At 38.1% G+C, this 71,179-nt stretch overlaps 5 protein-coding genes and 1 long non-coding RNA gene across 6 annotated transcripts; 1 reads left to right on the top strand and 5 right to left on the bottom strand.

Annotated features, from left to right (window-relative positions):
• Positions 1-4,516: 4,516 nt before the first annotated feature.
• On the bottom strand, positions 4,517-6,615 carry LOC110891331 (kinesin-related protein 4). Its single transcript, XM_022139019.2, has one exon. It carries the CDS (start codon positions 5,884-5,886, stop codon positions 4,651-4,653), a length of 1,236 nt encoding a protein of 411 aa, XP_021994711.1. The 5' UTR covers positions 5,887-6,615; the 3' UTR covers positions 4,517-4,650.
• A 7,951-nt stretch (positions 6,616-14,566) lies between these two features.
• Positions 14,567-20,739, bottom strand: LOC110888923. Its single transcript, XM_022136419.1, has 3 exons — positions 19,584-20,739; positions 15,363-15,416; positions 14,567-14,847 (listed from the first exon to the last, which is right to left on the bottom strand). Exons 1-3 carry the CDS (start codon positions 20,737-20,739, stop codon positions 14,831-14,833), a joined length of 1,227 nt encoding a protein of 408 aa, XP_021992111.1. The 3' UTR covers positions 14,567-14,830.
• Positions 20,740-21,546: 807 nt separating this feature from the next.
• On the bottom strand, positions 21,547-23,168 carry LOC110887432. The gene is made up of 3 exons (XR_002563301.2): positions 22,859-23,168; positions 22,343-22,396; positions 21,547-21,827 (listed from the first exon to the last, which is right to left on the bottom strand). It is a non-coding gene; the product is annotated as an uncharacterized LOC110887432 (long non-coding RNA).
• Positions 23,169-42,720: 19,552 nt separating this feature from the next.
• Positions 42,721-44,327, top strand: LOC110887431 (soyasapogenol B glucuronide galactosyltransferase). The gene has a single exon (XM_022135070.2). It carries the CDS (start codon positions 42,721-42,723, stop codon positions 44,194-44,196), a length of 1,476 nt encoding a protein of 491 aa, XP_021990762.1. The 3' UTR covers positions 44,197-44,327.
• Positions 44,328-46,203: 1,876 nt separating this feature from the next.
• Positions 46,204-48,051, bottom strand: LOC110887430. Its single transcript, XM_022135068.2, has 4 exons — positions 47,911-48,051; positions 47,688-47,830; positions 47,411-47,608; positions 46,204-46,491 (listed from the first exon to the last, which is right to left on the bottom strand). Exons 2-4 carry the CDS (start codon positions 47,763-47,765, stop codon positions 46,459-46,461), a joined length of 309 nt encoding a protein of 102 aa, XP_021990760.1. The 5' UTR covers positions 47,766-47,830; positions 47,911-48,051; the 3' UTR covers positions 46,204-46,458.
• A 9,901-nt stretch (positions 48,052-57,952) lies between these two features.
• Positions 57,953-59,687, bottom strand: LOC110891330 (soyasapogenol B glucuronide galactosyltransferase). Its single transcript, XM_022139018.2, has one exon. It carries the CDS (start codon positions 59,622-59,624, stop codon positions 58,191-58,193), a length of 1,434 nt encoding a protein of 477 aa, XP_021994710.1. The 5' UTR covers positions 59,625-59,687; the 3' UTR covers positions 57,953-58,190.
• Positions 59,688-71,179: the final 11,492 nt, after the last annotated feature.

Genomic DNA, 71,179 nt, shown 5'->3' with positions numbered 1-71,179 from the left:
TCCGACTAGGGAGCGCCTAGCGACTTTTGCAACCATGGGGGGAGGTAGGAGTTCAAAACCCACCAAAGATGGAATAGGGGTGAAAATTGTTAGCAGTTAAAAAAAAAAAAAAACAAATTTGATTACGGGTTCCTTTGGATCTACTAAAACCATAAAAAGTTAATTTGTGCAATCAAATTACTATTATAAAACTTGCCTAAAAAATGTTCCAAACCATTATTTGTTTGGAATATTGAATTTTGATATTCTCAACTATTTCCTATTGGCCGTTAAGGGCGTAGCTTTGTGGGGGCGGGAGGGGGTGGCCGACCTCCGAACTTTTCGCTCGTTAGTGGAGAGTATTTAGTTTTCGTATAGAGATTCTTTGGTACATACGTTTTTTACCCCCCGGTTTATAGAAATTTTTTGTATATACGTTTTCGACCCCCGGTTGGAAATCTCAAGCTTCGCCACTGTTGGCCGCCAACAGTTTCAACTTAAAAAATAACCATTGTCAGTCCCAACTATTAACATATTGGCCTCCAATGAACCTTGACTAACAGAACCCTAACGTCGTTAGTCTCTGGTCATCGGAAAAACGTTTTGGGCACAAAAAATGTTCCTAAATGTCCGATCTAAGGTTACAAAGAGGTTTGGGATGAAAATGTTGAGTTTTCCGGCCCAAAAGAAGTTTTCCGGTGACCTCAATAACTAAGGCTTTTACTAGAAAAAAAGGCTCCTCAAGGTCCGTAATAAAGTTAAAAGAGGTTTGGGACGAAAAGAATGAGTTTTCCGGCCAAAAAGAAGTTTTCCGACCAAAAACGTTTTTTCAGCAACCAAAGACTAACATTTTTAGATTCTGTTAGTCAGTGTTCATTGGAGACCAATATGTTAATAGTTCGGACCGTCAGTGGTTATTTTTGAAGTTGGGGCTGTTGGGGACGAATGACGAATAGTAAGGATTATTAAAATCCAATATTTCTTATTTGTTGCCACCACCTCCTAGTTGCCGCCACCACGCCGTTGACATCACCACTATTGTCATCTATCTCCCTTCAAAATGGCTCATTTTAAAACGAACACATCCCATTTTAACTAGTTAGCACCCGTTTTGTGAGGCTTAGATAATATTCAACGTTCACTTGTAAGTTTTGGTATGCTTGCATCATTCAATTATCGTGATAGGAATATCAATGAGTGAGTGACCTTTTATATATATGATGCCAAATAATTTACATAAATATGTTCTAAAAAGATATAGATGACTCCCATAACTCAATATCATATTGTCATATTATTCCAACCACAATGGATGGTCATATGAAACTATGAAAGAAAATACAAAATGATCGGTTGTTATTATGTATATGTGTAAGTCTAATCACTGATTGGTGAAATCAAGATAAAACAATTGTCGAATTTCGGTATGTTTGTTGTAAAGCTTTAGATATTTATAAACGAGAATCTCAATCGCATAGTTTTAGGAGTATGAAACTATGAAGGTTATAATGTTTGTTTTAAGTGAATACGTTTTGCAAATTTGAACTTTTTTTTTTTTTTTTCATAAATGGATATAAGGAATAAAACATTTTCTCTTATAACTATATAAAACATGGCAGAGTGAGTTCTACTTTGCTAGAGTGTTCTATTTTCTTCTAATACGTGAAGTATGTAAGTCAGGTGTGACACCTTATCAATAGTTTTGTTATGAGATTTACTGGGTTTGGTTGTTTTATTCATTTTAATTTATATATTTTATTTTCTTTGAAAATGTAGTTAGTCAGTTCCAATGGATGGCCAAAATTTTTGCAATGCATTAGTTGATATTTAGTTTGTTTATAATAAAACTGAGGTGTAAGTTGTAATTACAACCTTGTGATGGTAAACAATTACCACAATTAGGCTTGGTGGTGTGGAGTGGCGTCCCCATCCACATCAGTTTGATAAAGTCCCCAACACCACCCTGAGGGTGTGAAAGCGGCTCCAAAGGTGTTCTCGTAAGTAGAATGGCAGGCGTGAAAAGGAACGAGAGGCGTGAATCCCATATGTCACCTCATAGGCCAATCAAAACACTTCATTTGAAGTTAAAGGGAGGGGGCGTCAAAGGGCACCACCCAACCTTACTACAATTTATCAAACATATTTTTACCAGATATATTTAAATCTTCGTGATAAATAAATGGGCATCAAATCCCCAACGAGAATCATTGATACATATCCCAATCCCTAACAACTATCAAGTTAATTGTGGTGTAAGATGTGACTTTGAAAGCAAGACAAACAACAATCAACTACTTTTAATTCAGCCTCAAAATGGTTGCTTGCATACATGTAATGATTTGCACATCAAACGAATTTGTCCTTAAAATGAACAAGTTAAATTATTGTACTTTTAGAATATAGAGAACAATTGAAATCAAATAACCCAATGACACAACCAATTCAACTTAACTTGTTCTAAACCTAATATATACATACATTTGGTCATGTAATCAAAGAGTTGATTTGAGTCTTGTTGAGTCATTTTCAAATCGATCGACTATGTGGTAAGTTTTAAAATTCACCTAAAAAAGTTAAATCACCTCCGAAATGCAATTGTATGTTAAAAGCACTTATGGAAGAATAATTGATTATTTGAAACCTTGTTTAGTCAATTAAGTCAATAAGTTCACCTAATTTTTATTTTGTATCAAATTTTAGCAAAAATCACTAGTATTGCCAATATCATAATTTTTACTGTAAAACCTTAGATTATCATCCAATTAGTAAAACTAAAACTATAATCAATTTTCATGTAAAACAATCTTTACACATGCAACATATTTAAAATTGGACATTTATATATTTATATTTATATATATAACAAATGTTAATGCTTCTTATGAACAATGATTTTTTTTGTCTTTTATGTTTTTGTGTTGTAGTGGTTTTTTTTTTTTTGTCTTTTATTTCTTTTGTCTTGTACTGAGTTTTTCTGCATTTTATGTCAGTTTGCAGTATAAGTTCGCGATTGTCTTTAACTATGTTTTACATCACGTGACAGTATAAATTCGTGTTCTTGTTTTACAACTTTTCTCGTTTTTGGTCGTGGTCTGCTTACTACTTAGCATGGTTTTACGACCCTTGCGTCCGTAATGTGGGGGTCAACATCGGTACCAGAACTACGTCAGCTTGCGGTATAAGTTCACGTTTGCCTTTGACTATGTTTTACGTCACGTGGCGATTTAAATTCGCGTTTTTGTTTTACGATTTTTCTTGGTTTTGGTCGTCGTTTGCTTACTACTTAGCATGCTTTTACGACCCCCGCGTCCACAATGTGGCAATATAAAATTCATTGAACATGTAATTGTATCCACAATAAGATATTTTTTGGTATTGTATGCTATATCGGATGCACGTATCATACCGGTACTGTAATGAACCAAACCAATACCAACCGAACAATACTGGTATTGGCATATGTATTCGTTTTTATAGTTTTCAATCAATGTAAAACATGCGTCTATTGCTATGCCGACTGTCGATACCATACTAGTACTATAATAAATCTAACCGATACTAACCGAAAGCACGCCACGAAACACAGAAGAATGCCACTAGTTATCAACAAGTGATGTTTCTAAAGTATTTGGTAACTTAAACATAATAAATATCAATAAAGTGGATATATTGGGTTAAAAATCCACTCAATGTCTCTAATTTTAAAAGTAGAAACTTACCAAGTAAAAATAATAATTTTAAAGTTTAGATAAACTAAACTTTCAAACATAAATTCTAGTATCAAATTTCAGCTTCTTCTTCTTGATTAAAACACCACACTTTATAATGTAACTTCTTTGAAGACAACATTCGGACAAAGTTTGAAAGTCTTGTTAATGTTTGATTCCCCACATAAAATTTTGTATGGATCTCCAAACCAAATCAAACAAAAAATAATGATAGAAGATGGACCATGCAGAAAATTACAAGTTCTTAAAATCAATGAAGTACAAAGAAACATAATTGCAAAAATGGACAAAGAACAATGTGTAAAACAACTTGTACACAAAATCACTATTTCTAGCTCTTAGTGATTTCATTCAAAACACCAAGTATAATCAAAAGGAGCACATTACGCGATTCTTTATGTACAAGCACATTACGTGATTCTATGAGTCTTGTATGTACAAGTGCATTACATAATTTGCATTACCTGAAAATGTGTTTCTTTACAGATGCGTGATTCTTGTATGTACAAGTGCGAAGTTCATTAGGCGATTCTAGCTCAAGGTCAGTTAGGCCATGTGTAGTCAAAGTCCCTTGTGGGGCGATAAGTGGCGGATTGTGTAAGACAGAGACTTTATATAACTTGAATATATAGTGAGGTTATATATGTATGGGCTTTATATATATATGTATATATATGTGTGTGAGAGAGAAAAGATTCATCACGCCGTGAAATGCATCTCGGGAGAGGAAGAGAGGAAAAAAATCAATCCATAGCGCCTGCCGTAGTTCTATTGGAGAGCCATATTCAATTTCCCCGTTACACATGCTCTTAGCCAACAAATTTATCCCTTAAAAGTTATATATCCATAAGAAACAAAACTGAATGAAATTTAACAAATAACAGAAAACAAACCTATGTCTAAAACAACTTGTATATACACATAAACATGAAAAGAAAGAAAATCAGCCATTTATGGATGATGGATCACTAGTCCTTTTATGAACATTTGATGAATATTGTTGTTGTTGATGATCAACCAACTCCATTTCTTTTTGCCTCAACAAAAGCACCATTCTTTCATTCTCAAGCTTCATTCTTTCATTCTTCAACTTCTCAATCTCCATCTCTCTTTCTTTACTATAACTAAATTTCAACCACTTTGATCTTCTTTTCTCCAACTCATATGATTCACCTTGAAACCCCACTCTTTGTTCCTCCAATTGCATCATCCTCACCTTCATCCATTGCCTCTTCTCCCACACACTCTTTGTTAAATCTTGAACCACCGAACTCAACTCGCCACTAAATTGGCGGATCACATCGCCGTTCTCCATCGCTCTAGCTCGTTTTCGGGTGCTTAAACCGTCATCTTCCTCCTCTTCTCGATCACCATCCTCTTCGTTTTCATCATCCCCCTCATCATCCTCCTCTTCGTCCTCATCTTCATTCGAATGCACACAATTCGGTCTATGGTGCGAATGTTGTCGTTCCACCGTCCCGACTTCCGGCGGCGAAGGATGATGTCCCACACCACCCCCACCACCACCACCACCTCCACCACTACCACCACCACAACTATTATGATAAGCACACATTTCCCTAAAGAAAAGATGCTTAGAATTCAACAACTTCTTCACTTCTTCCTTCAACTTAACCGGTATATGATCCATTGATTCAAGCAAACTTTGATTCTCCACAACTTTACAAGCAGTCCCTTTTCCCAAAATATCATTAACCCTTTTATATCTTTTATTCAAATCATTAAACTTATCCTCACATTGTTGTGGTGAAACATAAAACCCTCTTTCCATCATAGCCAAAGAAACCGACTTCCACTTCCCTTTTTTCTGCATCACCCCACCACCACCGCCACCTCCGCCGCCTTTCTTCCTCGCCGCCGTGTCACCCGCCGGCGGTTGCTCCGACCCGGCCTCATCTCCGACGTAAAAAACCACCATAATCAACAACCTCACCATATTATCCGTCCACTTCATCCTTTGCCAAGGTGACCCTTTTCTTAACTTCCCATCTCCGCCGCTGTCGTCGGTGGTCGCCGGATTGTTGGTTTCTTCGTCGGTGGCTGGTTTCACTGCGGCGGCGTACGGTGGTTGCTGGTGGAGGAAGTTGGGGGTTTGGTGGTGGTGGGTTAGTGACATTTCTAGCCCTAATGTGTTAGAGAACATGCCATTATTTTCCATTGAAAATTTGTAACAAAATTTGAGAACTTATCAAGATTAAATTTTGAGAAGTACCCACCAACTGAAATGGTGTGTGGATGAAAACCCAGAATTTAGAATCTGAAAAAGATTGATAATTTGTTGTTATTTTGGGTATGGATGATTTCAAGATTTGATCAAGATTGAATTTTGAGATGAACCCAATAACTGAAATGATGTGAAAATGAAAACCCAGAATTTAGAATCTAAAAAAGATTGAAAATTTGGTGTTATTTTGAGCAGAAATGAAGCTAACAACTGATAAAGATTGGATTTTGAGATGTACCCACAAACTGAAATGGTGAAAAAGTAGACCCAGAAGTTAGAATCTAAAAAAGATTGAAAATTTGGTGTTATTTTGGGTAGAAATGAAGCTAACAACTGATAAAGATTGGATTTTGAGATGTACCCTTGAACTGAAATGGTGTGAAGAAGAAGACCCAGAATTTAGAATGTGAAAAAGATAAGATTTGGTGTAATTTTGGGTAGAGATGAAGATGAAGGTGGAAGCGTGGGGTGATATAGAAGATTCGGGTGGGTCAAGTGGCTGGGCAGCTGGTTTTGTAGGAGGTTTTGGTTTTGTGAAACTAGGATTAGAAAGAAGTGGATTGCCCATTGTTTTGCATCATCTTTACTGCCACCGTTTCTAGGTGTCTATATAAAGAGAGAGAGAGAAAGATACATGTATCTATGGGGGTTGAGACGTTGAGTGATATAATATAGTCCATAGAAATTGAAAATTTCAAGTAATATATTTTAGTGGAGTTGACCTTGTTCTTCGTACTAGTGCATTGCATATTTGCATGTTCGTTTAATTAAGCAAGTTACTAAATATCAAATGCAAATGAGTGTTAAAGGGGTACGGATGGTCATCATTTGTACAAATTTCATTATTCACAATATTCAATTAAATTTTGTCATTCCATTAACCATTATTTCATTACTCACAACCATTTTTAATGGAAATGTCCATCACTAACAACACCCAACAATAAACTCTCGCATCCCCTCACATCTCACATGCTTCCATTCTTCACGCGTCATATATTACACGCGTTATCAAATTTGATCCGTGAAAAAATCAAGTTTCGGTGATATTTGGCAATGTTCCACGCGTGATATATGTTTATCACGGACCAAAACTCTGCCACCCCGGGTGACCTAATATACAAAATAGTCTTAACAAATGAAGGAAACTAGCCTTATCATTAGAAAGGAACGAAGCTTTTTTTTAATATTTTTTCCCATCTACTTAAGTATAGTGTGCAGATCATGTACAAAAGGAATCCCTCATACGAAGGATACGTGACATTGGAAGATCAATGACTCATAACTAAATGGTGGCATTTTCGTAAATACGAGGTTCAAACAATTGAAGAAACAAATAGAGAAAGAGTATTATGGTCTTTTCTCACTTGAACTTCTCCCCTCATTGATTTTGAAACGGCTATAACCTTTTCATACTTTAATATTTAAAAAATTTATGATGTATTAACGAGCATTTCATTTTTTTTTAATTCGAGCAGCCTATTGCTATAGTTTTCTTAAAAAAATTACATAATTTTGAATACCCATTACGTGATTTTGAAAACCCAACATAACTACGTAATTTTGAACACACATTACGTGATTACGCGATTTCATTATAGTATGTGAAATACCACTAAGTGATTACGTAATTATGTAACAATAGTTGACTATGTATTATTACGTGACCACATGATTTTGAATACCAAATGTCCAAGTATTTGTCAAATCAACCTATAATAACCACACAATGCCGAATATTAGAAATTTAATCACGTAATAAAGCATAAACAATCAAGTTCTTATTATTCGAATGTGTAATTACGTAATAAGCATAATTTTAATAACATTAGTTATAAAAATCATATTGAATGTGTAATTACGTAATGGATTTATATTGAATGTGTAATCACTTAATGGTTTATGTTGAATGTGTAATTACGTAATGGGTATTCAAAATCACGTAGTAATGTGCTGGGTATTCAAAGAAACATAATGAATTAATGGGTACTCAAAATCCTGTAATTTTTTTTAAGAAAATTATAGCAATATGCTGCTCGAATCAAAGAGAATGAAATACTCATTAATACGGTGTAATTTAAAAAAAAATATTAACTTATGAAAAAGTTATAGCCATTTGAAAATCAAGGGAGAAAGTGTTTAAGTGAAAAAGTACTAAATTACCCTTCAAGTAAGGACACTTGTCCTCCTCTCAAACTCTCGTATATTTCGTATGCAAATATTGTCATGTACAGGATCCATTCTCCTTAAGTATAATGTTTAGTTGCAAATTGTAAAAATAAAAAACTCTTAATGTTACACTATTAGAGTAATTTTAGAGTAACAATGTAATTACATTAGATTCTAAACTAATATATGTGATTAACAAGATGGGAAAAAAATTAAAAAATCTTTCATTCACTTTTGTACGTTAAGACCTATTTGTACAATAAATTTACTATATTCAATTAAACATGTTAACTCTTTAATCCATTTATAGCCCATTTAACTTATTTATAGCTTAGTGGCTGCTTGTTTAACTCTTAACAAGGCTCTTAATGGTTTAAACCTCTTACTAGTTACAGACTGTTTGTTTCACGAGCAGATGTCTGAGTGGTTCAGACATTTACCTCTGAATGGTTAAACATTATACTGAGTTTAAATGGTTAAGACATCTGATCTGAATTGGTCAGATATTTGCCTCTGAACGGTTAATCATTATATTGGCTCTTATTGGTTCAGACCTCTCCTTTTACTGGTTCAACACTTGATAGTTCAGAATTCTTACTGATTCAGCACTCAACTATTCAGAAGTTGCTAAATAACCCCTTTAGATTATTATTTGTCAACCTTCATGATTTGGTTGGATAAATGAGTTAAGTGAGTTCTTTTAGGTTGGAAAAATCTAAATTGTTATTATAGATTTGTAGCTGTTATTTGGTTGGTGAGAATCTTTAACTTGTTGTGAGAGAGATCTCACACCCTCCTAAACAAAGGGACCTAACTCCATTCTGGTCAGACTATGTTGTCTTAACCGGGCCCACGTTAGCGTCAGAGTTTAGCTAACGGCGTTCCCCGGGAAACCATACCACCCACTGCCAGAGGCAGGGGCTTGCGCCACCACAAAAGAGAATCTCTCTGGCGTAACACACGGTGGACTAAAACCCGGGGTGTCTCGGGCTCGAACTCTTGACTTAGGGTCTGGGAGAACTAGCCTTCATTGCCTTTATCCACCAAATGTGACACTAGTAGGGATTGAACTTGGGTCGCCAAGGAGAAACCAAGTCTTTTCAACCACTAGGCAACGAGTGATGGATAGCTGTTATTTGGTTAGATGCAAATTGTTTAACCTGTAAATTCAATGCGATCAACTCATTTCATATAGGTTTAATTATATATTTAAATTTGGTGTATACTATTAATAGACAAACTAAATGAATAGTAATTATTTGTTTTAAAGGTTTATTATGTGTTGTTTAGTGGTTTATTATATTTATTATGTGGTTTTTTATATATCTTATATAACTTGCGTTTGTTTTTTATCTATGTAAATCACGTGTTAGTATTTTTTTGGTCATATCAAGATTTTTTCTCTATGGGTTGTTGTAACGAGTGTAGGTGGCGTAACAAAACAAATCAATACCGATCAAATTCCCGTTATGTGTAGGAATGGCAATGGGCCGGTTTTGGGCCGAGTATTGGTAATCCCAGGCCCGTACCCGGTTGTAATTCTTTGTCCCATACCCGGCTCGTTACCCGTCGGGTATTTGTTAGGTACTTACCTGTCGGGTATCGGGTATACCCGTTAAATTCTTAAAAATACCATTTGGGACAAATGTGCAACTTGTTCACAGATCGAGTTTGAAACGATTCGAATTCAAATAACTCGAAATCGATATGAATTCAACCAAATTGAGAAAAAAAAATCTGAAATGTACAGGAAAAAATAATGCAAGAATTCATCTTTCATGACCAAAGGTAACAAGTTAGTAACAACTCGATCTGTGAACAAATGTTACAGTAAACTATCATCCTTTTATGCAATCTATAAGCAATAATCTGTGAATATAACTAGTAACCTACTTAAACAAATTTAGTAACTAGATTTTAAGAAATAATCTTTGAACACAAAGCAATCTTGTGTGAACAAGAGTGTAAAAAACTTCATGCCAACATCATCGAACAAGATGACAAACTAACATGAAAAATAACTTAATCTGTGAACAAGAATCGATTTGTTCAGCAATGATCCTAGTCCTATAGTAAAAAGTGCATGTAGTATGTTTATATATATGGAAATTTAGGGTTAACTTTGTACAATAGTAACCAAGTTTCAGTGTTCTAATTAGGTCACTCATAATTTTTTTTGTTCCAATTAGGTCATTTAAGTTTCATTTGATGTTTCAATCCTAGATATTTTACCTAAATAGAAGGTCATCCATCCTACATGGCATTTATTTAGATTTTTTATTTAAAAAAATTGTTGACATGGCACATAAATGCCAAATGGGTTAGAAAAAAATGCGAAATAGATTTAAAAATTTTTTAAAAAATTGTAGAAAAGTTAAAAACATGCAAAAAAAAATAAAAAATGTGATTTTTTTTTCATAATCTCTAAAAAGTTATCAATTTTTTTTTATAAAATCGTGAAAAATAGTTAGATGTCAGTAAATTTTTAATGAAAGAGAGTACAAATTACTCTTACACCAACAACATTTAAATTATAGTCATAAAAGAAGATAAACAACTAACCATAAATAAATGCCATGTAGGACTATAACCTGCTATTCAGGTAAAATATCTAGCATTAGAACACCAAAATAAAGTAGAATGATCTAATTGGAACAATAAATTTTATTAGTGACCTAATTGGAACACTCCTAAAACTTCATTACTATTCTGTGGCATATTCCCGGAAATTTATAATATTATTCTTTCGGGTATTATTCGGGTAAAGGGTATCGGGCGGGTATCACTAAATCCCATACCCGTACCCGAATTTTTTCCTTTTTTAAGTCTATGCCCATACCCATCGGGCTTCGGGTACACCCTGCCCGTATGTTTCGGGTTTCGAGTATATCTGTTGGGCTTGGGCTTTTTTGCCATCCCTAGTTGTGTGTTTTTTTATATGTGTTGTTTAGTGGTTTATTATATGTATTATGTGGTTTTTTTATATATCTTATATAACTTGTGTTTGCTTTTGATCCATGTAAACCAAGTGTCGGTATTTTTTGGTCATATCAAGATTTTTTTCTCTATGGGTTGTTGTAACGAGTGTAGGTGGCGTAATAAAACAAACCAATACCGATCAAATTCCCGTTGTGTTGGTATATTTTTGTTCATATCATATTTTTTTTAAATTTTTTTTCTCTATTATTTGCTATAACAAGTGTCAGTACCGAAGTTAAACGAGCTAATACCCACCCACGGCGCAACGCGAGAATTTCCAGCGCAACGCGCGAATTTAATAGCACTAGTTTGTACAATTGACCAACTTTACCCCTAGTCTAACTTCATTTATCCTTATTTAACTATACATTTATTAAATCATATGTAAACGTTTAGGACCTCTAAGGCCATGAAGTGTGGCTTAGCGCCACCCCGCCACATCGATATTTATAGCGCCCGGGGCGCCAACCACCATCCCACCGGAGTTAAGAGGGGGGAGCTATAGCCCTTCCGCCACCGTGCTAACGCAGGTTAAAGAGGAAAAAGGTGGGGCTCAGTCTTTTCAACCTGTAACACCCCATGTTTTCAAATGTCAAAGTCAAAGTCCAAGTCAACTTTGACTTCTTTGACTGATAATGTTCTTTTTACTTTTTGTATTATGTGGAGTAAGTGTTGTATAAATGCAATGATCGAACGTTTAATCAATGCGACCGATTTACGACTGTGAATAGTAGGAAGTAACAATGCGATAAAGTTAATCAATCAATAATCAAGCTAATCGAATCATCAATCAAACTCGAGACTCGAATTATGCAAACTCTGGTGTTATTATACGTGTGTGTGTGCCTTACGTGTTACTTGTGCGTGTTTATTTATATGTTTGGTGTGGTATTCAAGCGAATCAATCGAAGGTCGAATCAAAATTCGAAAAGCAATCGAACTCAATCGAAACCGACATCGAAACGTGACTTGTAGAAGATTGTATGTTAGATATAGTGGTTGAGACTGAAAGTAATTTGACTAGGAACTCTATCGTATTCGTATCATCGTCCATCGAAATCGAAACATCGAAAATCGTCGCGAAACGCTCAAAGTGGATCGCGGATCGAACAGGAGGCATCCTGATCGAACAGGCCAGCCGATCGGCTAGCATCTTCCTAGCCGATCGAGCAGCCCATTCGATCAGAGCTCCTGGCTGATCGGCTGCCACTTTCCCCTTTTGGAGCCTATAAATAGGGCTGTCATTGTTACACTTTCCATTTTTGGAAAGCTCTGACCGAACCAACCTTCTTCTTCACCTTTTCTCAGATTTCTCTCAACTCCGGTAAGTTTTCACTCTAATTCTTGTACGATTTTGATCATTGCATGATTCTACACCTTTCTATCTTTCAAAACTCGATTTCTAACCGTGAAATCATCAAGATCTAAGTGTTCTTGGGTGATGTCATCATAGTGTTCTTCAAGAACACCAAACTTTGGCCTCATTCAACCATGAATAGCTTAGATCTGACTGATTTCCACGTAAACAAACTAAGATTCTTACAAATCTTAACATTTTTATGAATAATTTCCAACTTTCTTCAACCTTTTACACTCGAAACCTTAAAACCGGTAGAAACGAAGCTTGAACCGGCTAACTAATCATTCTAACAGTTAAGAGGTTCAAAATTCGGGTTCTATAAACAAGGTTCACTGATTTCGGGTTAAACTCTAAACCGACGTTTCAAACCGTTCACCGGCCGGACTTGGGTGATTCCTGTCCGAGTCAAAGGAACGAGTAGGAACGGAGGATATCATAAGTTCAACTCGTTATCAAAAACTACCTCGATATGACGACAAGTAATTAAACAGCCAAGAGTTAGACGAAAGGCCGACCAGGTCAGACTTGCTGGCCGAACGGCTAGGCTGTTCGAACAGCCCAGCCGATCGGACATGCCAGCCGATCGACCGGGCCAGCCGATCGGCTAGCACATGGTCCCACACTTTTCGAGTTTTATGAAGTATGCTATTGACGAAGTGATGTTCGATCGAATACGCTACTCGGTTGGTAAACATTACTCTTCGGATCATGAGATACTATGCTTCAACACTTAATCGTTTTTACAACTCGTTCGTAGTATGGAATGCCAGCCGATCGAACAGTCCGTTCGATCGAGCGACATCCTGTTGAGCATCACTCTAAGGTTCCCAGCCGATCGATTAAGCCGGCCGATCGAACGGACCGTTCGATCGACCTGAAAGGTAAGGACATTTTTGTGTTCTCATATACTACAACGAAAACTTCAAAAGTTCAAATCCTCAAACACAAACACACCAGAGGAAGAAACAATCCACTCGAATGGCCCAGCCGATCGAGCCTACCGGCCGATCGAACAGGACTGTCCAACCGGATATACCAGCCGATCGAACAGCCCGTTCGATCGAACTTGCCGTTCGATCGACCAGCCTATTCGATCCATTCACACTTGTCTTATTTTCCACGTTACTCATTGTTGTGTTATCGAACTATTCAGGCTAATCCTACTCTCAGCGCTCCCTTCAATCCATAATCAATCATTGTAAGTATACTCGGTCCCTTTTTGCTTTTAGCACTTTTGGGTGTTACATACGTTGCTTATATCAAAACACAAACGATCACACCACTCAAACTATCTGAACGCTAGCCAATATGCATGTATTACGTGACTTAATGAATGCTTGTTGATTGTGTTTACATGTGGAATGATGTCTACCTGCCTTAACGACGTAGTACTATAGTTTGGACTCAGCACCCGTTCACACGGGGGTTGTTAAGGACAATTACTTGCATGGATTACGGTGGTAATCATGTATTGCGAACTGTCTCGGACGGTCAACCCGCAGTCATTGGTATCGATAGGTCCATGTCGATAATTAACATGCTTCGTTTTCCTCTGTATACGTGCTGGTTATGCGTAAACTATTCGAACTCTATATGCTATTATCAAACTTGTATGCTCACCTTTACATTTTATGTATTGACTTTATTTTAACGTATGTGACAGGTAATTAGGATGCTTCTTTGCTAGGAAAGCGAGGCTAGAATAAGTTTCTAGAAGCCCCCAACAAATAGTTGTCTGCCAAGAACAAGCATCTGAGGCATAGTTATCTGTAGATCTTGTCCTCTGGCATTACAGCCAGAAAGTCAACAGAATAGGGGTCTAGAAGCAGATAAACAATTGTTGTAATAATATTTGAATCTGAGTTGTCGGAACAGAGTTTCTTGTTTGGATGATTATCTGTAATGACATGTTTGTTTATTCGGGATACGGTATGGGACGTATCTTTAACTGGATTATATAAATAGTTGTTATGGAAACTTCTAAACAATCTGTTTCGCTCAGTGCCGCGCCCCGATGATTCCGCCATCGGTTGGGGTGTGACAGATGTAAGGACCGCTTTTCGAAAATAATAGATTAACTACATAAACAAGATTTTTCGGAACATCGAAATGCAACTTTGACACTTAATAGAAATTTTTACAAAAATTGGGCATGACCCGTTCGTAAAACGGACATACCCCCTGTTTTGACATAACATTCAACGTTTACATAAAACCATTCCAACAAAAGTAATGAATTTTTAAGTCTAAAACATTTCAACAAAGTTTAACAAAGTAACAAAACATGGACCCAAAAGTATGCATATAAGTTGCGGAAGCGCTTGGTATTACAAGGCTTGAACATGTGCTCGTCCCATAACTCCAAATCGCCTATAGAGGTGCTTTACCTACATTAACATTCACAATTTAATAAGTTAGTTATTTCCATAGAAAATCATAACCTTTCGTTTTAGCTTTAACCACATAAAACATTCTTACTCTTAAGCATACAACAACCCAATAATTGGGCTAAGCATAACCACTCTCGTAGAGAGTTTGACATACGCATTCGACCCGTGTAATTGGGTTTAGCATAAACACTCTCGTAGAGAGCTAAGCATACGCATTCGACCTGTGAAATTGGGTTTAGCATAAACACTCTCGTAGAGAGCTAAGCATACACATTCAACCCGTGAAATTGGGTTTAGCATAAACACTCTCGTAGAGAGCTAAGCATACACATTCAACCCGTGAAATTGGGTTTAGCATAACTCAACACTATTTTCATTAACATACCCAAATCCACAAGGGATTTGTCGTTTACTTACTACATTGTCAAACTCGTTATACAAGGATAACTTTTACAACGAAATTTTTATATAAATAGGAAATATAATAAAGACTCGTATGACACGAAGCATACCTCGATCTTGTGCTCCTTCCGCTTGCTTAGTGCTTGTACCTTCTTCTTTCACGCCTACATTAGAACATTCATTCTTTCACTTAGTTTATCAACTCTTTCTACTATTTTCGTATACACTCATCTTTTATGCATTTCATCAAACACTTGGTAGGCATCACATTCAAGATTCAAGGTACAAGTCTATTAAGCATGTTCTTACTAGCTTATCACCACACAAAATCACCTTCCTCTAAATTCACATAATTCCCATTCTAAATTCAGTTTATCTAGCATTCAAGCATCACAACAATTTCACATATCAACTAAAACATGATCATATTCCTTATGAACCTCCTACTAGTAACATAATCTTTACAAAGTGGGTTTTCACTACATTTTTCATACAATCCTAAATTCAAGCATGATTCTTGTTCTAAAAGCAAGTTTTAACTCAGATTCATCACAATTTACACAAGGAATCGAGATTGGGTTTTACCCCTTTTTCAATAATTCTCAAATTCAGCAAATTAGACTTACCACTTCAATACTTAGGGTTAGATTTTCGCAAAGGAGGGCTCATGCATCGAATTTCCCTTGAGATTTTAGCTTCAATTCTTGTTTTCTTGAGTTTAGGGTTATTCACCCTCTCCCTGCCCTTGTTCGATCGATCCCAACACCAGATATGGTGTTTTTCTTTTCCTTCACTAATTAAACCCCTATTTGTTTAATATTTGCACTTTAGTCCTCCTACTTTGATAATATGTTTTAAGTTAGACTTTATCACCTAATTAGTTACCATTTGGTCATGTTTCATTAACCAAGTTTCATTCTTTATTTACTTTGTATATTTATTTTCTTGCTAACATTTTTGGGGCGTTACAAGTCTACCCCCCTTAAAGGAGGTTTCGTCCCCGAAACCTGATCATAATTTAAATATTGACATACCGAAAAGAAAAGGATAGTGCCTCCTCATCTCGTCTTCTGCTTCCCACGTAAGATCCGAACCCTTCCGGTGCTGCCATTGTACCAACACTTGTCTAACAGCTTTGTTGCGGAGATTCTTCACCTTGAAATCCTTAATGGCTATGGGCCTTTCGACATAATTTAACCCTTCGTCCAACTCAATATCATCAAGAGGTACTAGTGATGTCTCATCCGCAAGGCACTTTCTCAATTGTGACACGTGGAAGGTAGGGTGAATCCCGTCTAAAGCAGGCGGTAATTCTAGTTGATACGCAACCCTTCCAACCCGAGCTAAGATTTTAAACGGCCCGATGTAACGAGGACCTAACTTTCCCCGTTTGCGAAAACGGATTATACCCTTCCATGGGGACACCTTTAGCAAGACAAAATCTCCAACTTGAAACTCGATAGGACGCCTCCTCTTGTCTGCATAAGCTTTTTGCCGATCTTGAGCTGCTTTTAACCTTGTTCTAACCATTTCGATCTTTTCATTCGTTACTGCTATTAAATCACTTGGTGCAAGCTCCCTTTGTCCCACTTCGCCCCAACATACGGGAGTCCTACATTTTCTCCCGTATAATAGTTCGTAAGGTGCCATTTGAATACCACTATGGTAACTGTTATTATAAGAAAATTCGACCAGTGGCAATTGGTCGTCCCAATTTCCCCCAAAATCTAGGGCACACGCCCTCAACATATCAACGAGCGTTTGAATGGTTCTTTCTGACTGGCCGTCAGTTTGAGGGTGGTAGGCGGTACTTAAGTGCAACTTCGTACCCACACTCTCGTGAAACTTCCGCCAGTAGCGAGAAGTAAATCTAGTGTCCCGATCCGAGACAATCGACACGGGCACTCCATGACGGGATATGATCTCGTTCATATAAATTTCTGCCATTTTCTCGGAAGAGTAAGTTTCTTTGATGGGTAAAAAGTGAGCGCTTTTTGTAAGTCGGTCTACGATTACCCATATTGTATCGTGCCCTTTCTTTGTTTTAGGAAGTTTGGTTATCAAATCCATCGTTAGCTCCTCCCACTTCCATACTGGTATCTCCAGAGGTTGTAATTTCCCATATGGCTTTTGATGTTCTACTTTGACTTGGGAGCATGTTAAGCATTTCGCGACGTATTTAACTATGTCACGCTTCATACCCGGCCACCAATAGTTGGTTTTCAAGTCTCCATACATCTTTGTAGCCCCGGGATGGACCGAATATCGAGACTTATGTGCCTCGTCGAGCAAGGCAGCTTTGACTTCGCAGAATCGCGGAATCCAAATTCGGCCGAACCGCGTCTTAAGCCCGGTCGAATTTTCCTCTAGATTATCGATCACACCTTTTAGTCGTTCCCTCTTCAGGTCTTCCGCTCCGAGCGACTTTATCTGGGATTCGCGTATCGCCTCGAGTAATCGTGGCGTAACTATCATCTTCATGGATTTCACTCTTACGGGAGGTGGATACTCTTTACGGCTTAATGCGTCGGCTACTACATTTGCCTTCCCCGGATGGTAGAGGATATCACAATCATAATCTTTGATAAGTTCCAGCCACCTCCGCTGCCTCATATTTAGGTCTCTTTGTTCAAAGAAATATTTAAGGCTTTTGTGGTCCGAGTAAATGGTGCATTTTGCCCCATATAGATAATGCCTCCAAATCTTTAATGCAAACACTACCGCCGCTAATTCCAAATCGTGTGTGGGGTAATTCACCTCATGAGGCTTCAATTGTCGCGAAGCATAAGCGATAACTCTCTCTCTTTGCATTAGAACACAGCCCAATCCCTGGTGTGAAGCGTCTGAATAGACCACCAGGTCTTCGGTTCCGTCTGGTAACGTTAGGATCGGAGGACTTGATAGTTTTTCTTTCAACATTCGAAAAGCCTCCTCCTGTTCTTTTTCCCATACAAACTTCTCTTTCTTTCTTGTCAATTTTGTTAAGGGTAAGGCTATCTTGGAAAAATCTTGTATGAACCTTCGGTAGTATCCAGCAAGACCCAGAAAACTTCTTATCTCTGTTGGATTTTTCGGAGGAACCCACTTCATTACAGCATCGATCTTTGAAGGATCAACCATAACACCCTCCGCATTTATCACATGCCCCAGAAACTGTACCTCCCTAAGCCAAAAGGCACACTTTGGAAATTTTGCGTAGAGCTTCTCCTTACGGAGAGTTTCAAGTACTTCACGCAAATGTACAGCATGTTCGTCTTTGCTTCGTGAATAAACCAAAATGTCATCTATGAATACAATTACCGATCTATCCAACATGGGTCGGCATACACGGTTCATAAGGTCCATAAATGCCGCCGGCGCATTTGTTAACCCGAAGGACATAACTAAAAATTCATAATGTCCGTAACGGGTTCTAAATGCGGTCTTTGGAATGTCTTCTCCTCGTACTCTAACCTGATGGTACCCCGATCGCAGATCTATCTTGGAGAACCAATTCGCCCCTTGTAACTGATCGAAAAGGTCGTCAATTCTAGGTAAAGGGTAGCGGTTCTTTATGGTTAGCTTATTTAACTCCCTATAGTCGATGCACATGCGCATCGACCCGTCTTTCTTCTTAACAAATAAGACGGGCGCTCCCCAAGGCGACACACTTGGGCGTATAAAGCCTTTGTCTAGGAGGTCTTGTATTTGTGTCATTAATTCCCGCATTTCCGTGGGAGCTAATCTATAGGGAGCCTTCGCGACTGGTTTCGCATCCGGATTCAATTCGATATTGAACTCCACTTCTCGCTCGGGAGGGAGTCCCGGCAATTCCTCCGGGAATACATCTGGAAATTCGTTCACAACTTCAACATCTTCAAGCTTTGGGGAGCTTTGTTGAGTATTTACTACGTAAGCTAAGTATGCTCTACTCCCATTGAGCACGTACTTAGTGGCTTGAACGAGAGTACATAGCTTCGCTTCTATCTTTCTTTCGCCTTGTACATTTAATCGTCTTCCACTTGGGGCTCGGAGATGTATGGTTTTGGTTTCACAATTTATCTCCGCGTGGTTTTGAGACATCCAATCCATACCCACTATTACTTTGAATTCCCCCAAGATCATGGGAATAAGATCAATAGCAAACTCCTCATCCTCAATGGTCAATTTACAATTTTTACATATTTCGTGCAACAAGAAACTTTTGCTATCTGCTATCTCTACTTCTAAGGGCATCGACATTCGTTCAATCTTAAAGGATGGACGTTGAACAAGTTCACTAGAGATAAACGACATGGTAGCTCCGGTGTCAAACAAAACGTAAACCGGTGTAGAATTTATTAGAAAAATACCTGAAACCACATTTGGTTGGGACTTGGCTTCTTCAGACGTGATCTGATACATTCTCCCCTTTGCCCTAGAACCCTCTTGCTTCTTATCTTCTTTCTTTGACCCTTGTTGAAGCTTTGGACATTCCGACTTGATATGCCCTTTTTCGAAACAGTTGAAACAAGTCTTTGGGTTGTCCGGGCATTGATAGGACGAATGCCCCTCCTTACCGCATTTAAAGCACCCCTTCTTACCTAGCAAACACTCTCCGGTATGGAGCTTTCCACACGTCTTGCATGGCGTAATCCCACCTTTCGACTTACCCTTTCTTCCTTGATCCTGAAACTTCCCCTTTTTGGATGGACTAAAACTTGCCCCTTTTTCACTCGGCCTCTTTTCACCTCGCTCCTCTTGCCTTTTAATTTCGATCTCTCTATCCCGCGCTAAATCAATGAGCTCTTCAAGAGTTTCACATTTTGAGGGAGTGATGAACTCTCTAACTTCTGCTTTTAACACGCCATAGAAGCGACTTATCTTCATCCTCTCGGTTGTTACCAATTCTCCACAGAACTTCATCTTATCCATAAAATTGTTTGCTATTTCATTCACTGATTCGTTTTTCTGCCGGAGGCGTAAGAAATCCTCCTGAATCTTGTCGATCGCCGACTGAGGACAATGATATCTCATGAAGGGCCCCTTGAACTCTTGCCAAGTCATAGCTTGCAGCCTATCTTCGCCTATTTCCTTGCTGTGCGCATCCCACCAATCTTTCGCTTGATGGGTTAGTAAACCGGTAGCGAACATCACTTGGTCCTCCTTATCGCACCGGCTTCGTATAAACACCGCCTCTATATTCGAGACCCATCTTTGACATTCGACTGGGTCAATTTTACCGTCATACGTCATCGGATGGCATGCCATAAAATCCTTGTAAGTGCACCTTCGTTCCTTACCTTTACTCTTGGATCCTTCGATTAATTCCTTCAACTCTTCGAACTTATTAGTCATCATAGCATCCACAACCCCTAGAACTCGGCTTTCTACTTCTTGAGCCAACCGTGGAAGATTGGCTTGTATAACCCCTTCCGCTACTTCTGTAACTCTGTTCTCGAATGCTTCTTGTCTAACCGCATCATTGTTATCATCATTATCATCATTGATATTTCTTGCATCGGCCATCTACACAACATCACATTTACATTTAACACAACTAACAAGCTTTCATTACGTCATAGTTCATTACTCCAAGTTTATTTCATTCACCTTCCCTTAGTTGAATTTTACTTGCCTTTTTAATTTTTACTATTCGTTCATATTATTCGACTCGTCACCTCCGATTATTTCGAGTTCATCACTTCATAATTTCTATTTATGGTTCCCCATACTTATGAAGTCCCACATGGACTTTTCATCACAATTTAGTAGGCTTTCAATCGATACGGGAACTTAGAATGGGTAAAACAAGGCAAATCAGCGAACCAATCCCACGCTAGCCGTCGGCGACGGCAGGGTAGCCCGTCGGCGACGGCTCTTAAAAATGGGCGTCGGGTAAAAAGGTCCGTAGACAGGAACTTAGGCCGTCGGCCAAAATAAGGCGTCGGCGACGGACCTACAGGGCGTCGGCGACGGCCTTCCCCTGATCATTTCGCTGCAACTTTATTTTTTTGTGTTTTAACCCATTTCCAGGTCCGTACCAGCTGCCCGGGTTCCGGAGTTACTTGTTTTGATGCCCATAATTGTTACTTCACATATTTAACTTAACCTTACATCTTAAACTCATAACATATACTAGCATTTATCGAAATCATACATTATTACCTCATTGGCGATCCGGGAGCGAGCACACTTTCGAACGAGCCATTGGTTTGAGTTCAAGCATCGCGTTAAAAGCTCGAATCCCTCAAACCATGGCTCTGATACCAACTTGTAAGGACCGCTTTTCGAAAATAATAGATTAACTACATAAACAAGATTTTTCGGAACATCGAAATGCAACTTTGACACTTAATAGAAATTTTTACAAAAATTGGGCATGACCCGTTCGTAAAACGGACATACCCCCTGTTTTGACATAACATTCAACGTTTACATAAAACCATTCCAACAAAAGTAATGAATTTTTAAGTCTAAAACATTTCAACAAAGTTTAACAAAGTAACAAAACATGGACCCAAAAGTATGCATATAAGTTGCGGAAGCGCTTGGTATTACAAGGCTTGAACATGTGCTCGTCCCATAACTCCAAATCGCCTATAGAGGTGCTTTACCTACATTAACATTCACAATTTAATAAGTTAGTTATTTCCATAGAAAATCATAACCTTTCGTTTTAGCTTTAACCACATAAAACATTCTTACTCTTAAGCATACAACAACCCAATAATTGGGCTAAGCATAACCACTCTCGTAGAGAGTTTGACATACGCATTCGACCCGTGTAATTGGGTTTAGCATAAACACTCTCGTAGAGAGCTAAGCATACGCATTCGACCCATGAAATTGGGTTTAGCATAAACACTCTCGTAGAGAGCTAAGCATACACATTCAACCCGTGAAATTGGGTTTAGCATAAACACTCTCGTAGAGAGCTAAGCATACACATTCAACCCGTGAAATTGGGTTTAGCACAACTCAACACTATTTTCATTAACATACCCAAATCCACAAGGGATTTGTCGTTTACTTACTACATTGTCAAACTCGTTATACAAGGATAACTTTTACAACGAAATTTTTATATAAATAGGAAATATAATAAAGACTCGTATGACACGAAGCATACCTCGATCTTGTGCTCCTTCCGCTTGCTTAGTGCTTGTACCTTCTTCTTTCACGCCTACATTAGAACATTCATTCTTTCACTTAGTTTATCAACTCTTTCTACTATTTTCGTATACACTCATCTTTTATGCATTTCATCAAACACTTGGTAGGCATCACATTCAAGATTCAAGGTACAAGTCTATTAAGCATGTTCTTACTAGCTTATCACCACACAAAATCACCTTCCTCTAAATTCACATAATTCCCATTCTAAATTCAGTTTATCTAGCATTCAAGCATCACAACAATTTCACATATCAACTAAAACATGATCATATTCCTTATGAACCTCCTACTAGTAACATAATCTTTACAAAGTGGGTTTTCACTACATTTTTCATACAATCCTAAATTCAAGCATGATTCTTGTTCTAAAAGCAAGTTTTAACTCAGATTCATCACAATTTACACAAGGAATCGAGATTGGGTTTTACCCCTTTTTCAATAATTCTCAAATTCAGCAAATTAGACTTACCACTTCAATACTTAGGGTTAGATTTTCGCAAAGGAGGGCTCATGCATCGAATTTCCCTTGAGATTTTAGCTTCAATTCTTGTTTTCTTGAGTTTAGGGTTATTCACCCTCTCCCTGCCCTTGTTCGATCGATCCCAACACCAGATATGGTGTTTTTCTTTTCCTTCACTAATTAAACCCCTATTTGTTTAATATTTGCACTTTAGTCCTCCTACTTTGATAATATGTTTTAAGTTAGACTTTATCACCTAATTAGTTACCATTTGGTCATGTTTCATTAACCAAGTTTCATTCTTTATTTACTTTGTATATTTATTTTCTTGCTAACATTTTTGGGGCGTTACAACAGATTGGTATCAGAGCCATAACTATTGGGAATTAGGTTAGACACGACCTAGTCCGGGTCGCTGTCTTAGAGACCTAGACTATAGTTAGGAACCATCAGACCCAGTTTATGTGCCTTATTCTGCAATTCTTCACTATCACTACACCCGAATTTCCAATTTAAGTTAAGCGATTGGTTGGGAATAGGAGTGAAAGCCGCAAACTCCTGACCAAATTGCCTGACTTATGCTGATTTTATTCATTTATTCATGCTTATCTCATTATTTTCACCAACAAACAAGGGAGATTATACCAAATCAGGAGTGAAATCCATATTTTGATGAATAATCTCCTTTATTTTATAAAAAGCTCAGGAACAGAGGTCGTTAGGTCAGGGGTGAAACCCGAACCTTGACAATTTGTTCTGAACTTTATCTCACCAAGGCATTCGACGGACTCCAACGACCTGAACTCACAAGTATGACCTAGGGAACGCGTGTGGAATGCCCGAGAATCGAGGTAGAAACACGACCTCTAGAGTCGAAAATGACGACAAGTCTACTGTGAATAGTCGAGTTGCCTTGGGTAGTCGATGTCTAGTAGCCGCAGACAATCTATCTCTCGATTTTATGTGTTTCGATTCTGAGAACCGCAACCGTGTATTCTAATGACTCGTTGACTTTTATCTGTTTACGTGTGCTTTCTCTGTTTTTGTGTTTATATTTTGGGATGTTATTCGATTTTGCTATCGTTTCAATCGACACACACGACTCGCATTTGCTGTTCTGTCTCAATTCGATCTCCAGTTGCTGCAATCTAGATGACGTTATATTATAATATGCTATACGACTAAGTTAGGCTAATACGATGCTATTCGATATACTATACGAACGACACGCGAGCTTTGAAGGATAGGTTTCTGTTTTCTGACTACTTCTGTGATTGAATGCGTATGTGCCTTTCGTGACTATGTGCTTCTGTGCTATACTTGCTTACGTGCTTCTGTGTTTACGTGTAACTGTGGTATGTGTCTGTGTGTTTATATGATACGTGATTCGACGTGATTCTAAGCTTTAGATAGTAGTAGACGTGTGAGGTGAGATTCGATTACGTTGTGTTGAGTCCTGTGACGATGTCTATTGCAGACCATGTCGTCGTCTGGATCACGTCACCGTCTGACTCGCCAGGAAAAGAGAGACAGACGCCTCGCTGCTATCATCTCCAAACAAGTGGCGTAAGCCGTGAGTGAGGTGTATGAAAATGCCAGCAAAACGTCTGAAGAATCCCAAGCTGAGAACCCTAAGGATTCAAGCAAGAGTGCCTTTAGCTTCAAGCAGTTTAAAGCGTGCGGACCGAAGGAGTTCACCGGTGAGGATGGCCCTACTGCCATGTTTCATTGGTTCGACTCGGTCGAAGTCACCCTGCGACAAAGCGGATGCCCCGAAAATCTCCGCACTCTCAATGATACTGGCGTCTTCCAGTCCCGTGCTCTAGACTGGTGGACTGCTGAACGAAACAAGCGTGGGAATGATGCAGCTTACGAGCTGACATCGGAGGAACTGAAGGCAATTATGATCGATGAATTCTGCCCTCCTCATGAACGCCAAAAGCTGGAGGATGAATTTTGGGCCATCAAGCAGAAAGACGGAGACAACGCTGCTCTCACTGCTCGCTTCAAGCAGCTCAGTATCATATGTCCCGATCAGGTCAAGACTCCAGAGATGACCATCAAGAAGTATATCCGAGCTCTGCCAGACTGTGTAGCAGATTTTGTTCACGCCTCCAAGCCAGCAACGATCGAAGAAACCTACCTACTCGCCGCTGAGATCAATGACAAGCGAGTAAAGTCTGGTTTCTGGGATAAGCAAACCAAGTCTCTGCACCAAGCCACCGCAACGCCCACCGACTCATCTGCTCAACCCTCCAAGTCGTCGAGAAGGAAGAAGAAGCACAACAACAACAGCTCCAGCAACAAGAAATGTGCTGTGACAACTACTACTGCTCCTCTTCAAGCTGTACCAGCTCAACAGCAGTAACAACACCGCTCAACTCCAGTGATCAATGCACTGCCAGCAAAGCGTGCATACACAGGCCCTCACTCACTCTGCCCAACGTGTTAGTATCACCACCCGGTGGGTCTAGCCTGTCGTTTTTGCGCTCACTGCAACCTTTACGGTCATTTCACTGCGAATTGTCGCTATGGTCCTCGTCAAGCCCCAGTTCAAGCCACTGTAAACCAGGCTCTACTCCCTGCCCCTCAAGGCCAACAAGCAGCTCAGGCACCAGCAGCCAATGCTCGAGTTTGCTTTGCATGTGGTGACCCTAACCACTTTGCAAACACGTGCCCGAACAGGGTGGTTAAGCAAGAGCCCCAGCAGCAACAACCACAACAGCAGCCTCAGCAACAGCAGCAAGCAGCCCATGCCCGAACCTTCAACATCAATGCCCGTCAGGCTCAGGCGGATAACAACGTGGTTAATGGTACGTTCCTTGTGAATGGTATTTATGCATCATGTTTGTTTGATACTGGAGCCGATAACTGCTTTGTATCGTTTGAATTCGAGAAGCTCCTTAGTCGTAAGCGCTCTTATCTGTCCTCGTCATTCGAAGTCGAAGTCGCTACGGGAAGAACTATTGCCATTAATTCAGTACTTCGTGATTGTACTCTCGAACTCAACAATCACATTTTCCCAATCGACCTTATTCCAATGCAACTCGGAAGCTTTGACGTCATAATAGGCATGGACTTTCTTCGCGAAAACCATGCTGAAGTTGTGTGCTTCGAAAAGATGATTCGATTCTCGCTCGCGAATGGTGATCTATTGTGTGTGTACGGTGAAACGGCGTCGAAAGGTCTCAAGCTTATGTCTTGTATTCAAGCCAGCAAGTATCTCCGCAAGGAATACCGAGCCTTCTTGGCCAACATTGTAGTAGCGGAGAAGGAAAAGAAAAAGAAAGTTGAAGTCAAAGACGTTCCAGTGGTTCGTGAATTTCCTCAGGTGTTCCCTGACGATCTTCCCGGACTACCACCAAGTCGTGATATCGACTTCCGCATCGACCTCATTCCTGGAGCTAACCCCGTTGCCAAAGCCCCTTACCGACTCGCACCTTCCGAAATGAGGGAACTCTCGAACTAACTCCAGGAATTACTCGAAAAAGTCTTTATTCGCCCAAGTACCTCTCCTTGGGGCGCGCCAGTCCTCTTCGTCAAAAAGAAGGATGGATCGTTCCGGATGTGCATCGATTATCGGGAATTGAATAAGCTAACCATCAAGAACCGATACCCCTTGCCCCGAATCGATGATTTGTTTGATCAGCTACAAGGTGCAGCATGTTTCTCTAAGATCGATCTGCGTTCAGGATATCATCAGCTACGGATTCAAGAGGAAGACATTCCTAAAACCGCTTTTCGAATCCGTTATGGTCATTACGAATTTGTTGTTATGCCCTTTGGTCTAACCAACGCACCCGCGGTCTTTATGGACCTGATGAATCGCGTGTGTAAGCCTTACCTTGACCGTTTCGTCATCGTGTTCATCGACGATGTCTTGATTTATTCCAAAACGAAAGCCGAACACGCGCAACATCTACGTTTGGTTCTCGAGTTACTTCAGGGGAACCAACTCTATGCCAAGTTCTCCAAGTGCGAATTCTAGTTGGAGGAGGTTCAGTTTCTGGGTCACATCGTGAATAGTCAGGGTATCCATGTCGATCCTGCGAAGATTGAAGCTGTCAAAAGCTGGATTACGCCTTAGAACCCGTCAGAAGTTCGTTCTTTTCTCGGACTAGCGGGCTATTATCGACGATTCATTGAAGGATTCTCCAAGATCGTTGTGCCACTTACCGCTCTTACTCATAAGGACAAGCCTTTTGTGTGGGGAAACGCACAAGAGACTGCCTTTCAAACCCTCAAGCATATGCTGTGCAACGCTCCAATTCTTACGCTGCCCGACGGAAGCGACAACTTCATTGTCTACTGTGATGCTTCTAACCTTGGTCTCGGCTGTGTTCTCATGCAGCGAGACAAGGTTATAGCCTACGCATCTCGTCAGCTCAAGATCCACGAGAAGAACTATACAACCCATGACCTCGAGCTAGGCGCGGTTGTTTTTGCATTGAAGATTTGGCGACACTACCTGTATGGCACTAGGTGTACGATCTACACTGATCACAGGAGTTTACAACACATCTTTAATCAAAGAGAGCTTAATATGCGTCAACGCCGATGGGTAGAACTTCTCAACGATTACGACTGTGAGATTTGTTATCACCCAGGCAAGGCGAATGTGGTTGCCGACGCGCTCAGCAGAAAGAGTTACGTGCTCAGTATCCGAAACATCCAAGCCCAGCACAACCTCGAGACCCTTATCCGCGAAGCTCAACATGCTTGCTTTAACGAGCGTACATTGAAGAAAGAGAGGATCTATCACGATGGAGCTCAGTTAGTAAGCAAATCAGATGGGATATTCTATTATCTGGACTGAATTTGGATCCCTAAGCGGACCGATTTGCGAAAGATTATCATGAATGAAGCCCACAAATCCCGGTATTCTATTCATCCCGGCGCAGATAAGATGTACCAGGACCTACGCTACAAGTACTGGTGGTCGGGCATGAAACGAGATATCGCCCTATACGTTGGAAGCTGCTTAACTTGTGCAAGAGTCAAGGCTGAACATCAAAGACCTTCTGGCTTACTCGAACAACCGCCGATACCTATATGGAAGTGGGAGAGTATAGCTATGGATTTCATAACGAAACTCCCACCCACGCCATCAGGTCACGACAGTATTTGGGTCATAGTCGATCGTCTAACGAAATCAGCCCACTTTTTGCCGATATGAGAAGACTACAAGGTGGAACGACTAGCCCAAATCTACACCGACGAGATCATTCGTAATCATGGTACGCCTCGTGACATCATTTCAGATCGTGACGCTCGGTTTACTTCGCGATTGTGGGAAATGTTTCAAGCGGGCCTTGGTACGTCACTTAATCTGAGTACTGCATTCCATCCTCAAACCGACGGACAGACTGAAAGAACGATCCGTACTCTTGAAGACATGCTCCGAGCGTGTGTCATAGATTTTGGTGGTAGTTGGAACAAAGACCTGCCATTGGTGGAATTCTCGTACAATAACAGCTATCATGCCAGCATCCAAATGGCACCTTTCGAGGCTTTGTATGGTAGAAGATGTCGGTCGCCTATTGTGTGGCACGAGATCGGTCACTCGCAACTAACCGGTCCCGAGATTCTACAAGAAACGACTGACAAAATCCACCAGATTCGAGATAACTTGGTGAAAGCTCGGAACAGACAGAAAAGTTACGCCGATAAAAGACGCAAGCCCCTTGAATTTGAAGTTGGTGACTACGTACTCCTAAAGGTATCACCTTGGAAGGGTGTAGTCCGATTCGGAAAGAAAGGGAAACTAGCGCCTCGATATGTTGGACCATTTAGGATTCTGGAAAGAATCAGAAAAGTCGCCTACAGACTCGAACTACCGGAGGAACTCAGTAACGTCCACCCGACTTTCCCCGTCTCTAACCTCCTAAAATGCCTTGCTGATCATGATCTAATCGTACCACTCGACGATCTTCAGGTCAACGAAACGTTACACTTCGTGGAAAAGCCTGTCGAAATCATGGATCGCCAAACCAAGCAACTCAGGCGCTCTCGCATCCCGATCGTGAAGGTCCGATGGGAAGGCAAACGAGGCGCGGAGTTCACTTGGGAACTCGAAAGCGACATGAAGGCCAAGTACCCGCAGTTGTTTAAATAAATAGATCTGAAACATCAAATTGGTAAATCACGGCGTTGTGTAGCCTTCGACCTAATTTCGGGACGAAATTCCCTAAACAAGGGGAGGCTGTAACACCCAGTGTTTTCAAATGTCAAAGTCAAAGTCAAAGTCAACTTTGACTTCTTTGACTGATAATGTTCTTTTTACTTTTTGTATTATGTGGAGTAAGTGTTGTATAAATGCAATGATCAAACGTTTAATCAATGCGACCGATTTACGACTGTGAATAGTAGGAAGTAACAATGCGATAAAGTTAATCAATCAATAATCAAGCTAATCGAATCATCAATCAAACTCGAGACTCGAATTATGCGAACTCTGGTGTTATTATAGTGTGTGTGTGCCTTACGTGTTACTTGTGCGTGATTATTTATATGTTTGGTGTGGTATTCAAGCGAATCAATCGAAGGTCGAATCAAAACTCGAAAAGCAATCGAACTCAATCGAAACCGACATCGAAACGTGACTTGTAGAAGATTGTATGTTAGATATAGTGGTTGAGACTGAAAGTAATTTGACTAGGAACTCTATCGTATTCGTATCATCGTCCATCGAAATCGAAACATCGAAAATCGTCGCGAAACGCTCAAAGTGGATCGCGGATCGAACAGGAGGCATCCTGATCGAACAGGCCAGCCGATCGGCTAGCATCTTCCTAGCCGATCGAGCAGCCCATTCGATCGGAGCTCCTGGCCGATCGGCTGCCACTTTCCCCTTTTGGAGCCTATAAATAGGGCTGTCATTGTCACACTTTCCATTTTTGGAAAGCTCTGACCGAACCAGCCTTCTTCTTCACCTTTTCTCTGATTTCTCTCAACTCCGGTAAGTTTTCACTCTAATTCTTGTACGATTTTGATCATTGCATGATTCTACACCTTTCTATCTTTCAAAACTCGATTTCTAACCGTGAAATCATCAAGATCTAAGTGTTCTTGGGTGATGTCATCATAGTGTTCTTCAAGAACACCAAACTTTGGCCTCATTCAACCATGAATAGCTTAGATCTGACCGATTTCCACATAAACAAACTAAGATTCTTACAAATCTTAACATTTTTATGAATAATTTCCAACTTTCTTCAACCTTTTACACTCGAAACCTTAAAACCGGTAGAAACGGAGCTTGAACCGGCTAACTAATCATTCTAACAGTTAAGAGGTTCAAAATTCGGGTTCTATAAACAAGGTTCACCGATTTCGGGTTAAACTCTAAACCGACGTTTCAAACCGTTCACCGGCCGGACTTGGGTGATTCCTGTCCGAGTCAAAGGAACGAGTAGGAATGGAGGATATCATAAGTTCAACTCGTTATCAAAAACTACCTCGATATGACGACAAGTAATTAAACAGCCAAGAGTTAGACGAAAGGCCGACCAGGTCAGACTTGCTGGCCGAACGGCTAGGTTGTTCGAACAGCCCAGCCGATCGGACATGCCAGCCGATCGACCGGGCCAGCCGATCGGCTAGCACATGGTCCCACACTTTTCGAGTTTTATGAAGTATGCTATTGACGAAGTAATGTTCGATCGAATACGCTACTCGGTTGGTAAACATTACTCTTCGGATCATGAGATACTATGCTTCAACACTTAATCGTTTTTACAACTCGTTCGTAGTATGGAATGCCAGCTGATCGAACAGTCCGTTCGATCGAGCGACATCCTGTTGAGCATCACTCTAAGGTTCCCAGCCGATCGATTAAGCCGGCCGATCGAACGGACCGTTCGATCGATCGACCTGAAAGGTAAGGACATTTTTGTGTTCTCATATACTACAACGAAAACTTCAAAAGTTCAAATCCTCAAACACAAACACACCAGAGGAAGAAACAATCCACTCGAATGGCCCAGCCGATCGAGCCTACCGGCCGATCGAACAGGACTGTCCAACCGGATATACCAGCCGATCGAACAGACCGTTCGATCTACCAGCCTATTCGATCCATTCACACTTGTCTTATTTTCCACGTTACTCATTGTTGTGCTATCGAACTATTCAGGCTAATCCTACTTTCAGCGCTCCCTTCAATCCATAATCAATCACTATGAGTATAGTCGGTCCCTTTTTGCTTTTAGCACTTTTGGGTGTTACATACGTTGCTTATATCAAAACACAAACGATCACACTACTCAAACTATCTGAACGCTAGCCAATATGCTTGTATTACGTGACTTAATGAATGCTTGTTGATTGTGTTTACACGTGGAATGCTGTCTACCTGCCTTAACGACGTAGTACTATAGTTTGGACTCAGCACCCGTTCACACAGGGGTTGTTACGGACAATTACTTGCATGGATTACGGTGGTAATCATGTATTGCGAACTGTCTCGGACGGTCAACCCGCAGTCATTGGTATCGATAGGTCCATTTCGATAATTAACATGCTTCGTTTTCCTCTGTGTACGTGCTGGTTATGCGTAAACTATTCGAACTCTATACGCTATTATCAAACTTGTATGCTCACCTTTACATTTTATGTATTGACTTTATTTTAACGTATGTGACAGGTAATTAGGATGCTTATTTGCTAGGAAAGCGAGGCTAGAATAAGTTTCTAGAAGCCCCCAACAAATAGTTGTCTGCCAAGAACAAGCATCTGAGGCATAGTTGTCTGTAGATCTTGTCCTCTGGCATTACAGCCAGAAAGTCAACAGAATAGGGGTCTAGAAGCAGATAAACAATTGCTGTAATAATATTTGAATCTGAGTTGTCGGAACGGAATTTCTTGTTTGGATGATTATCTGTAATGACATGTTTGTTTATTCGGGATACGGTATGGGACGTATCTTTAACTGGATTATATAAATAGTTGTTATGGAAACTTCTGAACAATCTGTTTCGCTCAGTGCCGCGCCCCGATGATTCCGCCATCGGTTGGGGTGTGACACAACCAATCAAATCTCTTCTCTTTATTTTTTTTGTTTTTTGTTTAATAGGGAGCTTTAAACCTTTGCATGCAAGTTAAAGGGAGAGACTTTAAAGGCTTCTATGTAACGTGGCGCTAAGGTGACATGATAAAGCCCCTAGAGAATAAATACACACCCTGTAGGCTAATTGGCCCGTTATTTCAACCCAAACCGATTTATTCATGTAAAACTAAGTTTGATCTCCTTCAATCATACTTTTAAAATTCTAACCGAATTTAAATACATACAAGTGATCATTAGCCGAATAGACTTAATTAGCAATACACCAACTTGGCATTTTTAGTATATTTTCGTATTTTGGCATAAACCATTGGCTTACCTAACTTCAATATTTTCATACTTTAACCAAAGTTTTTGATCTAAGCACATGTCAATAGTGATTTTAGTTCATTTATAAATTAGTGATGAATAGTAAAGTTGAATTTAATTAATAGTAATTGAATTTAATTGAATTTAATTAATAGTAACATCACCGTTTATCAAATCAGGTGTATTTTTGGTACCGGTTCCATACCAGTATTCTTTACCAAACTGGGCGTATTTTCAGTACCGGTTCGACACCGGTATTCTTCGGTTTTTATCCTCAAATGCCGGTGTCATACAAGTACCGGTACCGAGTCGTATCGTACCAGATATATTCGGTACCGGTACCCACTTTTGGGGATTTCGGTAACGGTATTTTCCGTACCGGTTGGTACCGAGCTCATAAAATCCTGTAGCAACGTATCAATGCACGTACTGCACCGTTTATATTACTTTTCATACACACAGTAAGTAAATTGTATTTCGTTTGAATGAGGTTTTATATAGACAACTTATTTTGCTTTATTTTTTGTCTTTTTCTGTAATGAATGAATTGTAGCATGTTTCAGTACCGGTTCCACACTGGTATTGTTTACCAAACGGGTGTATAATTGGTACCGGTTTGACACCAGTATTCATCGGTTTTTATCCTCAAATGCCGGTGTCGTACAAGTATCGGTACCGAGTCGTACCTTACCAGGTATATTCGGTACCGGTACCCCCTTTTGGGGATTTCGGTAACGGTATTTTCCGTACCGGTTGGTACCGAGCTCATCAAATCCTGTAGCAACGTAGCAATGCAAGTAATTGCACCGTTTATATTACTTTTGATATACACAGTAAGTAAACTGTATTTCGTTTGAATGAGGTTTTATATACACAACTTATTTTGCTTTATTTTTTGTCTTTTTCTGTAATGAATGAATTGTAACATGCAAAATTAACTTGGATATTTAGATTATTGATGAGCAAATCGTATCAAATCCTGTAATCAAACCGGTATCGTATCGGTACCGAATTTACTATACCAAATCATTTTCGGTACCAATTTGATACCCACCTTTTGGTATTTTCAGAATCGTTACTTTCGGTTCGACACCGGTCTAGCACCATACCTGTACTTATTGATTTTTACCTTCAAATATCATACCGTATTGTACCGAGCATTTTTGGTGTCGGTACCTAATTTCGATGATTTTCCGTATCGGTACTTTTAGTACCGTTACCAGTACCAAGCTCATCTATATTTTAACATGTTAGCACCGTAATAACTGAACTGAAAACAACCGAATTTTCAACGTGTAGGACGTGTGGGTCCTATTATTATATATTAGGTTATCTAAAATCGCTTTTTTAGGACGGAGTGACTATCCTTTTCACGACTTTTTTATTTATGTTTTGATATTTGGTATCTGCTTACCATCACTGACACACGTTTTGCAGTCATTGAGTCCCCGCCGCAACGCGCGGGTAGAAAATCAACTAGTTTCATTCAAAATCAACATTTCGGCAAAATTTGGTCTTTTTTTCGCCAAGAAGACTAACGGTCGGTTCTTGAATTGGCACATATTAACCATCCATGAGTTCTAACAAGTTGTATGCATCATTTGTGATGTTTCTACACCAATGGATGCATTAGTTACATGTGTTTTCAGAATATAGCTTTCTGGCTCAAAATTTACCAAAAACACAAATTGTCAATTTCTTGATTTAGTAACCAAATTGAACCAATAATTTCTAATAACTTTTAGTCATTATATATGATTATTACAAGTCATTAAACACCATAAAAACCATTAATTTGCACAATCTCGAGTTGAGTCCGTATCTACAGGCTCATAATTACAAATTTGCAAATTTAATACACGTTTTTATTGTATATTATCTATTGTAAAATAAAAATTATATCGAAATATAAGGTAAACGGATAACAAATTGTTAGAATATAAGAAAACCTTGCTAAATAAACGAAAGCTTCAATTTGCAGCTGAAGATCGGTTCCACGTTGAGATACATGTCATCAACGTAGATTTATAATTATAATTAGTTATATTATATCAAAATTAGAATGTTACAGTAACTAATTAATTAAGAAAACTAGTTAGATAAAAAGATGACATAAGCTAAAGCAAAGATGACCACACCATCACTTTTAAAATACATTCACATGATGAGAGATAACACTTCATCAGACCCTCGTAGTGGGGCGTTTTTTTTTTTTAAATTTCAAAACAAACGCCGAAACACGTCCCATAGCCATTACACCATGGGGTTTTCGGGCTTTTTTTTTTTTGAAAAAAATTGGTTTGGCGTTTTTCAAACAACGCTGAATTTTGTATTGGGGCTCGAGATGACCGTTGCCAAACGGTCAATTGTTTATTAGTTTATTTTTTTTAATTCCAATATTCACCTACTATATATGTTAACCACTTTTTCATATTTTTTATAAAAAAACTCAAACATTCTCAAACTTTCTCTACTACTTCTTCTATATTTTATACAAACATGCATCCATTCCGACCTTTATTTGGTGTCCCCTCAAGACCCATGAACCCGAACACAACCCAACCGCAACACCCGTTTAACCTTCAAGACATGGACCCGAACATGTTAACGTACGCGGCTTACTTGAGTGGCGCTACTCCATTCGTGCAACCCACTTTTGGGTTTGGTCAAGCCGGCGGGTCGCAACCTTCACAACAACAAGCCGAATCCGATGTCGATGTCGTGCCGGAGACGCAACCCGAACCGGAGCCAGAGAAATCGAAACGCGGCAGAAGGTCGCATAAGAAGAAGGAAGCGAACGAACCTCGACGTAAGCATTCTTACCTTAATTGGACGAAGGAGGAGAAATACACGTTTGCTCGGTCATGGCTCAAGATTTCGGAGGACCCCGAATTTTATGTTTTAAATTAAAAAAAAAATTGTGTAATGATTGTATGGGCGTTATTGGGCATTATTCCCTCTACGGCACTTTTGCAATAACCCCCTGGACTGCCACATGACAGAAAACGCTCCATGGTGGGGGCATTATTGATAAAACCAATACGTATCTTCTTAATACCAGGGACCATAGCACCAAAAGCAAGCCTTAAAACCGGGGACCATTGGCTTTACTGAGTTCTATCGGTTTCACATTTTTTTTTCACAATGTATATAGTTATAAAACAATCCAAGCAATAGGCATATACATCCATTACAATACATGATGAACCAGTGGCGGATCCAGCCAGTTTTTTCACTGGGTTCCTTTTTCCAAATCATACAAGGTTTACACTACAAAAAAACGTTTTTCTCCAAATCATACAAGGTTTACACTACAAAAAAACGTTTTTTTCCAAATCGACTGGGTTCCTGGGAACCCGTAAAAAGGCTCTAAATCCGCCCCTGTGATGAACAACCAATAATAAATATTTTATTTATAATATTAAACATTACGTTTAACAACAAGAAAATATTCATTCATGTTTCAAACTGAAAAAACACTTGTTTTTAGAACAGAATCATTCGAATTAAAACTGCTACCGTAATCTATAAATGACAGTGACGGAGTAAACCCATTAATTTAGGGGTATCCTGAGTTTTTTTTACCGTACAATCATAATTTTTTTTTTTTTACATAAACTATATCACTAAACAAGATATCAAAGGAAAAGAAAACTCACAAATCACGTCAAACCCAATCAGTCAACACCAGTCAACGGCGTCGATTTCAGTCAAACAGTCAAACAGCTGGGACGATCAAATAGTTAACAGTAGGGACGATCAAGTGTTTGGGCTTATAAAAATGGGATTTTAGTAATATCAAGTATCCTATTTTTTGGTTAGGAATATCCTTGTATTTTTTAGGGGTATCATTTGTATAAAACCAGAAAGAAAAACGCTACCCATACGAGGTTGAGCTGTAGCTCGTGCTACAGCTCCTATAACTATAGTTCCGCCCCTGATAAACGATAACCTCAGATTAAAGATACATAAACGATGAAGCTAGTTTATCATGACCCATTGCTTTCATTCTTGCTTTGTTCCCTTAAATTCTTTCCATTCTTGCTTATTTCAGTTTCAAGTATAAAATCAGATTAAAGATACATATACAATCAACCGGTATATAACAATAGTGCTACGATACTGGTATAGAAAAAAACTAAACATTTCCAGATTCAGAACATAAACACAAAGTAAAACGTTTCAAAATATACATGAGCCTAGTAAATATAGTATGACAACTATATAAAATGTATACGTATTGATACCCTAGCAGGGCCGTCTCCGAAAATCACAAAAAAAAAAAAATTTGGCCCTGTTCGAGATAAAAAATTTAGGCCCTGATGAAACAATGGTTAACCGGGCAGGGTTAACTCACTGGTCTCGTCAAAAAGGGTTAATCCCTTCCTCTCGAGGATCGCTGGCTGGATCACCGGTGGGTTGATCTCCTGCACAAGGAAACAAACCGTGACTCGTAACAAGGAGGATGGGGTGGGGGGTGCTCCTTGTTACCACTCTCCGGCGTGAGAATCAGTAATTTGCTTGGGAAGCAAAGTAAGATAGTAGTAGTAGTGAGAGAGTTGTGAAGAGATATCTCAAACCTGGTTTGGGGTTGGTATTTATAGCCGAGGAGTGAATGAGGAGGTGGATGGATAGACTGACGGCATGCTGCCCCTTTGCAGGTGTGTCAGACATGTCGGCCGGGGAGACGACGCCACGTCAGTCTGTCGCTTACGTAGACCTGACAGGTGACTGCCATTGGTTCCACTTGCACCGTGGTGTCAGTCCCACTTGTTCGAGCGTATAGGATGCGGTGCGAGCCGCATCGCTGCCTGCGTTAACATCTGATGTTATCGCGTCTCTTGCTTGTGATCAAGAAATACGCGAGATGCGGTGCTGGCCGCATCGTCGCCTGTGGTGACTGTTGCTGTTATCCAGCTTCCTTGTATTGATAGAAGTGTTCACTGGACGCGGTGCGAGGCCGCATCGCTGTGAATACTTCCGTTTTCATACATCAGATGTGATGCTATGTTGCATCACTCTACCGTTCTCATGTTCCAGGTAAGTCCTCCTTCATCACTAGATAGATTGGATTCAACCCTTGTGTCGACGCGTTCTCGCATGGGCACAAGTAGGTTGTTGGCTGGTGGGGGTTTTGATAAGGGTAATGGTCACTCGCGGTCGATGCTGACGCGAGATCTGGGACCATACCCCTTCAAGTCCCCCCAGTCTAGTGTTGCTGCCACATGCAAGTTGTATGTGGGAGGAGTACTGGACTATGTTGTTTAGAAGGTAGTTTGGAGTCTGGAGAAGATCCTAGACCATGTGGTGGTCTTCTCTATTTGTAAATCAAGCTGGAGGTCTGGACGGGTCATTTGACGCCTCTTCCGTACCAGTGAAAATGTTTCGTCTGATGCGAAATTCTCAGCCTTTGGCTGGTTGCCACCTGTTGGTGTGCCGAACCAACTATGGGAATTAGTTGGAGGAAGTGTACAAACTTCGAACCACGGTGGGCGCCAATGATGAAACAATGGTTAACCGGGCAGGGTTAACTCACTGGTCTCGTCAAGAAGGGTTAATCCCTTCCTCTCGAGGATCGCTGGCTGGATCACCGGTGGGTTGATCTCCTGCACAAGGAAACAAACCGTGACTCGTAACAAGGAGGATGGGGTGGGGGGTGCTCCTTGTTACCACTCTCCGGCGTGAGAATCAGTAATTTGCTTGGGAAGCAAAGTAAGATAGTAGTAGTAGTGAGAGAGTTGTGAAGAGATACCTCAAACCTGGTTTGGGGTTGGTATTTATAGCCGAGGAGTGAATGAGGAGGTGGATGGATAGACTGACGGCATGCTGCCCCTTTGCAGGTGTGTCAGACATGTCGGCCGGGGAGACGACGCCACGTCAGTCTGTCGCTTACGTAGACCTGACAGGTGACTGCCATTGGTTCCACTTGCACCGTGGTGTCAGTCCCACTTGTTCGAGCGTATAGGATGCGGTGCGAGCCGCATCGCTGCCTGCGGTAACATCTGATGTTATCGCGTCTCTTGCTTGTGATCAAGAAATACGCGAGATGCGGTGCTGGCCGCATCGTCGCCTGTGGTGACTGTTGCTGTTATCCAGCTTCCTTGTATTGATAGAAGTGTTCACTGGACGCGGTGCGAGGCCGCATCGCTGTGAATACTTCCGTTTTCATACATCAGATGTGATGCTATGTCGCATCACTCTACCGTTCTCATGTTCCAGGTAAGTCCTCCTTCATCACTAGATAGATTGGATTCAACCCTTGTGTCGACGCGTTCTCGCATGGGCACAAGTAGGTTGTTGGCTGGTGGGGGTTTTGATAAGGGTAATGGTCACTCGCGGTCGATGCTGACGCGAGATCTGGGACCATACCCCTTCAGGCCCTATTTGCAAATTTCATATAAAATTTTGGCTGGGAGTTTTCTGTTTTTTCTTTTGTTTTTGTGGACTGCGTTTTATTTTAATGTAGGTTCCGTTTGCTATTAATATATATATATATATATAATATATAAACTCATCAAACATTCATTCAAATATATAAATACTAAAAACCCATAATACTACGATAATTGTTATGAAATAGATAAAACAAATTAACGAAAATAGTGTAGCAAAGATCAAAGTATGGAACCTACTTACTAAGCGAACATTGCGGTTCTCCTAGCGTTTTTTGAAGCAAAGCTCTCGATCAACTCCTTGTAATCCATAGTATCTTATATTAATTCACTTTCAATAGATATTGTCGCCAACTCATTTAGCCTTTTTTGTGACATTGTAGAACGTAAATAGGTCTTCAACAACTTCAACTTTGAGAAACTTCTTTCTGCCGACGCCACGGTTACCGGAAGGAATACTAAAAATGCCTTCTTAAAGGTGTAAATTACAAGAAACTCCTAAATTATATATAACTAATAACCTGACCTCGCGCGTTGGAGCCAAAATTTGGTTGTAATGATTCTCTGTATTATAATATCAATACAGTTCCGACACTTTGTATAGCAATAAAAAAAGATAACGCAACGTATGTAACTTTGTATAAAAAAATAAAACATAGACTTTGTTGATAATCTGTTGCTTAAAGTACAGAGGATGTAAGTAACTTCATTAAAGCTAAGAGGTTATAGTGTAAATTTGTTAGAAACGATTTTTATTAAAATTATTGGGGTGTATAACAAAAGTTATTTAATTACTACTCTCAAGAAGTAAGGTTGTACTCTATGCTTGTAGAATTGTCAATCAGTATCAAATTACCACGATTATTGTTGGGAAAACAAAGATAACATTGAATTTTTTTATTAATAAAATTCTTAACTGGCGTATATGAGGCCGTCTGAAGGAGAGAGGGAGGAACGCAAAGCCTCTTCCTTAATGTGAAGCCATCTGTGGTGAGGAGAGTATGGAGTCGGAACGTATATTGATGTATAAGAATTTATACATCTTTTAACATCAAATTTATCCCCGTTCATACGAAAACTCTTTGTATTTTCATTGCTTTTGGTACTTATTTGAGTTGTTTGTGAAAATACAGGTCCGAGCTTCGGCTCGGTGGCAAAACAAAGGCTTTTGGAGCAAAATGGAGCAAAAACGGTCGTGCGTGGTCATCCGAGTACCAGCACCATCATGCCAAACGGCAACACCATCCAAAATGAACAAGATTTCTGATTGGCACGGTCATGCCATCCTCTAGCACGGTCGTGCCCAGTCATCCGAGCTCCAGCACCATCATGCCAAACGCCAGCACTAGCCAAAATGGACAAGATTTGTGATTGGCACGGTCATGCCACCCATTAGCATGGTCGTGCCCAACCAAACCAACCCAGGCACAACCAGTTCATGAGTTTTCCATCGAAGATTACCAGTGAAAACTGACATGGCACGGTCATGCCAAAATCTGGCATGACCATGCTCGCCTCGGGAACTTTTGAGGGGGATTTTACCAAAAATGGTAGCAAACAAGAATGACAGGCGAAAAGCGAAACTGACACATACCAAGCACGACCATGCCAAAGCCTGGCATGATCGTGTCGATCGACCAGTAGTATAAATTTGAGTTTCAGCTCATTTTTAGGTGTGTTGGGTCTTGTAGGTGATTTCTCTCTCAAAATTTCTGCATTTGAGGTGCTTGGAGGAGTCAAAGAGGAGTCCAACACCATTCAAGATTCAATCATTCAACCTATAATCCTTGCTTTTTGGTGGTATTTCATAATTCCATGTTGAACTTTGAAGTATTTGCAAGAATTATTTATGTTGTCATGAGCCTTATGAGCTAAACATTTGTGTTGCTTAAACTTGATTGAAGCATATGAATATATAACATGGAAGGAGATGTGATGATTGTTCTTGTTAATTGTCATAATGATATTTAGTCTTGTTCTTGGAGTTCATGTGCATGTCTGAAGTTGTTGTTCATGAGTGTTTAATCCTAAGTATATGCATGATGTGTTGGAAAGCCCATGTGTAAATTATGGTGATTGAATCTTGTTGACTTGTTAGTTTGATTCATAGCATGAAACTAGGAATGGTAATTGCCAACATGAATTAGATGATGATTTGAACATGTGTATGAATTCTTGCATTTAGATTTGGAAAGATCATTAGAATGTTTATATGAATTCAATGGTATGTGATTGTGTTAGCATGATGATTTAGGCCAAGATTATTATCTAGCATGACCATGCTTGTGGTTCATATCAAGAACATGATGAAGATATTATTTACTTGAAAACAATTTAGGGTGATTAGTATGTTGTTCATGTTAGTTTTCCCTAAGTTGTCGAGTTAGGAATTTTGTCAAACGAGTAACTCTTGATTAAAAGATTAATATCACTTCACAACCGAACTTAAAAGAACGATTCTTAGGTGATTAGAGTGTTATTCATTTTAATTTTCCAAAAGAATTATAAAACTAGGAACCTTGACCGGAACTTAGTTATTCTAGAGGTTGTAAAATCACTAGAGCTTTCATTAGTTATCACATAGTCATTAGTGGATACTTAGTTTAGGCAACTTCCCCTTCAAAATTGTTAGTTCTTGTTATTTTAGTATTTTTTATATTATTACATGATAAATTAGGAAAACCCAAAATCGCTAATTGAAAAAGCTTTAAAGTAACAAAAGTTTAGTATTGAGACACCGCGTCCACGGATTGATATCCAGTTTTTACCAATAAACTACATTACTATCCGATGGGTACACTAGCCCTTTGTGTGTGTAGTTTAATTCTTGGGTGAAAACCATTTTAAAACTAAATTTTTGTGAAGAAAAATTTATTTATAAAAATATATATTTCAGGCACATCATATATGTAGGAGACAATGAGAAGAGGAGATGAAGTGGAAGAGGTTAAACGTCTTGATAACACCAATGTAGCTTTATTTGCTATTTCGTTTAAGTGGAAACTCTTGACACAACCCGAAAACTACCCGTTCATTAAACAAGTTAACTCGAAGATGACTCATTTAAAAAGTAGTACAACCTGGATACGAACCATTTAAAAAACGTGTTAACCTGTTAACACATGTAAGAGTTTTTTTAAAAAAATAATTTTTGTAATTTAGAAATGGATAGTGTTGGAATATAAAGCAAATTTTTTTTGTTTTTAATATTCTCTCGAACTATCAAGTTTTAAAAGCGATGTTGAATTTCTGAAACTTTTCAGACAATTTTTTAATGGTGAAAAGAGTGATCAATCACTCACTCGTGAGTGTTTAAATTATTTTTTAGCCAATAATATTATACCATGTCAAGTCCACACTCCACTATCTATTTTCCACTCAATCACTGACAATGGTCAAACAAATGGAGAGTGGTAAAGATTTTTTTTTTTTAAATGTGATTGGTTGAAAGGGGTTGGGGCCCACCATTTACCCCTCTTTCTCCTCTCTATCTTCTCTTCCCGCATCGGTGACTCCTCACCGCCTACACCCTCCCGCTCACTGCTCCAACACCGGCATCCCCTTCCCCGTGTGGCAACGCCACTCCCCGAGACCACTCACCGAATGCATACCGTCCTCCCTAACTATCAATTTTTCAATCCTTTCTAATATGGTTCTTCTAATCTCAAATTAAACGCATAAAACCAAGTTTATTGATTGAGAATAAGAGATGAAGAAACAAAAAACAATAAAAATACATAATTATAAAAAGGTTTCATTTCAGTTAAACTAATTAAGTCATATTCATAAACACAACCCGATTCAACAAACATGACAAAAGTAAATATATAGGTTAAGTCAGGGTTGAGGAACTCAGCTTGCCAATCCGACAACTCAAAACCAATCAATTCGTTAACATGTCAAGATCAATACCCTCGTTTCCATAAGAAAATATTATAAATATCTAAAATATTAGTGCCGGCCAGGCCGGCAATCTGATTACATACTTCAAAAAGTAATGCTTTTCTTTTCTTCTTGATCGGCAAAACCAATAAAATGTATAAATTTGAAACATTAAAAAGGGTACCTAATACCTATCACAAACAAAATCCAAACGTAAAAACTTCATGTCAACGGAGAAAAACACATCCACCATGACTCCCACCGGCGCCGGCGACAACCTCCACATCGTCTTCCTCCCTTTCTTCACTTCCAGCCACATAATCCCACTAGTCCACGCCGCCAGGCTCTTCGCCGCCCGCGGTGTCCGCTCCACCATCATCACCACCGTTCACAACGCCCTAATATTCCAAGACTCAGTGGACCGCGACACCGCAGCTGGCTACCCTATCGCGGTCCACACCGTCACATTCCCCTCGTCCGAAGTCGGACTCCCCGTGGGAATGGAAAGCATAAACACGGCCCCCACCCCAGAAAAGGCGGGGGCCGTGTTTCGTGGCATGATGTTACTTAAAACTACATTTGAACAAGTGATTCGGGACCTTGCTCCCGATTGCATATTCTCGGACATGTTTTTCCCGTGGACTGTTGAGCTCGCGGACGAGCTCAACATCCCGAGACTCTTGTTTTACCCTTCGTGTTTTCTTTATCACTCCATTTCTCATAGTTTGAGGGTTTATAAACCTCATGAGAGCGTAAATTCGGAATCCGAAAGCTTCGTGGTTCCGAATTTACCAGATAAAATCACAATGAAGAGGTCTCAAGTGTCCGAACATTTCAAAACCAAAACTGGATTAGGTGAATTTCTTGAAACGATTCAGCAATCGGAGAAACGAAGTTACGGATTGGTGCACAACACGTTCTATGAGATTGAACTGGCTTATGTTGATCATTTCAAGAAGGTTAAAGATACTAAAGTATGGCATATAGGTCCTCTTTTTCAGTTTTTCGTCGGTGAGGGTCGCGACAATGGTGTGTCGGATAAGCATGGTTGTTTGAGTTGGTTGGATGATCAGAAACCGAATTCGGTGATATTCGCGTGTTTCGGAAGCATGGTGAAATTCCCAGAGGCTCAGATTACTGAAATCGCGTTAGCGCTTGAAGAATCGAAGCGCCCGTTTATTTGGGTTGTGGGTAAGACGGGAAGCGAAGGGATCGGTGGGTTACCAGACGGGTTTGAAGAGAGAATCAAGAGTAAAAACATAGGTTTGGTTATAACGGGGTGGGCCCCGCAAGTGGAGATTCTACAACATCCTGCGGTCGGAGGGTTTTTGACACACTGTGGTTGGAACTCAGTACTTGAAGCCGTGGTGTTCGGCGTGCCATTGATCACATGGCCGTTGTATGCGGAGCATTTTTACAACGAGAAGCTAGTGGAGCTTTTAGGGATCAATGTGAGGGTTGGGGCGGACGTTTGGAACTTGACTCATGATATTAGTAGTCCGATAATAGAGAAACAGGGAATTATAGAGGCTATTGAGCTTTTAACAAGCGAGTCAGTCAAAGCGGAAAGTATTAGACAAAACTCAAAGGAGTTGGCCATAACAACCAAAAGAGTCGTTGAAGAAGGTGGTTCTTCGGTCAACAGTTTAATGGCTTTGATAGAAGAACTCAAAGCCGTTAAATTAACCCCAAAGCCCTAGTGTTCTCCGTTTAAAGTTTCACACAAAGTTTCCATATTGCATGATCGCTCTATATGTTTCATATATAGTTATTATTTCATTAAGATGTTTTCAATCATCACGGTATAAATAAAACAATCATTATGATCTAACACGCGTTACATGCAACTTACGACCAACTTAATAACTTTTGATTCATGTAGAGGAATTTTTAAGGCTAAACTATTCGAACATCACATTGTCTATTTTCACACTTTTGTATCTTAGATGTCTCTTAAAAGGCTAAACCAGGTGTATAGGGCTTTAGAAACATCAGTGCCTGACTCGTGTCAGGCTCTCATTTTTATGAGCCTTGTATGAGGCGTCTAGGGTGTTGATGAATTTTTGTTTGAAGATTTGGGTGTTTTTTTTGAAGAAAAATAAAAAAATATATATTTTTGTATAGTTTAAAAATATTACGTCGTGTATCGTTTTCAAATATTATGCCGTTTTAAATATCATACCGTTTTGAACATTATACCGTTCTCAACATTATAGCATTTCAGTATTATTTCGTTTCAATGTTTTCTGTACCAGGCTTTATACTATTTTCACTTATATATGGTTTCAATTTTATCGTTTCGTTTCAAGTTTTCTATCGTGTGAATGTTTACCGTTTGAATATTATACTGTTTCCGTATTATCGTTTCAATGTTAAGCTTTTAACAATTTATTATGAAATATAGATGTAAAAATATAGTTTAAAATACTAATCTACGGGTGAAAATACATACCTGTAATGCTCAAATGATGCCAAATACGGTCGAAATATGGTCAAATCGCGTATATGCAACACAAGTGTGTGTATGAGAGTGTGTTTGTTGTGTGTGTATACAGGGTAGTTCAGGTGATCCCCTGTATATACGTAGCAATATATGCCGCGCACAGTGTTGTACGTGATGTCTATTATAAATGGTTAATTACCATTTTAGCCCTTTAATTAATCCAAGAATGAAAGGAAACATAGAGATTACAACCATATGGATATCTTTAACACTTTTACCCATGGCAACTATCAATTCGTACACTACTAGAAAAGTGGCTACTTTGTGACAGCCAAATTTGTAGCAAATTTGTAGAAAATTGGTCTTACCTACAGATTTGCTACAAAAATATTCGTGCAAAATATGCTTGTCGAAAATCAGGTTAGCTACAAAATTCTGACAAAATTTCTCACAAATTTTCGACAAAAATTTATCGTCACAAGCATTGCCACAAAATACCTACAAACCGGTTTCTTATGTTTTTCCTACAATTCTTCCACAATTATGCCTATTTTTGTATTTTATTTTATGATATTTTACTATTAAAATTAATAACACTAATGTGAAAAATTATCCATAATTATTACTAATTATTTTTATTTTACTACAAAATTCGTACAAAAATATAAAACTTTCTCTTAACAGTTTGTTACAAATTTCCTACAAATAAAAAATATATTTTTTAATTTTGCGACAAATTTCCTACAACTTAAAAAATGTTTTTTTTTAAGTTTTGTGACAAAATTTCTACAAACAAAAAAAACCCAAATTTAAAGGTTACGACAAAATTCCTACAAATAAAAAAAATCAAAGTTTAAAGGTTACGACAAAATTCCTACAAACAAAAAAAACAAAATTTAAATGTTACGACAAAATTCCTACAAACCAAAAAAACAAAATTTAAAGGTTACGACAAAATTCCTACAAACCCAGGAAAAAATCTTGCAGTTGTTTGCTACAAATTTCCTACAACCCAGGAAAAAATCCTGCAGCTGTTTGCTACAAATTTCCTACAAACCCAGGAAAAAATCCTGCTGTTGTTTGCTACAAATTTCCTACAACCCAGGAAAAAATCCTGCAACTGTTTGCTACAAATTTCCTACAAGCTGTTTGCTACAGATTTGTGACAAACTTTAACAAATTAAAGAAATTAAATAAAACCATTTTTATGCAAAAAATGCACCAAAAATAATTGCAGCAAAATTCTAAAACATTCTAAAAAATATTAAAACAACATTTCGAAACATTCCAAAAATTTTAAAACATTCCAGAACGCACAAATAATCCTAATTAAAAGCATTCAAAACTAATCCGATCTTTAACATTCTAATACTTAACAGGACGAGAGCTTTTACTTATTTCTGATGTTTTTGAGCTTTTCTTCCATAGCTTTTTGCCATGCCGCTTGGTCGGCCCGCTCTTTTTCGCGCTCTTCTTGAAATTGTTCGAAACGGGATTCTATTTTTTGTCGGGCCTCGCGTTATTTTTCTAATTCCGCCTGAACTTTTTGAAGCTGAAAGTTGTATAAAAAGATATAATTAATACGTATTAACAAAAACATATGGTCAAAATTCACATATCATTTAACAATACGATATTCAAATATCGTATTATTGTTTATAAATGATTCTTTCTGATGCAAGCTCTAGAGGAGAGGGAGAACACAAAATCATGTCGTTTATACGACGTCAACGCACTTGCAACGGATATGATCCGAATACGAGACATGTCTTGTATGGTCTGGTAGGCGAAACCACAACTTATTACTACTCAGTTTATATGTTATCCCAATTTGACTGTCTTGAATGCGTTTTAGTTTTACATGACAAATGTGTTGAAAGGGTAACACTATTTTTACTTGGTGAACTTAAAGGAAAACAGTTAAGATTTCGCTCTGGACGTGTTCAAACGCATACAACTTACCTTCTTAAGTCTTCTAACATGTCGCGACAAGTAAAATAAGTGCAATTAATTGCGCCTATCATTTCCCGATTATTTATATTGTTCTAGATTGGTTAAAACAACGTATTGTGTTTAATTAAGGTCGAAGCAACCAAACTCACTTTAATGACTTAGAGTGTGTTCTAACCTTATATTATACATGTCATTAGAATGTTCTTGTTGAACCTACTAAACCTACTGCTGCTACACCAAAAAGTGTAAAGCCAAGGTGTGAAACTTAAAAGGCTGATTTTAGAAGCAACTTTTTCTTTCTGTGTTACATAGTAAAAATCATATACAGTAAAAATGATTTCCTATATATGCTTTACATGGTTTGATTCGAGCCGAGGATTGAATGCCTTAGATCAAACCTATTATCATCTAGTGAATAACTCTATTTCCTACTTATTTACATCTATTTCAGCAAACTCATTCTTCCCAATATCTTAAATTTTTTTACGCTATCAAATAACAAGAATAAATAACGGTACCTCCTGCGAGTGTCGGGCATCATCATTAGACTCACAAATTCTAGATGATATTTTCCCGGTCACCAAAAAATCAGGATCAGAAGATCCTATGCCAAACGTCTTGCGACCCTTACATTCAGGATGTAGACTCTTCCACAAATCTAAATCATCGCATTCTATGTCCCCATACAAATCTTGAAGTTGTTGCGCGTATGCGACCTAAAATTTTATCAAATGAATGTCTTCAACTCATAAAAGTGTCAGAATAATTATAAATAAATGATAAAAGAGAGCTTACATATGAACGTCTTGCACGCTCGGTAACAAACTTTAACCGATCATAATCTTTTTCAGTTATCTCCCCATCTTTTTGCATTCCTTAGTGGCATGGGTCTGTAAGAACACTTTCAGATATCCAACTGATTTACCCTTTTCTTTATCCTACATAAAAACGAGTAATGTAACTTGTAAGTGTTAAATGTAAATGTAGTTAATAAAAATCAAAACTATGATTAGCTGACCATGTTGACACGGTGTTGATCAAATCGTATTGACCCGCCTGTATGAAGGCATAAGTCATTTTTGCGGTTTGTTCTCCCGGCTTCCGACTTTTTTTTGCCATTTTTCAGTGTTCCAGTGCTGTAATAATTAAAATTAGGGGTGAGCATGGTACAATAACTCGATCTCACCTGGTGATAAACCGAACCGACTTGATACCCGCAATTTGGTAATAAACCATAACCAAGGACCAACCCTAATAGGAAGCATATATATATATACACACACACACACTTTGTAGTAAATAGTTATTTTTTTGTGCAAGGGCAATATCGTCAAATAACGTAAATACGGGTTATAGAAATCCGCCCGTAGTTTAGGCAAGTGGATTTTGTTTTCCAAACGCCTAGATGATTTACAAGTCGTGATTGCCGAATTGGATGAACAAATAGCAGAGCGATCAAGCAGTTATTATAATTAAAAACTACTCTACTAGTGTAACCTTTTAAGGCCACTTGCCCAACAAAAGTTGTGATTTACATGATCCTGTTGGTTGGCAAGGTACTGTCATGGTCCCATGAGTTTTCGGTAACGGGTTTTCATGGTTATCAATTTAAAAGCATTCACTTCATTTATTGTGGTTTTGTTGTATTTTCAGAAAGAAAATGTTGATTCTAAGTATTCACTTTTCTTTGAAATGTTACAAAGATAATTTGTGAAAGCAGTTGATTCTAAGTATTGTACTTTTCTTTTGTTGTATTTTCAGTTAATACATATATTCAATCTATATCTTCAGCTTTTTTCTAAAAAATCATTTTTCTCCATATATTTAGTCCTTTAGTTTCTTCATTATTTGTCTAAAATAATGTTCTTTTTCACTCCCATCAGATCTACAGTTGGAAAATTTGGGAAAATCATGCCAAGTCCCTGGCTCACCCTAGACCACAAGGTGAACTATTTTCTTTTAGGTTATTTCAACTGCAAATGCTCAGGTTGTCGTTTTAAGTTTTAACTTGGCAAATGGATTTTAGTAGTCCAAATTATGACCGGTGACACCCGTAATTTTTGTTAACCATCGATGTCAATAGCGTCCGTAGCGAGCGCTATAGCGCGCTACGTAGCGAAGTGGATTAATGGCTCTCTATAGGATTTAGCAACAGATGGCGAGATTTTTGTAATTTTTTTTTTTTTTTTTTTTTTGATAAAATATACATATAATGGCTCTCTATAGGAGTATCGCTAAACATGAAATAGCGCCCGCTATTTCATCGCTATCGGTACATAGCATATAGGTAGTTTGTCGCTATCGTCTGCTATTCGCTATTGACAACCATACTTGAAACAGTTCTTGTAACGGGTCAAAATGGTTATAGATCAAAAGGGCCAGTAGTAGAAACAGGTGGGCTGGGTGGTTGACCAAAAGCACATTCTGGCCACTTATTTAAATAACAAAAGTGATTTAGTAGGTGTGATGCATTTGAAAAATGCTTTGAACAGTTTTCGATTTGTTTCCCTTTAAGGTTCCCTTTCTAAATCCATTTACCCGTCAATACAAATAACCAAAATCAACCCATATCGGTTGGGTAACGGCCTAACGGGTCAAAATGGAGTTGGTTTAATACTGGTAAGTTTTTATACGAGTCAATATGGGTCAGCCTTTGTTTACAAAAAAATGTCCTAAAAGACCAAACTGTGTACACTTCGAGTTTTTCTAAAATGATGTCCAATCGAGGAGCGATTGAATCGTGATCAATTTCGCTGCCTCCAATCTAGTTGCTTCGGGTCTGCACCATCGGGATTCCCGGCAATGGAACCATTGATAAGAACTTGAAATTGAAAGATAAAATTGATAAAATAATCCAATTTGAGAAGGATTAGATCTCCGATTACAAAGGTATAAAAACCTTAATTTTTTATAAATAAACATCCACACCATCAGCCTAAATCTCTAAGGACTTATAAAAACAAAAGGTAAAACTGTCCCATGATTTACTCCTCTATTTTTGGTACGGTACTGTACGGTATTGTATGGTAAGGTATGGTATGGTACGACAGGGTATGGTATCGTATCGTATCGTATCGTATCGTATCGTATCGTATCGTATCGTATCGTATCGTATCGTGTCGTGTCGTGTCGTGTTGTATAGTATAGATCGTATCGCATCGTACAATATAGTATCATATACAATACAGTATAGTATAGTATAGTATACTATATCGTATGGTATGGTATGGTATGGTATGGTATGGTATGGTATGGTATGGTATGGTATGGTATGGTGTAGTGTCGTGTCGTGTTGTGTTGTGTAGTATAGGATTGTATAGTACAGTATAGTGTCGTTTTGTGTAGTATAGTATTGTATCGCATTGTACAATAGTACAATATAGTACAGTATAGTATTGTATAGTACAATATAGTATAGTACAGTCAGAGCCGGCCCTGAGAATTCTTGTACCCTGTTCGAGTTTAAAAAAATGTGCCCTTAGGCCTTAACGGAATTGGGTATTTGGCTCACTAATTAAAGGTCTAAACCTAATGCCAAAGGGGTTAATAACTAATCTAAACCATAAGAATAGTTTTGTAAGGGGGCCTATTTTGGTGTTTGTATGGATATACCCTATTAAAAATATTTTACATATACATATCGGGTTTTTCATAAAAGACGTGCCCCTAGAAATATCGGGCCCTGGCCGGTGGTCCTCCCCGCCCACCCCCAAGGCCGGCCATGAGTACAGTACAGTACAGTAAAGTAAAGTAAAGTAAAGTAAAGTATAGTATAGTGTAGTATAGTGTAGTATAGTGTAGTATAGTGTAGTATAGTGTAGTATAGTGTAGTATAGTCTAGTATAGTGTAGTATAGTATAGTATAGTATAGTATAGTATAGTATAGTATAGTATAGTATAGTATAGTATAGTATAGTATAGTATAGTATAGTATAGTATAGTATAGTATAGTATAGTATAGTATAGTATAGTATAGTATAGTATAGTATAGTATAGTATAGTATAGTATAGTATAGTATAGTATAGTATAGTATAGTATAGTATAGTATAGTATAGTATAGTATAGTATAGTATAGTATAGTATAGTATAGTATAGTATAGTATAGTATAGTATAGTATAGTATAGTATAGTATAGTATAGTATAGTATAGTATAGTATAGTATAGTATAGTATAGTATAGTATAGTATAGTATAGTATAGTATAGTATAGTATAGTATAGTATAGTATAGTATAGTATAAGTATAGTATAAGATAGGATAGGATAGTATAGTATAGTATAGGATAGGATAGGATAGGATAGGATAGGATAGGATAGGATAGGATAGGATAGGATATGATAGAATTGTATAGGATTCTATGGTATCGTACAATATAGTATAGTATCGTATACTATAGTATAGTATGGTATCGTATATCATATAGTATGGCATGGTATATCAACATTTTATTTTTTAAAATTATATTTTTTTAGGAAGTCACTAGTGTTAGTTTGCTACAAATTTAAGACAAATTTAACATTTTTATTTTGTTAACATTTATAAATAACAAATAAATTACGGTTTTTGTAGGAAATCTGTAACAAGTGGGATTAATTTGCTACAAATTTTTGACAAATATAACATTTTAACTTTTAAAATTATTTATTTTTCTAAAACTGATAAATAACAAATAAAGTAACATTTTTTTGTAGGAAATCTGTGGTAAATGGTGTTAGTTTGCTACAAATTTACGACAAATTTAACATTTTTATTTTTAAAATTATTTATTTTTTAACATTTATAAATAACAAATAAATAATGGTTTTTGTTGGAAATCTGTAGCAAGTGGGATTAGTTTGCTACAAATTTTTGACAAATCTAACACTTTATTTTTTAAAATTAATTATTTTTCTAAATTTGATAAATCTTTTTGTAGGAAATATGTGGTAAATGGTGTTAGTTTGCTACAAATTTTCGACAAATTTAACATTTTTATTTTTAAAATTATTTATTTTTTAAACATTTATAAATAACAAATAAATAATGGTTTTTGTAGGAAATCTGTAGCAAGTGGAATTAGTTTGCTACAAATTTTTGACAAATAAATAATAATTAACACTTTATTTTTTAAAATTATTTATTTTTCTAAAATTGAAAAATAACAAATAAAGTAAATTTTTTTGTAGAAAATCTGTGGTAAATGGGGTTAGTTTGCTACAAATTTACGACAAATTTAACATTTTTATTTTTAAAATTATTTATTTTTTAACATTTATAAATAACAAATAAATAATGGTTTTTGTAGGAAATCTGTAGCAAGTGGGATTAGTTTGCTACAAATTTTTGACAAATCTAACACTTTATTTTTTAAAATTTTTTATTTTTCTAAAATTGATAAATAACAAATAAAATAAGTTTTTTTTGTAGAAAATCTGTAGTAAATGGTGTTAGTTTGCTACACATTTTCGACAAATTTGACATTTTATTTTAAAATTATTTATTTTTCTAAAAATGAATAATTACAAATGAATTAAGTTTTTTTTTTTTAGGAAATCCGTAGCAACTAATTTTAATTTGCTACAGATTTTCGACTAATTTAAAAGTTTTTTCTTTAAAAATATTTTCTTTTCAAAAATTAACAAATGAAAAATAGATTAACTTTTTTTTGTCGAAAATATGTAGCAAACGATATCAATTTGTTACAACTTTCCGACAAACTTAGAAATTTTATTTTTAAATTATTTATTTTTGTTGTGGTTTCAAATTATATAAACTTTTAGTTTAGTTTGTCTGAATTTTGTCGAAAAGCTAATAAATGTTGTGACGAAATTGCTACAAATGGTTTTTTTGTGGAAATTTTGTTAGAAAATTGTAGAAAAGTTTTGGGTTTTATTAGGTTTTCTTTTTTGTTAGAAAACCGTACAAAATTTGTAACAAAATTTGAGTTGTGGGAAATTTGTGGGAAACTTTTGTAGGAAAATATATAGTTTTCTAGTAGTGGTATGATGATCAAGCTCAAGCTCAAGTGTGTGTAAAGTGTTACTCACTCTTATTTAGTGAACTAACTACCATTGCGTTATTACTAAAGTGGGAGATCAAAGATAGAATGTTGGAATTCAATCTTTGGAGAGGTTTCGGTCGGCATAAAGGCATTCCTAAGGAACAAACTCTCTTCTTCCAAACAAGGAGGCTTAGGAAGAATCAAAGGAATGTCACACTTAGGCATCAAAGCACTAAGGTCCATGGAGACTTCCACACTAGACTTCCACACTTCTAGGAGATAAGGCCCTTATAAGGTGCCATAAAGCTCTGGGAACAATTCCAAAGTAAATAGCCACTAAAGGCACAATTTGGCACATTTGGAATGATTGGTGAGGGCCCCATTTATAGGATGTTGGCGGCCAGTATGTGCACGGTCGTGCGTGTCCTTTTTGTCGTAGATTCTTCTAGAAGCTATCCTTTTTTCAAAGTGATGTACATGCACAGACGTGCCCAAGCTATGCATGACCGTGAATAGGGACAAGTGTCCAGACATGCCCCACAAATGTATCTAATTTGTGTACTTTTTGTCTGCAAAATGCATTGTCTGATTTGTCTTTTTTTTGGGAGGCATGGTCATGCACCATAGTGTGCACGGGCGTGCATGGTGTGCTTGTCTTGCCCACCAAGTTTCCTGCTTTTCCAAAAGGCTAAATTAAGGTGGCATGGTCATGCACCAATACATGCACGGGCGTGCATGAGGTAAACTTGCATTTTTCATTGTTTTTTGCCTCTTTTTATTCCCAGACGTTAAAATCATATAAAAATATAAATGGAACGATTTAGGTAGTGTTTGCACATTATAAAGCCTCAAAAGTATATAAAATGGGGGTAAGTATGTATATAAAACATGTATCAATTATGACAAATCAATACCCCTCGAAAACAAATGTTTCTCTAGGATCTCCAAAGGTCCCCCCTAAAAAAGTAGCAACATAAGCAAAACACGCGATCCGAATTTATATATAGTCTAACCATCCCTTATAAATCGTATATCTCATACCAACATTCTTTAAATCGTGTTAACTCATTACCATGACAAATTGATTGTGGAAAGTATATACCTCTTGGTTGACATGGTCCTCTAAGTATGTATGCCCTTCTAATCTTATCTCGTTGATTAACATTAAATCATAAAGTCGGTTTCCAATCAGAATGATCCGAAGAAAGAGTACCCCTCGAAAACAAATGTTTCTCTATGATCTCCAAAGAATTCCCCCTAAACAAGTAGCAACATAAGTAAAACACAGGGTCTGATTTTATACTATAGTCTAACCATCCCTTATAATCGTGTATCTCATACCAACATTCTTTAAATCGTCTTAAATCATTACCATGACAACTTGATTGCGGGAAGTCTATACCTCCTGGTTGACATGGTCCTCTAAGTAGTATGCCCTTCTAATCTCATCTCGTTGATTAACATTAAATGATAAAATCGGATTTCGATCAGGAAGATCCGAAGAAAGAGTATCTACATCAACATATTTGGGAGTTTGAGAAGATGATTCTCCACCATTTATTTTGAGAAATTGTTTGGTAGAACTACTCCTCTTTCCTATTTAGAATTAAAATAAATCATTATAATCTAACCCATTTACCATGGATTTCACATAATCAATTAATCATACATTCATACTTTATACAATCATACAAGCACATGATGAAAATTAAAAGTGTTTCAATTTTAGTTTTAACTCTTGATTTTAATTCACATAATTTCAAACAATGTTTTAAATATAAATTTTAGGTTGATAACTCATTCTAAATTTTAGGTCCTCTTATAGGAGATAAGGCCCTCATAAGGTCCCATAGAGCTCTGAGAACAACTACAAAGTAAATAGCCACTAAAGGCACAATTTGGCACACTTGGAATGATTGGGGAGGGGCCCATTTATAGGATGTTTGTGGCCAGTATGTGCACGGTCATGCATGTCCTTTTTGTCGTAGATTCTTCTAGAAGCTATCCTTTTTTCAAAGTGATGTACATGCACAGGCGTGCCCAAGCTATGCACGATCATGAATAGGGACAAGTGTCCAGACATGCCCCGTAAATGTATCCAATTGGTGTACATTTTGTCTGCATTTTGCCTTGTCTGAGTTGTCTCTTTTGGGGAGGCATGATCATGCACCATAGTGTGCACGAGCGTGCATGGTGTGCTTGTCTTGCCCACCAAGTTTCTTTCTTTTCCAAAAGGGTAAATTAAGGTGGCATGGTCATGCATCAATACATGCACGGACGTGCATGAGGTAAACTTGCATTTTTTCTATCGTTTTTGCCTCTTTTCATTCCCGGACCTTAAAATCAAGTAAAAATATAAATGGAATGATTTGGGTAGTTTTCCACATTATAAAGCCTCAAAAGTACAAAAAAATTTGGGGTAAATATGTATATAAAATATGTATCAATGATGACAAATCAATACCCCTCGAAAAAAATGTTTCTCTAGCATCTCCAAAGCACCCCCCCCCCCCCAAAAAAAAAAAAAAAAACAAGTAGCAACATAAGCAAAACACACGGTCCGATTTTATACTATAATCTAACCATCCCTTATAAATCGTATATCTCATACCAACATTCTTTAAATCGTCATAACTCTTTACCATGACAAACTAAACTGATTGTGGAAAGTATATACCTCTTGGTTGACATGCTCCTCTAAGTATGCATGCCCTTCTAATCTCATCTCGTTTATTAATATTAATTCATAAAGTCGGTTTCCGATCAGAATGATCCGAAGAAAGAGTACCCCGCGAAAACAAATGTTTCTCTATGATCGCCAAAGGTTCCCCCTAAACAAGTCGCAACATAAGCAAAACACATGGTCTCATTTTATACCATAGTCTAACCATCCCTTATAATCGTGTATATCATACCAACATTCTTTAAATCGTCTTAAATCATTACCATGCATGCCCTTCTAATCCCATCTTGTTGATTAACATTAAATGATAAAATCGGTTTTCAATCAGCAAGATCTGAAGAAAAAGTATCTACATCAACATATTTGGGTGTTTTAGAAGATGATTCTCCACCATTTATTTTGAGAAATTGTTCGGTAGAACTACTCCTATTTCCTATATAGAATCAAGAAAAATCATTATAATCTAACCCATTTACCATGGATTTCACATAATCAATTAATCATACATTCATACTTTATACAATCATACAAACACATAATGAAAATTAAAAGTGTTTCAATTTTAGTTTTAAATCTTGATTTTAATTCACATAATTTTAAACAATGTTTTAAATATAAATTCTACGGTTCATAACTCACTCTAAAGTTGTAACAGTGAATATAATTTTGAAAAATGCTATGCTAGATAGGATTACAAACATTGAAGAATTGTTAAAACTTAAAAGTTGTATCTTAAAACGTCCAATTATGGATTTAGGCTATAAACACTTTATTTTGAATAGTTATTATGTTAGAATAACTTGTCCAGGTATTTGACGTTTTAATTTGTAACTTTAAGTGGAATGTTTGATATAATTTTGAAAAATGCTTAAGTTTTAAAAATATGAACATTATTAGCAGGTTTAAAATGGAAAATGGACGAAACAAAAAAAAAAAAAACATTTTGGTCGCAACACGGATGCAAATTGCAACATGCAAGCAGTCAGAAAAAAAAGTCTCAGCTTTGTAAATGACAAATGGTCGCAAAAAGGTGCCAACAAAGTCATAAAGTTGGTCTTGAAACAACGTAATATTTGCCACCAATATCTAGTGGCAAATTGAGGTTGCAAAAATATACTAGCGGTTGCTAAATAGTTGCAACATGACTAATGTGACGAGTGTTTTCCCCTCCACATTTTCGGTCGCAAACAGTCGCAACTGAGCAATTGCGACCGTTTTGCGACCGGAAATGTCGTTGCAAAAGCCCAGTTTTCTAGTAGTGTGATCTATTGCGCTAGATTATATGTATTTACAATCTCAACTTGTTAGTTATTTGTTTAGTTAAGGGAAGAAGATGGGAAACATCCGCAATCAAAAATTGACGAATTAGTCTTAAAATTAGTGCTGGAATTTATTTACAAGGCGTCTGAAGGCCCAGAGTGAAATCGTTAAAAGCATCTCAAAGTTAGCCCAATAGTTATCTTATCTTTAAGAGATTAAATAAAAACTCGATTATATATATGTGTATGTAGTATGTGTGTGTTAATTAGTATATAACTCGATTTAATGTAAAAGGGTCAAATTCAGAAAACATGTACATATTATCCCAAAGTGTATTAATTAGCACTATTAGTTTTATATTTTTCAAGCTTCATTTTGTTAATGCCACGTTATGTTTTGTTAGGCGGTTTCTACGAATCAGTTTGCAATGTTTGAAGAGGTCTGTGTACTAGTGGGTTGAGATAGTGAAACCAAATCTTTTAGCTTGTCAATCACATCTAGGGCTGCAAACGAACCGAACGAACACAAACAAGACCTTGTTCGTGTTCGTTTGTTAAGAAATATATGTGTTTGTGAACCGTTCACGGACACTTATCGAACAAGATTTTATGTTCATGTTCGTTTGTTAAGGAAATGAACTTGTTCGTGTTCGCTTGTGTTTGTTTGTTAATTTTAGGCAACGAACAAAAAAGAACGCTGACGAACACAAATGAGCACAAATTAATGTTCATGAACACAAATGGAAACAAACGAACACAACAATCGTTTCATGAACAAAATATATGATACACTGACACTTATTAGATATTTAATTTGTCGGAATTTTGAAGTATTTAAATAGATATAAAAACTAAAATACTAATGAACTATCGAACACAAACGGACACGTTACCGAACGTTCACGAACATAAACGAACGAACACGACCTCTGTTCATGTTTGTTCATTTAACTAAACGAACGAAATTTCTTGTTCGTGTTCGTTTGTTTAATAAACGAACGAACACAAACGAACTTCCTGCCGAACGGTTCACGAACGTTTGGTTCATTTGCAGCCCTAATCACATCTTTTACGGAATTGTGTACTAGTGAATAAATATGAAATATTAGTTGCATGAAACTGTATGATATACCCAAGTGCTCACAAACTCACGATACTGTTATTCAATGAAACAAAGGCTGTTAATAATAAGCAACGATTACAACTTCCACCATATAAATCCTAACAAACGCAGACTCAAACAATGCGGACTCTGACTAACGGCTAAAGCCGATTATTTGAAAATCAAGACCCAAACATAATGACCCAATAGAAATATATAGATCGACCATGGAACATGTGAGCTTTGAGTTTGAAACTCTAAACATATATAGCATTAGGACCTTGGGGTCAACTTTAGGTGTTTGAGTTCTGCTATCAAAGCTGTTATATCGTTGACGGAAGAACCACCTTCTTGGACGACCTTTTTCGCTTTTATAGCCAACTCTTTCGAGTTTTGTCTAATGCGTTCAGCTACGACAGACTCGCCTGTTAAAAGCTCAATAGCCTCTCTAATACCGCGTTTACCAATAATTTGGCTAGCAGTATAACAACTCAAGTTGCAAACGTCTGCACCAACTCCCACACCGATCCCCAATCGCTCCACCAGCTTCTCGTTGTTATATTGGTCCGCAAAGAAAGGCCATGTGATCACAGGCACACCGAACACCATGGCCTCAAGCATCGAGTTCCAACCACAATGAGTCAAAAACCCTCCGACCGAAGGGTGTTGTAGAATCTCCACCTGCGGGGCCCACCCGGTTATAACCATACCTATGTTTTTACTCTTGATTCTCTCTCCATACCCGTCCGGCAACCCGCCGATCCCCGCCTTCCCCACCACCCAAATAAACGGCTGCTTCGATTCTTCAAGTGCCAACGCGATTTCAGTAATCTGAGCTTCTGGGAATTTCACCAAGCTTCCGAAACAAGCGTATATCACCGACTTCGGTTTCTGATCGTCCAACCAACTCAAACACCCATGCTTATCCGACACACCATTGTCGCGAGCCTCACCGACGAAAAACTGAAAAAGAGGACCTATATGCCATACTTTTGTATCTTTAATCTTCTTCAAGTGATCTACATAAGCCGGTTCAATCTCATAGAACGAGTCGTTCACCAAACCGTAACTTCGTTTCTCGGCTTCGTAAATCTGTTCAAAGTAGTCACCTAATCCGGTTTTGGTTTTTAAATATTCGGACACTTGAGACCTCTTCAACGTGATTTTATCCGGCAAATCCGGAACCACGAAGCTTTCGGACTCTGAATTCACATTCTCATGAGGTTTATGAACCCTTAAGTTATGGATAATGCAAAGAGAAAAAGCACTAGAAGGTTGAAACATGAGTCTGGGGATTTTGAGTTCATCCGCGAGGTCAACGGTCCACGGGTAGAACAAGTCGGAGAGTATGCAGTCCGGAACAAGATCACGAATCACTTGTTCGAATGTAGGTTGAAGCATCATCATGCCACGAAACACGGCTCCCGCGATCTCCTGAGTGGGAGCCGAGCTAATGGCTTCCATTCCGACGGGTAGACCGACTTCGGATGACGGAAAGGTGACGGTGTGGATGGAGATAGGGTGTCCGGCTGCGGTGTCACGGTCCACCGAGGCTTGGAATAATAGGGCGTTGTGAACGGTGGTAATGATGGTGGAGCGGACACCGCGGGCAGCGAAGACCCTGGCGGCGTTGACTAGTGGGATCATGTGGCTAGAGGTTAGTTTCGGGAGGAAGACGATGTGGAGGTCGTCGCCGGTGGGAATCATGGTGGATGTATGTTTCTCCGATGATATGAAGTTCTTATCTTTTGGATATTGTTTGGTGGTTACACTCTTATACCTATTAAGAAGTGATTGTTTTATAAGATTATTATCATGAAATGCATGCAAAACGTTTAGCATGCAAAATGTGTTTTTCATTTTACCACGATATTTCCACTATGCATGCACTACGATTTGTCCACACTAGGGCAGCCGAACCGAATCGATTGGATCTTTTCTCATACTCGGTTTTTTTACAAACTAAACTGAGCATTTATTCAACAGAGCCAAAGTCGAACGATCGTCTTTCGATCTGATAATTTTTCGACCGAACCTACCAAGCGTCGTAAAACAAAAAATGAAAGTGACGATGGGTGGTTTAGTTTTAGGGTTATTGGATCCCATCACCCATAACTATCGGCCTTTGGTCGTTGCCACCCCAACTAACACTTTGACACCCGACACCTCTAGCTTGACTTTTAGTTTGTGCTGGCGCCACTTTGTTAACTCAATACTAACAAAGTTAGTTTCTGATTCTACGTGTCACAATCTTGATTATGAAGACAAGATGACATAGCGAATCTTGACTACGTGGCACTATATGTATATAAATAAAAATTCTCTTTACACAGTGTGTCATCCACATCTACACCCATCATCATACTTCTCTAAAAGAAACTCAATACCACCGTTTATGTGCTCAAATAATCAAAATGCACGTCGAACTCTAGAGCTAGAAATTGATTTTGTTGTTTTTGTTCAAAACTTTCTTGTTTTTGTTCAAAACTTTATGGTGATTGAATCAAACCTTCCGTAAAAATGTATTGAAAATCAACATGCCTTCTCTTGAAAATCAACAAGCATTCTGTTCAAACTAGCCCGACGATTGAACCCTACACCACACCTAAAATTTGACGATTGACTCCTACATGTCACACCCCGATTTCCCGGTGGGCCCGGATGGGTACAGTCGTGACGGTTGGATAACAGTTATCACAATATAATAATATGAAGCGGAAGTATTGGAGTGAAAATATAAAATTCAATAAAGCTTGAATATATAAATGTATTACAAGCGTTCGATACAAGCCCACAAGCTGGATCTAAATAAACAGAGCTTTAGACATCATAGGCTTTAAGCATTAGGAGTTGCAAATTCCTTAGCCTTCATTTTTGCCGACCCGTATTCCCAGCCTATAATAAGGTTTGGTACCTACGGTTTAATCTTTTGAAAATACGTCAGCCAAAGCTGGTAAATACAATTAACTGACTCTTTGGAAAACAGTTTTTCGAAAAGAGTTTTATACATAGAGAAAATCCATAGGTGATCCTTTAAATAATTCTTGGGATTTATCTTGTTACCAGATTTACATACTTGATTAACACATTGGGACGTCCGGACACGATATCATTAACCCCCAATCATTTCAATTATCAAGTAAAACGGAATAAATCGGATTCTTACATTTTTGCGCAATCATAGGCGACTTACTTATGTAATACCCGCTCCAAGTGGCATAATTGCCTTCTCAAGTTTTACACCAAAATAAGTCAAGAGTATTTACCTTTTTGCTAGCTTTGAATCAATAAGACTATATTTGGCAAAAAGCCACAAGTATAAGTATTATTGACCCAAGTCCGATTATCTGGGGGGTACTATAGTCTGAAATGAACAGATTTATTATCTGTTAGAATGTATACGGGCCAAAGGTAGTTCCTTTAGATATGACCCGATACTTAAAAATAGGTTCGCTAGATTAAGCGTATACCGAATAGAATGTGGTTTAAACCCAACAGGTACTAGGTCTTGTATAATATGGGTAAACAAAGTACCTTCTGGATTTTCAGATCAAAATGATAAGGTTAAACCCGTTTTGGTAAACTTATGTAAACTAGTTACATAAATTTAACCGTACGCGTATAAGCGATATCGGGTAACCAGGTGAGTCATGAACAAGTTCCATATGCCAATACACATTAAACAAGTTATAATATCAGTAGGATATCAACTTGTATGCCCATTAAGGTTTTAAAATCAAACTATGCCTCATAAGGGCGTTTTGGTCATTTAGCGACGTATAAAAGGAACTTGCGTATAATCTGATGTTACGACCATAAACATTCTGTGAAAACATTTTATATATGATATAATATCAGTAGGATATCAAACATATGTGTGTAAAAAGCTAATTTGGGAATCTGAGTTTATATCATGTACCTACTGTAAAAACATTTTAAATAAGTTATAAAATCAGTAGGTAATAAGTCTTGTTTGGTAAATATGGTTTAAAACCATACTACGCGCCGAAACAGAGTTAAAGTCGTTAAATGACGACATTTGCGATGTTTTATGAAAACTGATGTTATGACCAAGTTTATATGGTCAACATATGTTATTGAGTATAACACATCAGTGGGTAAAAGGTTTTGTATGAAAATTATGCTTTAAACCATTTTGTGCGCCATAAGGGCATTATCGTCATTTAAGAACGTATAACAAGAACTTGTGTATAAACTCAGTTTATAAACTGACTTGATATCCCAAAATATCCTAATTATGATATTACATCAGTAGGTAATGAGTTTGGTATAAGAAATTACGTTTAAACCCGTTCTATGCACCGAAAGGGCATTTCGGTCACTTTAAAGCGTAATTTACGATATTATACGAAAATTTAGTTTATGATCAGATTTGTAACATCAAAATATGTTAAACATGTTAACATATCAGTACCTAAATCATTTGCAAGCTCATTGGTATCTAAAACCTTATTTTTGCTAAAAAGGGCATAATGGTCAAAGTTTGGCACATTTACGGAAACTTGCATAAAACTTAGAGTACTATTACGATCGTGTAATATACCCTCAGAGGGTTATGCTACAACATATTACGATCACAACGAAATCTTAAATCAGTAGCATACTAGTGTAATTCGGTTGATAATCGAAAGTCAAAGCAGAAGTCAAACTTCACGACTTTCGGTTGCGAACCGACCTTAAAACTGGAATTGCCAAGCCGAACGTGTTTACACATGTTTTAATAACTATTAACAAGTTTTTTATGTGTTAAAACGTATTTTAGAACATCTTTAAACTCAGATCGTAATTATTTCAAAATCTGGCCCGTTGGCTTTTTAAAACATTAATATGTTGACTCGTCAATTGACCAAGCAAACGTGATTCTTAGGAGGTGCCCTTTTGAGGGATTAAAACCTACCTAATTACGATAACGTAGCCATGTTCGTTGCAAACAATGGCTGGACCAATAAGGTCTAAACCGAAAGTCAAAGCGTTTATCGAAAACGCTTGACTTTCGGCTTTAAAAGCTTACTAAATGAACAAGTCACGAAAGGAACACTTAGAAGTGGTCCTAGGGACTGAATAGAACTCAAAGGGATGCTCCCAATTGCTCAGGAACTTCCACAAGAGAGTATAGAAGAATTATTAGGAAAGGTGCAAGTTTCCAAATGAAACTCATCACCTATTTATAGTGTTTGGGAACTTATTAGGATCATGCCAAGTGTTTAGGGGGCTTCCAAGATCACCCCAAGTGTCTAAACAAGTGTTAAAAACATCAAAGAAGCCATGGTTTCGAGTTTGTGAGTGAAGGAGGTTTGAGTGGTGGCCAAGCATAAAGAACAAGGCAGCTGTTAAGAGAATATGCCCAGCTAAGCTCCTCTCGGCACGCGACCAGGATCAAGGGGGTCGATCACGTGGCGGGAGCCCCTCCAAATCGGCCAACCAAGTTTTAAACTTGGCAAGATCAATCCCTGTACCTTTAAACCCATTATAACTTTCATTTTTAGCACTTTTGTCCCTTCAAGTTAGGTTTTAGGTATTCTTGGAAGTATACAAACATCGTTAAACTCCGGGTTCGTTAAAAGGTGACTCAGAGGTGAGAACCAGCATGTTTTTGTGCCTTTTGCCTTTGACACATTTGGCTCCCTAGCGCCAGAAGCTATCCAATTCCTGACCAGTGTCCAACGGGTCATCCATAACAATTGCACAGCCTCAGGGGAACGGTGTTTTGTCTTTGGTAGATTAGGGTTTGCAATTCAGAAATGGGTGGCGGCGCAACTTGTTGCCCGTCTACCTTCATAAGACTAGGCAAGTATGAATGAAATCGATATTTCATTTAAAAAATAAAAAAAATATTATTATTATTTAACACTATAAAACAAAACCAAATTACACCATAATCACAATATATTAACCATAAACTCTCAGATACTCTCCATACATACATTATAGTTTAAGAAGGTGGGAATTAATGGAATTTGGTGGCCGATTCGCAAAATAATACATCAGACGAATCCAAAGTATTGTGGGACGAATATACCGAACATGATTGTCAGATAGTTCTATTTTTCGGTTCTTTTTCGTTTAAACTCGTTTGATTATGATTCTTGCCATCGTTTATTTGTGTTTTGTTATACCGAACATGATTGTCGGATAGTTTTATTGTTTCACCTAGGTTGTGATAAACTTAGAACTTTCGTTTTAAGTTTTATTTGACTTTTTCGACTATGGTATGTTTGATTTAAAATAGTTATGAGTTGTTACGGATTATGAACATGTGTGCTTATGTTTTGCTATGATTAATTGATTATTTATCATTATTGATGTGTTCATAAAGAAGAAATTCACCATAGGCACGTTAAAATCAATTATTAGGTCGTTAATCGGATTAGTTTTTGTTCTAACCATACCATTAGAAATACTATAGGTTAATTAATCGATTAACATCAATAAACCAAAGTGTGCAATTCATTTCATTGAATAGAAATATGATTTGGGATTGCTAGGGTTTGTCTAGTTTTGTTTGGTTGCTTTAGACACCCGATAGCTCAGGGTCTTTCTATTTATTCGCTTCTAGGTGATTCTAGGTTTTCCGTTTATCATCTTAGAACTAGCTTCACAACTAAAAGTTGTTAAAGTGTGTTACTTTTAAATGTCTCTGGGTGAAACGATTTTATTGATTTGAACTGTTCATTTGGTGGTGGGGAGTCATTGTGCTGGGAAAACCAAACCCCAAAGACTTGGTGTTTTTTTTATTGGTAAAATGACTATTTTGTCCTTGCTATTGTATATTATGTTACCTAGTTAACGGAATATTCTAACGAAACCAAATCTCACGAACTCTGAGTGTAACGCTTTTTCAGAGTACAGGGACATAGGAGACGAAATTTTCATTTTAGGTTCTCATCATTATACCACCCCTAAAGCAAAAGGACGCAAATTGCAACTTACTCAATTTAGTGTCTACTACTGTTATGGATCTAGACTACGTGTATTTAGAGTTTTTATGCATCAAAATCATTATGTTATTAATATCCATGATCTAACACAGTCTCCATTGTTCATCTGTGTATTGGCCCGGTCTAAAAGTTCCTAAGCAATATGGGTGTTCAAGATATAAGGATTATCTGGTTTTCGGATATCCGAAAATTTCGGATAGTGAACACTAATATCCATCCGTATCCGAACTTTCAGACATTTAAGCGGATATCCAAATTTATAAAAAAAAACAAAAAAAAAATTGTTTACTGTATAGATTAAAACTAAACTTGTATTCGATTTTCCAAATTGAAAACAAAAAAAAAACATCCGTGTATCCACATCTAAATCCAATTATTTTCTATTATTTTTTTTTAATTTTTGGATATCAGTTAATCCGATTATCCAAACTTTTCAGAAATGCACATCCGAATTCAAAATTTCGGATATTAGGATACGGTATTTCGGGTTCGGATTTTTTTTAACACCTCTACTAAGCAGACTAAATTAAGATTATGCGACTAAAATGGCAGTTTGTATCCCTTGAAAGAGCTCAAGTAAATATCACAGTAAACACATAAACTTCACGATGATATATTCAATAAGCAAACTGGCTATAAATAGCCTGCACTACAACGGTAATCAGAAAAGACGTAACAAACCCTAAGACTCGCACACAGCAAAAGACTCGATCAAAAACAAATAACCTGGACCTTTTAAACACACATGGGTATAAGACCCATTATTCTACTGAGCTGGACAAAACCAAGCCCAAAACACAAACTAGGCCCAATCGAACAAAACCCATCAAATCCTCCTCTTAAACTGATTCAATCAGTTTAATCTCTTGAACTCCCATCCATGCTCTCATCTGAACAAAAGTTTCTAACTTCACAGGTTTGGTCATGACATCAGCTAGCTGGTCTTCTGTCTTGCAGAACTCGAGCTTCACAACATCTTGGTTCACTAAATCTCTCAGGTAGTGGAATCTAACGTCAATGTGTTTTGTTCTCCTATGCTGCACTGGATTTTTGGAAAGCTTTATACTTGAATTGTTATCACACAGCACTTCTAAGGGCCCTCCAATCTTTTCTCCCAATTCTTCCAGCAAGCCTTTAAGCCAAACACAATGGCATGCACACGCAGTAGCTGCTACGTATTCAGCCTCCGTAGAAGATAAAGTAACTATATCTTGTTTACGTGAGCTCCAACATATAGCAGTGTTGCTGAACATACACACATATCCAGAAGTGCATCTTCGATCTTCAACATCCCTTGCATAATCGCTATCCGTGTATGCAACAAGTTTACCAACAGAGTGCCTTTCATATACCAAACCATAATCATAAGTACCCTTCAAATACCTTAGAACGCGTTTTGCTGCCAACATATGTTCCTTCTTTGGATTAGCCATAAACCTTGAGAGCAAGCTGACTACATACATCAAATCTGGTCGGGTCACAGTCAAGTACATCAAGCTTCCAATTAATCTTTTATACACTGTAGGATCAGTTTCCTCCCCTACTCCAAACTTGGTGAGAACAGTTCCCGGGACTATGGGATTGTTTACTGAATTGCTTTCCCACATGTGAAATCTTTCTAAGACTTCCTTTGCATATTGCTTTTGACAAAGAGAAATCCCAGTTGGAGTTTGTTGCACTTCTATCCCAAGGAAGAACCTCATATCACCAAGATCTGTCATTTCAAACTCTTGTTGCATAGACTGTTTGAAAGCTGCACACATCATGGCATCGTTTCCAGCATAAATCAAATCATCTACGTACAAGCTTACTATGATTACCTTCTGCCAAACACGTTTGATGAACAATGTATGATCGTACTTACTCTTCTTGAATCCCTCTCGAATGAAATAACTTTCTATTCGATTGAACCAAGCTCTAGGGGCTTGTTTTAAGCCATATAGAGCCTTGTTCAATTTGTAAACCTTTGTTTCCTCGCCCCTTTTGATAAAACCAGCTGGTTGTTCAACATATACCAGCTCCTTGAGTTCTCCGTGCAAGAATGCACTCTTTACATCTAGCTGAAATACCTTCCAGTCTCTTTGTGCTGCTAAAGCAAGTAAAGTTTGAATGGTGTCCCACCGAGCGACGGGAGCAAATACCTCATTGTAATCGACACCTTTCTTTTGTGCATAGCCCTTCACCACAAGCCTAGCTTTGTATTTATCGACCTTTCCATCAGCATTCAGTTTGGTTTTAAATAACCATTTAACACCAATTGGCTTTACCCCCACAGGTGCTTCTACAAGATCCCATGTACGGTTCTGTTCAATTGCCTTTATTTCACTTTGCATGGCTGTAACCCATTTAGCTTCTTTGCAGGCTTCTTCATATGAAGTAGGATCATCTGAAGTACTGTACATAGCAAAACCCACTCCTTCAATGTCGTCATCTGATAAACCTTCTCCTGATTGGTAATCTTCCATCCAGGCTGGGCTTTTTCGAACCCGTGTTGATGGTTCAGCTTGTGACTCAGCTTCATTTGGGAGAAGGCTGCCAGAATTAGTAGATTCATTTGAGATATCATTGTTAGTGCCAATTCCTGCATCATTGGAGTGATGTGCATCAATTGTAGTTTCTGGAACTTGAACCGGTGAGCTTGCATCTTCTACGATCACTGTTGTACTGCTGACTTCTTTCTCATTACCAACAACCAAGTCTTTCACTTCCAAATCCTTTTCATTCCAGTCCCATTTAGCATCCTCATCAAAGACAACATCACGGCTAACAACAATCTTCTTTTGAATAGGATCAAACAATCTGTAGGCCTTTGATTCCGAGCTAACTCCAAGGAGAACACACTTGTGACTTTTATCATCAAGTTTAGTTCTCAACTGTGAAGGTATGTGAACATAGCCAATACAACCAAACACTCGAAAGTAATCGACTGTTGGTTTAATTCCGGACCAAAGCTCTTCTGGCACTTGATTATCTAGGCTTCGACTAATGCATCGATTTAATACATGACACGCCCATTTGGTTGCTTCAGCCCATAGGTACTTTGGCATTGATTTCTCTACTAAAAGACAACGCACCATGTTCATGATAGTACGATTCCGGCGTTCCGCCACTCCGTTTTGTTGAGGAGTGTAAGCAGCCGTTAGTTGTCTTTTGATGCCATGAACTTCACAAAATTCACTGAATTCCTTCGACGTAAACTCCCCTCCTCTATCACTTCGAAGGCATTTTATCTTGGCTCCGGTTTCAGTCTCTACCATAGCTTTGAAGCGTGTGAACGCTTCGAAGGTTTCTCCTTTATATGCCAAAACGTACACCCAAGTTTTCCGAGTATAATCATCAATAAAAACTAGAACATAACGTTTACCCATTTGAGATGATGGCGTGATTGGACCACACAGATCTGTATGGATGAGTTGCAGTCTCTCGGTTGCACGCCAATTGCTGTTCTTTGGAATTACATCCCTTTGTTGCTTTCCCATAACACACGTCTCACACACCTTTGTCTTCTCTGCCACCTTTGCCATACCTTTGACCATTTGTCTATACTGCATGGTTCTAAGTGCTTTGTGGTTCACATGTGCAAACCTTCGATGCCATATGTTAGTGTCACTTGCACCAACTTGAAAGCAAGTTGATGAATAAGGTTTTGATATGGCATGCACAGGGAACATCCTATTTCTTGTCATTTTGGCAGAAACAATTAAACCCTTTTGAGGGTGATAAACCTTACACAACCCTTCTTGTACCACAAATGTGACCCCTTTTTCTTGCAGTTGACCAATACTTAGGAGATTAGATGTGAGCTCAGGTATATAGTAAACATTAGTGATTACCTGAATTATACCGTCCACACTAATCCGTATTTCACCCAGCCCCTTCACTTTTAGCCGGTAGTCATTTCCGAGCCTCACTGTATGCGTGTATGTTTCATCTAACTTAACAAACCATTCTCTTCCCCCCGTCATGTGATTAGAACAAGCCAAGTCAAGAAACCAAGTACCTTCTTTCTCTGTCTTTGCGCTATCCACCATGGCCATCAAAAGTAATTCGTCATTTTCATCATGCTCGGCATAGTTTGCTGACCGATCACTGGGGGACATTCATATTGAAAATGCCCCAGTTGGTGACATTTGTAACACTCGACTGCTGCCTTATCAAACGAACCTCGGCCTCTTCCTCGTCCCCTACCACGGTTGGAACTGAACCTACCACGTCCTCGACCTCTACCACTAAATGATTCGACATCAGTTTTCAATACTTGTTCCTCTGGAAGCTTACGTACAAGCTTCTGTTCATGCACAAGTAAGGAACTTTGCAATTCATCCACTGTCATCTCATCTAGATTCTTAGATTCTTCAATTGTACACACCACAAAATTGAAATTTTCAGTCATCGTCCTAAGGATCTTCTCTACTATCTTCACATCGGACATGTCTTCACCACAGACTCTCATGTCATTTGCTATTACCATAACTCTACTAAAATAATCAGTGACAGACTCACCAACCTTCATTTCAAGGGTTTCAAACTCCCTTCTGAGTCGCTGCAGTTGCGCTCGCTTAACCCTTGCGTTCCCTTGATACCTGATCTTCATTGCATCCCAGATCTGCTTTGCGGAGTTCTTCTGGGTAATTGTCTTCAAGATATGTTTGTCAATTGACTGAAACAGATAGTTTCGAGCCTTCAAATCTAGAAGTCGCCTAGCATTGTCACTTGTACGTTGGGCTGGTGTCAACTCTACCCCTTGTCTTGGTGCCGTGTACCCTTCTTCGACCACTGTCCAGAATTCCTTCGACCTGAGAAGGTTCTCCATGACTAGACTCCAGTGATCGTAGTCCCCATCAAACTTTGGTACACTCACTGCTTGAAAGTTGCTCGATTCCTCAGCCATCGCTTTCCCTCTTTTTTTTTTCTCTCGTGAAAGTGATCTCTCTATCTCTCTCTGTAGTTGTGCTCTGATACCACTTGAAAGAGCTCAAGTAAATATCACAGTAAACACATAAACTTCACGATGATATATTCAATAAGCAAACTGGTTATAAATAGCCTGCACTACAACGGTAATCAGAAAAGACGTAACAAACCCTAAGACTCGCACACAGCAAAAGACTCGATCAAAAACAAATAACCTGGACCTTTTAAACACACGTGGGTATAAGACCCATTATTCTACTGAGCTGGACAAAACCAAGCCCAAAACACAAACTAGGCCCAATCGAATAAAACCCATCATCCCTTATATTGGAAGACTATCAATCTATCACATGGGTTTGATTTTATATAGTGTTTTGAGGGATTTAATTTCTTTTTGACAAAGATGGATGTGTATGTGGTAACCACACCATGTCCCTTTAGTAACATTTTGTTTCTACCTATTACTTTTGGTGACAGTTGTTTGTTGTGACGAAAATTCTGAATGCCACTAAAAATATGACCACAATTAGAAAGTTAATTTATTATCTTTTGGAATATACTCAAAACAACCTAAAAATTCGATACCCTTAAAGCCCCGAAGAGACATGTTTGTCAATTAGGTAGAGTTATAAAACCCAAAGAACAATGTTTATTTATTTTTTTTTTATTTTTGGGCTTTAGTTTATCCAATGGTTAGGACTGGTTCTGTTGGGCTAACAACATGGTTCTCCCTTCTGAGCTTTTGCTATTGGGCTACTCTAGCGTGCTGTTACTTGTTAGTGTCTTGGTACATTATGTGTTTGATTTCATGGAATTAGAATCCCTTAATGTGTTTGATTTATAGAATTTGTTAGAAGTGAAATCATGATTACTTCCATTCTTATTGTGTTTGGTTGGGAAATGAATCCTGGCTTGAATTGAAATTCAATTTCGAATTAATTTTCTCAAATTCCTTTATGTAAAGGAATTCAACTATTTGGCCACAATGTGAAGGACTTCGACCAAAGGAAATGGAATCTCCCATCACCACATCCGCTATCGGCCACCCCGCACGCCATCACCACCAACCACCTCGTCGTTGTCTCTACCCAACCATCCCCGTGGGTGGGGGGCGTCGAAAGAGTGGTCAGGCGGCAACGACACTTTGTAGAGTTTTAACTTCTTTATGATTGGTTTGTCACCCCAAATTCATTATAATTCAATTCCTTTGATATATAGATGCTAATTACTTTAAATTCCAAATCCTTGGGAATACTTTCAATTCTAAATCAAATTCCAAGTCATTAGACAAAATCCTTCAAAAGCATTTGAACTCGCAAACAAACGAGCACTAGATAGGGTCATGTTGTTTCATGATGATGTTAACGCTAGCGGAGCTTGAACGAAACT

Source organism: Helianthus annuus, chromosome 11, assembly GCF_002127325.2.
Source record: "Helianthus annuus cultivar XRQ/B chromosome 11, HanXRQr2.0-SUNRISE, whole genome shotgun sequence".
NCBI classification, from domain to species: Eukaryota; Viridiplantae; Streptophyta; class Magnoliopsida; order Asterales; family Asteraceae; genus Helianthus; species Helianthus annuus.
The sequence above is the reverse complement of the archived record's forward strand: the minus strand, read 5'-3'. Positions and strand labels throughout refer to the sequence as shown.

Bases quoted from the DNA above. Each gene is read 5' to 3' on its own strand.
- LOC110888923 (XM_022136419.1), bottom strand. From the start codon at position 20,739: ATGGCCGATGCAAGAAATATCAATGATGATAATGATGATAACAATGAT. The intron at 15,417-19,583 runs GTATTTTTCTAA...GTTCTAATGTAG, and splicing joins CCAACCAAATGTGGTTTCAG to GCGTGAAAGAAGAAGGTACA.
- LOC110891331 (XM_022139019.2), bottom strand. From the start codon at position 5,886: ATGGAAAATAATGGCATGTTCTCTAACACATTAGGGCTAGAAATGTCA.
- LOC110887430 (XM_022135068.2), bottom strand. From the start codon at position 47,765: ATGCAAAAAGATGGGGAGATAACTGAAAAAGATTATGATCGGTTAAAG. The intron at 47,609-47,687 runs GTAAGCTCTCTT...ATAAAATTTTAG, and splicing joins AGCGTGCAAGACGTTCATAT to GTCGCATACGCGCAACAACT. The intron at 46,492-47,410 runs GTACCGTTATTT...TACAACTTTCAG, and splicing joins ATGCCCGACACTCGCAGGAG to CTTCAAAAAGTTCAGGCGGA.
- LOC110887431 (XM_022135070.2), top strand. From the start codon at position 42,721: ATGTCAACGGAGAAAAACACATCCACCATGACTCCCACCGGCGCCGGC.
- LOC110891330 (XM_022139018.2), bottom strand. From the start codon at position 59,624: ATGATTCCCACCGGCGACGACCTCCACATCGTCTTCCTCCCGAAACTA.